Genomic DNA, 72,089 nt, shown 5'->3' with positions numbered 1-72,089 from the left:
TGTTTCGAAACGTTGTCAACTGCAAAAGCTGCGTTTGCGGGTGGTAGCGGAGAAGCCAGTCAAGCTCTAAATCATTTGTACAGACAGAACTTAGCAACTAAATCTCAAATGAACATATATTTTTAGATAATTCAAAGAGAGGCACGAATGTGATCTTAAATTTTATCTTAAAATAAAGTCGGTTAATCATTTAAGAATAGTATCTGTTTCTTTTGTAACTATAATATAATTTCATACAAAGGAGAGTAGTGTTCTCCACCAAGCACATAGCTGTAATACTCTATTGCTATATTTTATGAAACATAATGTAAACTCCTACATTTTACCATTGACTTCTGATAGCATTGAGTTATCTTCGTATGGACACACTTTTCATAAACTTCATACTAAAACACATCTGAGTTACTTACAAAGAAATTCATATAAGAGAGAGACCAATACTCAAACTTCACCTCGGTGTATCAAACAAAAAGAAGAGTGAGTATTGCTTGCGAATAACACCAATGTCTAAGTAAGTAAGACCAGAGCCACGTCAAATCTGATTCCTTACACCGGAAACCACGGAAACAGCTCTTGTACGCCGATATTCACGACAAATAACCGATGTGAGTATAACTTATCATCCCCGTAACATTCGCTTCGTAACGCAGCTCTGTCTCGTACTTGGCATCGCAAGACTGATTCAAATAAACAGACTATGTCTTGATTGCAACTCTCTGTCTAACTTTGTTCTATTCCTTCTTAACTTGGTTTCTTACATAATGATATAAGAAAGATAAGAAATAGATTCAGCATAGACTGCTTATCATAACAAAAATATTTAATAAGACACTTACCCGATAGTAGACTTTGATATTGTCTCCTTTGTGAGTCTGAACATCACATTTCTGAAGCTTGAATTGTAAAAATGAACAACTCAATACTGAGTCATCTTCCAATCACGCAGATTGAGAGATCAAATTCACCATGAAAGTTGGTACCAATTGCATCCAAAATTTGACGACATGAAAGAGCTTTTTCAGCAACACCAATATGCAACTCTATCACATCAGCTGACTTCTTTGCATAAGCTGAAGATGAGAAAGACCAACATAATGCAAAGGAGATCAGATCGATTGATTGCAAAGGTATGTTTTTTTTTTTTTGGAAAACAGAGAAGACCAATGAGATTAAATCAGATCACCTATACCTGATGTTAGAACACCAAGCAGAACCAAACTCCACAGATTTCATGGCGAATGCAGGGCTAATCATCTCTTCGTTCTTTCATTGATTATCATGTACATCTGCGGTAAGTTTTGATTCAACAAACGTGAAAATAAGGGATTCAACAAACGGGTTTAAAATATCTCATTCAAAAGATGTTCAATGAAGATCTATATATGAATGTGAACGCTGGAAATAATTGAAAACTAATATGATCATGAAATTTAAGAATGGAAATGTCTAAAGCATTTATTAAATGTAATAAATTAAATTCATCACCTATAATGTTCTGTAAACTATATTTGAAAATTCTCTAAAATTATATTTTAAGCATAATATTACTATTATTTAATTTAATTTATTTTAAGCATAATATATTCTAAACCAACTTAAATTATATTTACAATAGGACCATCCTAAACCGGTTACTAAACCAACATGAACCAATACCTGATTCGGCGAGGAAAGAAATGTTTCGGGATAAACGCTTAAATGGTTATTAATTGTAATGGTTTGATCATGAAAGAGTTAGTATGAATATTAACAATAAAATTATGGATTAGATTAATTTAAATTTGTAAGAATATCTTTGAGTCTATGAAAAGCAATTCAATTCCCATTAATAAGTTTGGCTTTTGGAAGTTGCGGGGTTTCCCAAAAATTAATTCACCTAACAAAAAGTTCGTTGTTATAAAAAATCTCCTTCAAGGTCTTTAAAGGTTTTTGGGACGGCAAGAGTTGATGGTGGAACCATTTTTTTTGCTCGAGTGCTTTGAAGTGTTCCTTGATAGTGTGAGGTTGATGTTGATGGAATAATGAATTTTATAGGGACTTTCTTGATGTAAAACTATTTTTTTTTGTTTAATGTGGTATTTCCATTTTTATATAATTTACTACAATTTTAAGATAGATGTACATTTTAAGATAGATGTTTAAATCTTAAAGTACTTTTTTCATTTTTTAAAATGTTTATTTCCATTTCTTATTTTTTATTTACGTAATATCTATATTTTATATTTTAAAATATATATTTAAATCTTAATGTACTTTTTCCATTTTTTTAAATTGTGTATTTAGTTATATTATATATTTTACATTTTAAGATAGATGTTTAATGTTTAATGAACTTTTTCCATTTTTTTAAAAAAAAATTGTGTATTTACTTATTATTATATATATAATTCATATATTAAATATTTACATTATTTGCTTATTATTTATTTTCTTGTATATGTATTTCCATTTCTTGTACTTTTTATTTAATTAATATCTCTATTTTATATTTTACGATAGATGTTTAAATCTTAATGTACATTTTCCATTTTCTTTAAATTGTATATTTCCATTTGTTATACTTTTTATTACGTAATATCTATATTTTAAAATTTAATATATATTTTTAAATCTTAATGTAATTTTCCATTTTTAAATTGCGTATTTACTTATATTATATATTTACTTTTTATTTATTTTTCTTTATATCGTGTATTTCTATTTCTTATACTTTCTATTTACTAATAATTTTATATTTTAAGATAGATTTACATTTTAAGATAGATGTTTAAATAGTAATGTACTTTTTCCATTTTTTTAAATTGTGTATTTCCTTTTCTTATACTTTCTATTTGCGTAATATCTATATTTTAAATTTTAAGATAAGTGTTTAAATATTAATATACTTTTTCCTTTGTTTTTAAGTTATGTATTTCTTTTTCTTATACTTTCTATTTACTTAATATCTATATTTTATATTTTAAGATAGATGTTTAATATTTAATGTACTCTTTCCGTATTTTAAAAATTGTGCATTTACTTATTATTGTATATATAATTCATATATTTATATATTTATAATATTTACTTATTATTTATTTTTCTATATATCGAGTATTTCTCTTTCTTATACTTTATATTTAGTTAATATCTATATTTTATACTTTAAGATAGATGTTTAAATCTTAATTTTTTTTCCATTTTTAATGTAAAACGGCAATGTTTAATAGAAGAAGTTGGACAAATAGTCAAATAGTTATATTTATGTTTTTTTTTTCTTTTTTTATAAAATTATAATGTTACATTATGGAGATAAGCCGTGTTCTTGATGTAAAACTATACATTTTTTTTTAATGTGGTATTTCCATTTTTATATAATTTACTACCATTTTAAGATAGATGTACATTTTAAGATAGATGTTTAAATCTTAAAGTACTTTTTTTCATTTTTTAAAATGTTTATTTTGATTTCTTATTTTTTATTTACGTAATATCTATATTTTATATTTTAAAATAGATATTTAAATCTTAATGTACTTTTTCCATTTTTTTAAATTGTGTATTTACTTATATTATATATTTTACATTTTAAGATAGATGTTTAATGCTTAATGAACTTTTTCCATTTTAAAAAAAATTGTGTATTTACTTATTATTATATATATAATTCATATATTATATATTTACATTATTTACTTATTATTTATTTTCCTGTATATGTATTTCCATTTTTTGTACTTTTTATTTACTTAATATCTCTATTTTACATTTTAAGATAGATGTTTAAATCTTAATGTACATTTTCCATTTTCTTTAAATTGTATATTTCCATTTGTTATACTTTTTATTTACGTAATATATATATTTTAAAATTTAAGATATATTTTTAAATCTTAATGTAATTTTCCATTTTTCAATTGCGTATTTACTTATATTATATATTTACTTATTATTTATGTTTCTTTATATTGTGTATTTTTATTTCTTATACTTTCTATTTACTAATAATTTTATATTTTAAGATAGATTTACATTTTAAGATAGATGTTCAAATACTAATGTACTTTTTCAATTTTTTAAAATTGTGTATTTCCTTTTCTTATACTTTCTATTTGCGTAATATCTATATTTTACATTTTAAGAGAGGTGTTTAAATATTAATATAGTTTTTCCATTGTTTTTAAGTTGTTTATTTCTTTTTCTTATACTTTCTATTTACTTAATATCTATATTTTATATTTTAAGATAGATGTTTTCTTATACTTTCTATTTACTTAATATCTATATTTAATTATTATTTATTTTTCTATATATTGAGTATTTCTCTTTTTTATACTTTATATTTAGTTAATATCTATATTTTATATTTTAAGATAGATGTTTAAATCTTAATGTTTTTTTTCCATTTTTAATGTAAAACGGCAATGTTTAATAGAAGAAGTTGGACAAATAGTCAACTAGTTATATTTATGTTTTTTTCTTTTTTTATAAAATGGTAATGTTACGTTATGGAGATAAGCCATTTTTTTAGTGAAAGATGGTAATTTTACGTATGTTTAATGTAGTTTTTCTATTTTTTTTATGTTGTATGTTTAGATATTATTGTTATTTTTAAATGTAAAATGGTAATCTTACATATGTTTAATGTAGTATTTCTATTTTTTATGTTGTATGTTTACATATTATTTATTATTTTCGAAATTATATATAATGTTTTTTTTAACAAAATAGTAATGTTACATTATGGAGATAAGCCATCTTTTTTTTTAGTGAAAAATGGTAATCTTACATATGTTTAATGTATTTTTTCCATTTTTCTTATGTTGTATGTTTACATATTATTGTTATTTTTTAATGTAAAATAGTAATCTTACATATGTTTAACGTAGTATTTCTATTTTTTATGTTGTATGTTTACATATTATTTATTATTATCGAAATTATATATAATGTTTTTTTTTACAAAATAGTAATGTTACATTATGGAGATAAGCCATTTTTTTTTTAGTGAAAAATGGTAATCTTACATATGTTTAATGTAGTTTTTTTTATTTTTTATGTTGTATGTTTACATATTATTATTTTTAAATAAAAATGTAAAATGGTAATCTTACGTATGTTTAATGTAGTATTTCCATTTTTTATGTTGTATGTTTACATATATTTATTATTTTCGAAATTATATATAATGTTGTTTGTTTTTTTTTATAAAACGGTAATGTTACATTATGGAGATAAGTCGTTTTCTTTTTAAATAAAAATGGTAATTTTACATATGTTTAATGTAATTTTTCTATTTTTTATGTTGTATGTTTACATATTATTTATAATTTTCAAAAATTAGTAATATTAAAATGTAAAACTATATTTTATGTCACGTGTCATCCAAAAGAAGCTGTATTTTTCGCTGAGGTGGACGCTCTATGGAGCCTCAAAAGGTCCCTTTTATTAGTATAGATTTTCGAAATTATATATAATATATATATATATTTTATAAAACGGTAATGTTACATTATGGAGATAAGCCGTCTTTTTTTAAAGTGAAAAATGGTAATTTTACGTATGTTTAATATAGTTTTTTCATTTTTTATGCTGTATGTTTACATATTATTTATAATTTTCGAAAATTAATAATATTAAAATGTAAAACTATATTTTATGCCACGTGTCATCTTCGGGAGATTTTTTTTTCGCTGATGTGGACGCTCTATGGAGCCTCAAAAGGTCCCTTTTATTAGTATAGATTTTTAAATAAAAATGTAAAATGGTAATCTTACGTATGTTTAATGTATTATTTCCATTTTTTATGTTGTATGTTTACATATATTTATTATTTTCGAAATTATATATAATTATTTTTTGTTTTTTTTTATAAAACGGTAATGTTACATTATGGAGATAAGCCATCTTCTTTTTAAATGAAAAATGGTAATTTTACATATATTTAATGTAATTTTTCTATTTTTTATGTTGTATGTTTACATATTATTTATAATTTTCAAAAATTAGTAATATTAAAATGTAAAACTATATTTTATGCCACGTATCATCCAAAAGAAGTTGTATTTTTATTAGTATATTTATGAGGTGGACGCTCTATGGAGCCTCAAAAGGGTCTTTTTATTAGTATAGATTTTCGAAATTATATATAATATATATATATTTTTTTTTTATAAAACAGTAATGTTACATTATGGAGATAAGCCGTCTTTTTTTTAAGTGAAAATGGTAATTTTACGTATGTTTAATATAGTTTTTCCATTTTTTATGCTGTATGTTTACATATTATTTATAATTTTCGAAAATTAATAATATTAAAATGTAAAACTATATTTTATGCCACGTGTCATCTTTTGGGAGAATTTTTTTTCGCTGATGTGGACGTTCTATGGAGCCTCAAGGGTCTATTTTATTAGTATAGATCGCAAAGAAAAAAAGAAAAAAGGATACTTCTTCCTTGTCAAATGTAGCAGTTATATCCGGATATTAAAAAAAAAAAACCATCAACCCTCCACAGGGCGGGTCAAGCAGGACGGATCCGACCCGCTGAGATGCTATTTTTAGGTTTCATAAAAGATGAATTAATATCAGTATAGATTGGTGTATTTCGTTTGAAATTCAGTTTTAAGTCAACTATTTATTTTATGAAATGATTTTATAGCTTTTTGGACACGTTGTAAAATGAGCTCACTTTTGGAGTTTTGTACTAAAGAAAAAGTGAAAAAAAATTTAGTCAAAACAAGATTTTGTTATGTTTGACTAATGACTGTTTTTAAAGACTTTTAATACAGAATATAATTGGCATCTATTTCATCAGTTTCATGGACTAATGATGTCCCTATTGGGAAGATAAATGGAAGAATCGTGTTAAAATAAAAATAAAATTCTTCAGTTGTATAAAAAACTGAGTTTGTTATATATTCTAAATGTTTTGTTGATATAAGCTAAATCTGGAACCATGCACAATTTTGATATTGGATAATTGGATGTGTGTGTGTAGTCTAGTAATGTTAATATGTAATCTAGCAAAGTTATAAATGTATCCTCTGAATGTATTCTGTATATCCACTTGGCAACATATAGCTAGTTGTACTTGCTGTCTTAAATATCAATTCTCATAGATGCTAAGTCTTCCATTTCAAACAAAACACAATCCTATCTGAATCTCTTTGCTATTATTGCAAGATGACAAATTCCTCCTAAGATCTAAGCATGTTTATAGTATATAGAACAAAGGCCATCAAAACACAAATAAGACACTAAGGCACATTTCAACAGCATAAGAGAATGATAATCACTACATCTATATATCATTCTTCACCTTGCATGGCTTTAAATCACTTAGTTTGTTAAGTTTCGCAAGATGATTTGATGAACTGATACAATGGCATTGTTCCCTTATGCATAGAGCTTCCCCACTTGCGCAATTGGCGGCATCACATTCTTCTGATATCTTGCATGGGTCAAACATAAAAGACTGAGCTTTTGCGGTCTTTGCGGTCGGTATGTTTGCCAACGATGCATCTAATAAAAAATAACAATCAAATATAAGATATGCATATGCTATGCAATAAACATAACTTGTTTAAGTAAAAGACCTCTGAGAGATTTAGAGTCATACAAAGAAGAACGAGCGAAAGGAGGAACATGGAAATTGCTTTTGATGCCATTTTCTTGTGATTAAGTATACATCAGAATCACATATCTATAACTTCGCTATTTATAGTGTCCCTTTTTTCTTTCGGAATTTGCTATCAATAATTTTTATAATAATCACCCAAATTGTAGATTTTTGCATTAAGTAAAGAATTCAGCCCATATTATTGTACTTGTAACTTATAACCCATATGGTTTAAATTGTTATTTCACATATAATAAGAGAAAAGAATATAAAGAAAAAGATAGCAATATATATCAAATAAAACATCGACACTTCATTACTCCACCAATCTTTCATTTTCTATTTTAGTTCATTAGTTATTTTATATAATCTTGTTCTTTTTAAGTATAAAAGAAATAAATCACATTTTTATGGGAAGGACGTGAAGAAATACATAAAGTGATAAGAACAAATGTTAGAAAACATCTAGAAATGGTTATAAGGTTCATCTAATATTTAATAATATTAAATACGTAATCATCCTTATTTTGACTAACCAATCAACAATATGTAATTCTAAATCCAAATTAATTGATACATAAGTACATATTGTTGAGATTAGTTAATTAGCCAGAACAAGGATGATAATTTTTCCATTTTTGGTTGCTTTTTATATCATATTTGTTATACAATTCATATCGTTTAAATATATAATTTTCATTTGACATCACAGTTATTTACGTTGCTGATAAGATTTTACTTTGATGACAAAGAAAAAGATATATAAAACGAGAGTAAATAATTTCATGTTCATATTAATAAAAAAGATATTAGTGGACGATACTGTTTCGATTAATTTATAAATATTTCGCCTTGTAGTTGCATTCATAACAACAACAAAACTATCGTTGTTGGCCAATAATTGTGTTAGCACAATAGGTCAATAGCAAAGCATCTTCTGCCTACGTCGATTACAGATCTAGAAAATAGAATTTCCCTAAAGTTAGCTTATTCCATTAATGCATTACATTTTCCTAAAAGCTTATACAAAATTAGCGATAAGCCTAATCTATTTGTGTGATCCACTGTTTTCCAACAGCCAGTTACGGTATGACTGTTATCGTTTACAAATAACAATCTTTTTTTTTGTGAAACACAAATAACAATCTTTCTACAATAATTTTTGTGGTTAAAAAAATGTCACAAATCCACGTCTGACACGTAACACGTTACTTTTCCTGTCTGTTGTTGTCACTACACCTATGCCATCGCATCCTCCTTTATTTCGCATACTGGTAATATGCTACGACTCTCTACTTTTGGTACGTTGGTTTACAAGCGACACGAACGTGCCTACATGTTAATAAAAGAAATGATTTAGTCACCATATGTGTGTATGTTTGAAGTTAGTTTAGGGGCCTTTATTTTTTGATGTAAAGTTTAGGGGCTATTGAATTAAGGATTTGAAAGAATTCAAGATTTGAGTAAATAAAAAAAGTTCTGAGATTTAAGTAAATCTTAATAGAATTTGTTTCAAGTTTTATGTTTTTTGAAGAAACTTCAGATTTTTTAAATTTCTTTTAAAATTTTAAATATTTATGTAAAATAATATTTTATTTTTAAATTACCACAATGTGCTATTTTATCGTTTATGAGATATATAAAAAATTAAAATATTTTAAGAATCGATTTTCAAAGAAATATTCTTTTAAAAATGTGAAGTAATTTTTTTTACTTGTAGATAAGTTTCAAATACCATCATAGGATGTGATATTTTCACTATAAAATATCATCCAAATCTTACCAAATTCCATTTCATAGATTTGTTGACAAGATCCATATTTTTTTCAGTAATTTTGAATTTAAAAGAATTTATACAAATGACTAATCCAATAAGTTTGGATTTCATATAGAATTTATAAATGCTAGATACAGTAAGAAAAAATTTGAAAACAAATGTCATATTTTCTAATTCAAATATCATTTTGGAATAGAATATGCTCCAACCCCATTCCATTTTGGAGATAGATTTTTTATTTATTTATACGATGGTATTTTAAATTTAAATGTTTTTATTTGATATTTAAATAATATAATAACATGAAAAGAATATGATACTCCACAAGAGATTATTTAATACTCTTACATATAGATGTATAAGCTAATTAAAAATACCAACCTAAACATAAAAATAAAATAATATAAAATAAGTGATTTAATAATCCGGTAAATCATTTTTGGAATAGCCATGATTGGTGAAGTATTGCTCAAACGATGAAATGTCCAATTTAGTTTTTTTGTTGCTCAATTTAAGAAAATCATAGATAAATAAACTCATTATTCATGATGAAATGCATTAGTTGAGCATTTGTGAGAACAAATATTTTAATACTCATTATTGAACCAAAATATGCTATTATATATATATATATATATATTGTGTTTTATTGTATTTTTAATAATAAATCTGTAATGTAAATAAATATATATTTTTGTGGATATTTTATAAACGTAGTAGATCTTTTATAAACATAAGAACATAAGAGATATTTTATAAACATAAAATAATTGGGTCAATTGGTAATTTTCATAAGTAGAAAGTATTAGTAATTATTTAAATAATAGAGTAATACAGTGGAGTAAAATTTAATTCCATTTTGGTGTTTCACCATTTTATATATAAAAAATAGAATAATAAACTGAAGATGCTCTAAGACACCCTTTAGTTTAAGATATATGTAAATAGAGAAATAGAGATGGTAACTCACAAGATAACATAAAATGCAAATCGATAATGGTACGCAGAACAAACATAAAATGCAGAACAAATACATATCAAACCAATAATGCAAAACAAATGCAAATCTAACTATTTAAATTAATTAATTAATCATCATTTTATAGTAAATGTAAAAAAGTAAAATATGTTAACTAAATATGTAGAAATAAAAGTTCTTATATATAATAGATATATATTATTGTTTGTTACATGTTAATTATTATCAACAATAAAAATAAAACAAACTATAAATATATTGGGAAATTCTCACAAATATCATATTCATAGTACTACTTTTCATGTTTACACTAAGCATTTTTACCATCACTTTTAATGACGGATAAAAGACACTTATGCCCCTAAGGTTAACTAATAAATATATAAATAAATATTTAAAAAATGTCAAAAAAATTAAAAATAGTTTCAAACATAATTTTTGATTTTCAAAAAGAAATTTCGAAAAAAAAAAATTCTGAATTTTTTTAAAAAAATATAAATTTATAAAAATGTTCGAATTTGAAAAAGTATAATTTGAAACATAAAAAAAAATTATTATTATTATTATTTTATTTAAATAATGATTTATTATATGGAAATTAACACAAATACCACATTCATAGTATCATTTTTCATGTTTACACTAACCATTTTTACCCTCACTTTTAATGAAGGGTAAAAGACATTTATACCCATATGGTTAAATAATTTAAACTTACCATTTAGAGTTGAGGGGTGGGATAGGGTATTTAGAATGTGAAATTTAGGATTCTAATAAATATATAAATAAATACTTAAAAATATATAAAAAATAGTTTCAAACATAATTTTCGATTTTCAAAAAGAAATTTTGAAAAAAGAAAAATTCGAAAAAATTAAAAAAATAATTTTATAAAAAAGTTCGAATTTGAAAAAGTATAATTCAAAAACATAAAAAATTTTACATTTTTGATCCGCGCAACCGCGCGAATATTATTTTCAGTTTTATATGCATATATATTTATTTTGTATCATTAGTGGTATACATTGTTAATTTTAATCATATATTTAAATTTTTATAACTATTTCAAATACAATAATTTATATTTTACATGTTTTAATGTTAAAACTATCACATGTATTTGTTGTTTCATATTATATGTTTATCTTATTGTATTTGCATTTAGTTATTAAACAAAATAAAATGTGCGTGAAAAAAACCATATTTGAAAATTATTTTGTATTTAATTTATGTTAAATATTTATTCAGCCTTGAAAACTGGATTTCTTTTTTGCAATATTTTTTTTTCATTTATTCATTTTACATAATATTTTAAATACATAAGACTAAGTTATGTTAATTTTATACATGTATTATATATTTTGCTAATGTTAAGCCGTTCCGTCATCATATTAGATTTTAACATAAATATTCTGTCATCATATTAGATTTTTAGCATAAATATTTTATAATTATGAAAATAAAATTAATAAATTTATCAATTTAACATAAGTTTATCATATTTAGTTCAATATAATAATTTTAACATGATTGATTGTGATTATAAAATAGATAAAAGTAAGATAGAATTTTTATTTTTAGTTTTATAAACAATAACTGAATATATATATATTAATGAATAATAAAAGTTCATTGCTAATTACGAGATTATTGAAAATATTTACATAGACCTTTTGAAAATTAAGATATTGTTAAAATATTTATATCAAAATAATAATTTTCTTTTAATATGATTGATTGTGATTATATAATAGATAAAAATAGTATAGAATATTTTTTTTAATTTTATAAATGATAACTAAATATATTAATGTATAATAATTTTTTAAAACTCATTACGAAATTAAAATATTTACATATGATTTTTGAAAATTAAGAATTTGTTACAATATTTTTAAACAGATTTTCGAAATTTTTAATATATATATATATATATATATATATTTGTTTATATTTTAAATAAAAATATATTATGGTTAAAGTAGTTCAAAATTCTATATATTATTAGCTTTATTAAAATACATTTAATAAAATTTCTTAAGGGTGGTCCAACTTAAAAGTCACATATGAAAATAAATGTGACTTCTATTTTAATAGAATAGATAAATCTGTGTGTTGGTTTTCTGTTATTTATATTTATTTTGTTCTCTAACTATAATATAGAATGACAATAAAAATACAGTCCTATATGTATTATAAATTACCTGCAATTATTCTGCATTTGGTATGTTTCACATTCAAAGCGAAAGAAGAGAAGAAAATGGATGTAGCTCTAGACGCCATTTGTATTTAAGACTATGTAATAATCTGCATCTTGCGTGGAGTGAGATTCATTAAGAATTTTTTAAAAAAACTTTAGATAAACAACTACATATTCACTTTTGAATTTGAAATACAACTAAGTTGATTTTTTGCAACTGTAAAAAAAACGCGATGGCTATCGGATTTTAACGGGTTTTATAGCAATTTTCTTTGTTGTTTTGTTGTTTTTACCAAAACTTCACAAATATAAAGTAGGATTATATTAGATTTACAATTTAAAATAAGTAAAATAAATGTAGTTTTTCTTAAATCTAATTTTCTGAGCGCATAGCTCCAATTCGCCACGCTTACTCACCTTATAGCGATTTCTCGGCCGCTAAATCCGCTAGGCGGTCAAATTTTAGAACATGGATATACACATATATAAATGAAGCTCTAAATTTACCTCTTGACCAAGTGAGGAAATCATCATTAGCAAGTAACCGAAATTGTTTATTAAAGATAACTATGGCAAGTTTGATGACTCGCCGATTGTGTAAAATTCGAGATAAAAAGTTCTCAAATTATTCAAACACATGTATGGTAAGTTATGTGTCAAACCATTCAAACAAATGTCTGATCATCTAAGGAGTATTATATTATCTATATGGGAGAAAATATAAATATACAAACAAATAAATGATGTCAAAAAAATACACATATATATATAAACAAATAAATAAATATGTGGTAATTCATTAGAAACAACAATATTCTTATATATCTGGATATACATATAATAGACCAAAAATATCACATCATACAGATATATAAACAAATAAATAAATATGTGGTAATTCGTTAGAAACAACAATATTCTTATATATCTGGATATACATATAATAGACCAAAATATCACATTATACAGATATATATACACATTCAAAGAAATGTATGGTCAGACTAAGGAGTATTATAGGTTCTACATGAGGAATAACAAAAATGATTAAAATGAAAGTTTATAGAGTGTAAGTCTAATCACAAAAGCTCTGGCCATATACATAATACGTATAGGTGAAATAAGTTTATTTTAGAGAAATTGCCAAAAATACCATTTTCAAAATACCACTTTTCATATTTACACTAACCAGTTTTACCCTCATCTTTAATGAAGTGTAAAAGACATTTATAACCTTTTGATTAACTTTGACAAAAAAAAACATATGGTTAACTAATCTAAACTTAAAACATCAACTCTAAACCCTAAATCATCAACTCTAAACCCTAAACCATGAAACATCAACTCTAAACCCTAAACCCCGAAACATCAACTCTAAACCCTAAACTCTAAACCTTCAAATCTAAACCTTAAAACATCAACTCTAAACCCTAAGCGTAAACCTAAACCCTAAATCTGAACTTAAAACATCAACTTTAAACCCTAGATCATCAACTCTAAACCATGAAACATCAACTCTAAATCCTAAACCCCGAAACATCAACTCTAAATCCTAAACCTTCAAATCTAAACCCTAAAACATCAATTATAAACCCTAAACGTAAACCCTAAACCTTAAACCTTCAAATCTAAACACTAAAACATCAATTATAAACCCTAAACGTAAACCCTAAACCCTATTTTTTCTGAAATTCGAACCCTAAACCCTAAAACCCTAAACCTTCAAATCTAAACCATAAAACATCAACTATAAACTCTAAACGTAAACCATAAATCCTAAAACCCTAAACCTTCAAATCTAAACCCTAAAACATCAACTCTAGTTTTCGGGTTTAGGATTTAGGGTTTATGGTTTAGGGTTTAGAGTTGAAGGTTTAGGGTTTAGAGTTGATGTTTTAGGGTTATTTTTTTTGGGTTTAGGGTTTAGGGTTTAGTGTTGATAGTTCAGGGTTTAGTGTTGATAGTTTAGGGTTTACAGTTGAAGTTCGGGGTTTAAGGTTTAGAGTTGATGTTTTAGGGTTTTGAAGGTTTAGGGTTTAGAGTTGATATTTCGGGGTTTAGGGTTTACAGTTTATGTTTCAGGGTTTAAGGTTCGTATTTTAAAAAAAGGGTTTAGGATTGATGGTTTAGAGTTTAGAATTGAATTTTAAAGTTTAGGGTTTTAAATTTCGAAATAGGGTTTAGGGTCAATTTTTTAGGATTTAGGGTTTAAAGTTTACTTTTAGGGTTTAGAGTTTAGTGTTGATAGTTTAGGGTTTAGTGTTGATAGTTTAGGGTTTAAAGTTGAAGTTCAGGGTTTAGGGTTTAGAGTTGATGTTTTAGGGTTTAGAGTTGAAGGTTTAGGGTTTAGAGTTGATGTTTCGGGGTTTAGGGTTTAGAGTTCATGTTTCAGGGTTAATAGAAATGTCATCTATTATTCTCTTAAAACACCACTTAAAGTGATTAACAGAAATGTCATTGATGATTAATAGAAATGTCATCTATTATTCTCTTAAAACACCACTTAAAGTGATAACAGAAGGAGTAGTTGTTTTATTGGTGCATTAAATTAGTTTTGCGTTTGTTTTACCATTTTATTTAAAACAACTCCCTTTATACAAGGGTTTATTAATGTTTTTTCCCAAAATAATTTAACTATTTTCTTTTGGACAAAAAATACTACTTCAGTTTTATAAATTTAATTGCATTTTCAATGCATGTTTCAAAAAGATCTTTTTTTTTGTCATCAAAAACAGACTCATACTGACTCTGTGAACCACACCGGGAGATCCTGATCCATATGAACGATGAAAGACGGTTGTTTCCTGACACTGCGTGCTAGGCGGATCCGCCATTGAATTTTGCGTCATTGGTACATAGATGATCTCTGTTTCAAAAAAATCTATTTTTGTATTTTTAATGCATGTTTTATTAACTAATTCCAAACTTCAAAAAACTTAATTGCACTTATTGGATTTTTACTGGCTTAAAATTATGGAAAAAGATAATACAAAAATTATGTAAATTTAATGTATTTTATTAAAATGTATTAAATACTAGAATATGTAACATTTTGAAACAGATGGAGTATTGTATAGTAATTTAAAGTAACATTATAGTTAATATGTGATTAATATATAATATTGTATGTAAAATTTTAGTAATAATTACATATTTAATATATAGAGTAGTATTTTTATAATATTGTTCACCCGATTCAAAACAGTTTCTAGATCCACCACTGCATCCACTAGTAAAAAAAACTCAAGTAGCAACGAAGTTGCTACGGTACAATCGTAGCTAGCAATAGAAAAGTTACGGATTTGCTACGTTTTAGCTACGAAAACATAAACGTAGCAAATCGTAACAAAATCGTAGCTAATTTGCTATGAATGTGCTACGTACAAAAATCGTAGCTAGTGGTTGCTACGATTTTGCTACTAAAAATAACGTAGCAATTTACTACGTTTCACTAACGTGTCATTTAGTGTTTAACCTAGCTACGAATTGTTTCGATTCTATCGTAAGTTTAGTTTTAATTTATTTTAAAAAAGAAAACGTAGCTACGGTTACCAAAATCGTAGCAAATTCGTAGCAACCCACCGAAAGAAACGTCCCATCATCCATCGTGCGCAAGTGTCGGGAGAAAAATACAAAACGTAGTAAGCCACGAGACCTTTTCGTAGCAAAGATCGTGGTTTTTTTGTGAATGCAACGTCCCCTCGGTCCGACAATGTGCAGGCAAAATAATTCAAGATATTTTGAGCAAGCTACGAAAAATTTTCGTAGCATTTCGTGGCAGATTTCGTAGCAAGGTGTTTTATATAAAAACAACCAAGCACTCCACTCTCATAACAACGAGTGAGATATCAAACATAAAACGCTTTCTTTCAAATGTGTTGGCGTTGAAATCGTGAGTACAATGTCTGATTATTTTTATTCGAGAGAGTGGATGGATCGACACTTTGATCTGGTCAATAATTGTGTTTCTCGTGAGTTTAAGGAAGGTGTTGATTTTTTTATCGCTTTTGCTTCCAATCAAACTTCTTTTATTGAGGGGAAAACCATGTTATGTCCTTGTGCAAGATGTCAAAACCGAAAACAACGGGACTCGAGAACCGTATCTCGCCATCTTTACCGAGTCGGGTTCAAAATTAATTATTATTCCATGGAGAAAATTACTATGACGTTGGCGAATCATCCACGGGAGGTCAATTTATGGGAGAAGGCACACTGTATACGGAAGAAGAACCATACCAGGAAAACTATCCGAATGTTATGGAAGGAGTATTGGAGGATGTGATGGAAGCACCCAATGAAGAGCAATATGGAGATGGCGTGTTTCAAGCATTCGAAGCCGCTAATGAACCATTATACGAAGGATGTGTAGAAGGTATTTCTCAGTTATACTTGGCGTCACGTTTAATGAAAGTAAAAACTGATCATAATTTACCGGAGTCTTGTTTGGATGAGATATCACAAACGTTTAGAGATGTTCTGCCACAACCAAACAAATCTCCTGAATCATATTATGAGATGAAGAAGTTGACAAAGGCGCTTGGTCTTCCTGTTCTGAAGATTGATGTTTGTGAAGATAACTGCATGTTATTTTGGAAGGAAGATAAAGATTTGGTGGTGTGTCGATTTTGCGGGAAAGATAGATATCACCAGAACCATGGAAAGGGGAAAAAGCGGCCCAAACAAAGAATGTTTTACATGCCTATTACGGAGAGGTTGAAGCGATTGTACCAACTTGAAGAAACTGCAGCACAAATGCGATGGCACGCAGAACATGAGTCGCCCGAAGGAGAAATGCATCACCCTTTTGATGGAGCAGCTTGGATGCATTTTAACAAGGTATATCCTGATTTCACTGAAGAAAGTCGGAATATATATCTAGGCTTAGCAACAGATGGATTTAACCCAGTTGGTATGAGTGGTGAAGCACATTCGGTCTGGCCAGTAATTGTTACTCCGTATAACTTACCTCCTGGGATGTGTATGAAAAGAGAATATTTCTTTTTATCCGTCCTAGTTCCCGGGCCAAGACATCCAAAGAAGAGCATTGATATATATTTGCAGCCGCTAATTGAAGAATTGCAAAGTTTATGGAGTCACGGGGCAGAAACATACGATATCTCGAGAAAGGAAACATTCACGATGCGAGCCGCATTAATGTGGACAATTAATGACTTTCCTGCTTATGGCATGATGTCAGGTTGGATGACTCATGGTCGTTTAGCTTGTCCATATTGTCTCGATGATACAAAGTCATTTTGGTTGAAACACGGAAGGAAGCATAGCTGGTTTGATTGTCATCGAATGTTTCTACCTAAAGAGCATCCTTACAGGAGAAATGTTCAAGCGTTTCGAAGGGGGAAGACAATAAGTGATGATCCTCCACCATGGTTGACGGGAGAAGAAATTCGCTATGAAAGAATCAACAACATCGTTGGGCTAAAGAAAACGGTTGAATGAGGAGGTAACGGACACGAGAAACCTGGAAGTAACATAGAAGGCTACGGAAAAGATCATAATTGGGTGAAGAAGAGTATCTTTTGGGAATTACCGTATTGGGAAAACCTTCTTCTTCGCCACAACGTTGACTTCATGCACGTTGAGAAGAATTTCTTTGATAATCTTATCAACACGGTGCTTAATGTTCCTGGGAAGACTAAAGATAATGCAAAGTCGAGGATGGATCTACCTGATTTGTGCAGAAGGCAAGAGTTACGTATCAAAGATGATGGAAAGATGCCGGTCCCGATATTTCGGTTGTCAAAGGAAGAAAAAAAAGAATTCTTGCGATGGTTGAAGGAAGATATAAAATTTCCAGATGGGTATGCTTCAAAGTTTAGTAGATGTATAGACGAGACGATTTTGAAGCTTTCAGGCCTAAAAAGTCATGATTGCCATGTCATCATGCAACGTCTTCTCCCATTTGCGTTTAAGGAGTTACTTCCAAAAAATGTCCACATCGCAATTTCAGGTTAGTTTTTTTTTTAATATTATAAGTTTTACTATTATTGCCTGCACTAACTCAAAATATTTTGTGTAGAAATCGCACTCTTCTTTCGGGATATCTCTGCAAAAGTACTAAAAGAAGAAGATGCCGCCATTTTAAAAGAAAACATTGCGGTGAAGCTTTGTAATTTGGAAAAGATTTTCCCACCTTCATTTTTTTATGTTATGGAGCATCTCGTTATGCATTTGCCAGATGAAGCTGCTCTAGGTGGTCCCGTGCAATATAGATGGATGTATCCTTTCGAGAGATACATGTACCATCTGAAAAAAAAGGTTAGAAATAAGGCACATATTGCAGGTTCCATTATTTCCCAATGTCTTACCGAGAAGATTTCTAGAGCTTCTGCACATCACTTTGGAAATCCAGAAGTGCCTGCTACCGTTTTGCAACCCGGAGATATTCGTTTTACATATTATGATCCAGATGTGCCAAATATGTTTTACCATGAAGATCGAGTTAGTGGAAAAATGGAGCAGAGGCATCTAACCGATGATGACTATAATGTGTTACAAACGTTTTTGATGCTCAATTGTCCTGCATTTGAGCCCTACGAAAGGTATTTTCACTATTTTTTATATGTTACATTACAATGTTTTTATAAAATCATATTATAACCACTACGTAACAGGATGTTTGAGGAGTTTATGATGGACAACAACCCAAATATATGTGGTGATGATATACAAATAGCAAAAGACAACCACTATGCGGAATGGGTGAAAAACTATGTAAGTACATTTTGATATAATTTGATTTTGTTATGTGAATTTATCATTAACATAATTTTAATTAATAGGTTAACGAAGCGAGTAAGATATATCAGTTTCCATTGTGGATGTTGGATTTCGTACAAGGCCCGAAACAAAATTATAAAGCCTGGGCGATATATTTTTCGCGAGGATACTGCTTCCGCACACATAGCCATGGCCAAGATAAAAGAACCCAACATTATGGTGTCCAAGTCCGGGGTACGACAAACACTGACTATTACGGCTTGATTGAGGAGATAATGATGGTTGAGTATTCTGGTTCTGTTGGGTTTAAAGCCATGGTTTTTAAATGTAAGTGGTTTGATACAATTGTGGGTCGGGGGATTCGAAAACATAAATCAGGAATCGTTGATGTATCTCCGCGCTGGCAGTACGAGAAAAACGATCCATTTATCTTATCTGGTAATTGTGATCAAGTTTGTTTCATTCCTTATCTGCGGGTTCGAGGCACATCAGCAAACGATTGGTGGGCATGTACGAAAGTTGTGCCTAGAGGGGTTCGAGAAACTTCTGAAGATGCTCTTACTGCGCTACAAGATGATACACACGACCAAGTTGTTGCACCAAGTGAAATGTTACGATTTGAAACTTATGTTGTGGAAGATGATTCAGATTATGATTCTACGCCGGTTGTTCCGCCCAATGACGAATATGTTTCTGAAGATGAGTTAGAACCGGCATGTACCGATTCTGATTCAGAGTCTGATTCAAGTTCTTAGTGTTTTATTATGATTGTATAATATCATTAAGTTCTTAATGTTTTGTAAGATATATGAATGTATAATATAATTAAGATCTTAAAGATTTGTAAAATATATGAATGTATAATATAAATTTATAGTGTTTTGTAAGATATATGAATGTGCAATATAAACCCTATTTAATCTTAATATTTTTTCCGGAAAACACTAAACTCTATCTATAAACTCTAATTTTTCTAATCAAAATATTAACTTTATCTAAACCTTTTATATAAAACCTAATTATTTTCTAATCAAAATCTAAACCCTATTTATAAACCTAATTAAACCTATATTTTTTTTATCAAAACGTAAACCTTACCTATAAACCCTATCTAAACCCTAATTAACCCCTAAATTTCTAAACCTTCGATTCCCTCCAAATCCCTCTAAATTTCTAAACCCAAAATTAATTCCCTCTAAAATTCTAAACCCAAATTCAATTCTCTCTAAAAATTTAAGCCCAAACCCATTTTCTATACTTAGACAAAATATCCCTAATTTCCTAAAGACAAACCTTTCTTCTCTCTCTCCCGTGTCTCGACTCTTCGAGCTCTCATCTCTCTCGATCTCTCTAATCCCTCGATCTCATCTCTCTCTTGATCTCTCTAATCCCTCGATCTCTCTTATAGCTCTCTCGTTCTCTCTCAATCTCTCGTCTTCCATGCCTAATTCCTCCGCAAACGCATCCAACGACCGTCGTCGTTCTCGCCCTCCAGGCTTGAATCTTGAAGGTAAGGTCTCGATTTCTCTGTTTATTGATTAGGGCTTCGATTTAGGATTCTCTTTCGGTTTTGATTAGGGTTTTGATTTGGGTTTCAAATTAGGGTTTAGGTTTGGGATTCGCTTTCAATTTGGGTTGCGGTTTCAGTTAGAGTTTGTATTGCAATTTTGGGTTTCAAATTAGGGTTACGATTTAGGTTTCAAATAAGGGTTTCGATTTGGGTTTAGGTTGGGTTTCAAATAAGGGTTTCGATTTGAGATTCGCTTTCAATTTGTTCTGCGGTTTAAATTTGGGTTTCTATTTGGGTTTTGAATTGGGTTTCGTTTTGGGGTTTGGTGTTGCTGTTGATTTCGAGTAGGGTTTTGATTTAGTGTTTTCTTTTCGGTTACAAGTTAGGCTTTTCAGTTTTTCAATCTTAACGCTTCTTCTGTTTCTCTTTCTGCAGATGTAAGAAACGTGAGACCGCAAATGAGAGCCGCTTCAATGCCTCCTGGTAGGACTCCTGCTTCTTCTCAACCAACAAGACCTCCTGGAGTGGTCGGCTCTTCAACTTCATCTGCGGCTCCTCCTCCTCCTCCTCCTCCAACCTATGCGACGAGAACAGAAGAGGCGCTGCTACGTGCTCCAACCCGAATTAATCAGCCACACCTCCATCCTGATAAGATCAATGGAGCATTGTGGTAAGTAAATGGGTGTTGTTACAAATCTCGTGTTATGTAATATGTACCGTGAGCTTAACCTTTAAGTATCAATTTTTACAAGCGATTAAGTCTTTATTATTTGAACAGACAAGACACTACTTTTGGTTAAGGTTTTTGTATTGTCTTTGCAGGATCGGAGTTGATCCTGAAGTCCATGAGTTTATAAAAGCAACATGGCAGGAAAACTTATGGGGGCCGTGGCAAAGCTGGTTAAAGGTTCCAGTGGAGAAGAGAACAAGTTGGTGGCACTCTTTCATTGTAAGTGATCGTGAACTTCTATTCCCAATTCTCATTTTCATTATTAATTACTCAATTCTCATTTTCATTATTAATTACTCAATGTCTTTGCTATTCTAATTACTTCTCTTTTTTTTTGTAGCAACAATACTACTGGGAAGACCAATTTCATGATGAAATCTACTACAAATGGAAGCTTCAGACTCAAGTGACTATCTGCGGACGCATCAGCCAGAAAAGACAAAAGAACAAGCAGCCAAGTTACATTAGCGTTACTGACTGGGAAACAATCCTTGCGAATTGGTCCACAGCTGAAGCAAAAGCCAAGAGCCAATCAGCAGCTGAATCTCGTTGTGCTGCTCCTCCAGGGCTGAAGATGCACGTCCATGGTGCAGGACCACGCACCTTCGCAAATATTGCGTATAATATGGTCAGCTTACCATCTCTCATTCCGATTTCTATTTAATTCCTTCCTTTAACTGCTAATTATCTAACTTTCTCTTCTTCCCTTTGTTGTAGGTTGTTGAGGAAGGTCTGGAGGGACCAGTTTCATATCCCGACCTTGTGAGGAAGACTCACTGCCGCAAAGATGGGACCTTCCTTGACGAACGAGCAGAGGCACTGGTTCTGGAGGTTGAGCAAGCGGTTGAAAAGATGCTACAAGATGAATCTCCTCTTGGAGATAGCCAAACTGACTCAACGGCTGCCACAAGCACTTCAAAGAGCCTTCTCCTAAACGAAGAATACATCAAGGTAATAATCTCTTCTGCTCATTGTCTTAGTATTGTTCTCTGTATATTCAAAGCGCCTTCTGCCGTATATTTATGACTGATTGTTCTTGTGTCTGTATATTGAAAGCTAACTGTCTTGTGTTTGTAATTTTCAGCGTGGACAGACATGCAGGGGCACCATCTATGGTCTTGGCAATCTTCAGTACAAGAACAAGTGTCCTTCTGAGTCTGTCCCTGCTGCACTCAAGCGAGGCATAAACATGGAGATGCGGGTTTCTGGCCTGGAGACTCTCACACAGGAAATCAAGTCTGATGTTAATGCTTTGAAGACTGACTTCAATGAAGGCACAACTCAAACTCAGTCAACTCTCAACATGATTCTGCAACTTCTTCAGCCTCAAGCTTCTGCTGCGCAAGCAAGTCAGTCTCAGCATCACTCTCCCTCTCATTCTGCAGCTCCAACTCACGGTCAAGCTCAACCTGAAGGTCACGGTCAAGCTCCAACTCCACCTCACGATCAGCCTCAAGCTCCAGGTGATGCACAACCTCAACATCTCATCACCACTACCAATTTGGCTTTAGATAGGTGGTGTAATGAACTTGGATTGTAGGTGTAGATGTGGCAGTTTATGTATTATGGTTTCTTGTTTTGAACCTTTTGAATGTTTGAATGTTGAATGTTTTGTGGATCTTTTGAACTTTGTTAAGCTAATGTAATATATTCCTTTTCTGTTCTTGCTTCTTCTTTATATTGTTCAGAACCAAAACCAGATAGGAAAATCGGACCAAAAGGAAACAAATGAAAATTTTGTTTCCATTTTATTTCGTTGCAATATGCGACGATGCTACGAATATTAACGTAGCAAAACGTAGCAAGATGCTACGAATAATAATGTAGCAAAACGTAGCAAAACGTAGCAACTTGCCACGTTTCTTTTTGTAGCAAAACGTAGCAAGATGCTACGAATAATAACGTAGCAAAACGTAGCAACTTGCCACGTTTCTTTTCGTAGCAAGGTCGTATCAATTTGCTACGATTTTGCTACGATACAAAAATGGCTACGATCGTATAGCTACGAAAACAGAAACGTGGCTTTTCGTAGCAAAATCTCCATATAGCTACGAAAATTCCCCTATAGCCACGATTATGTGTCGTTGCTATTTCAGTTTTTTTTACTAGTGATCATACACAGAAAAACAACATAACACTCTTCAATTTTCTAAAAGTTTCTAACCATCTAAACAGTGTCACTCTGAATTTTCAGAGACAAATTTTCCAAAAACGCAAATGAGCTTATCTTCACAATCACTTGCTGTCTTCAACCCTAATGGCGTCTCCGCTGGTTTTGAGTTAAGGTTTTGTCTGCTTGAGGGTGGTGATAAGCGGACACGTACATCGTGACTCTAGACATTGAACCGGTGCAATCAAACAATCTATATCTTTAATGCAATCTTTTACAGTACGGCATGGTACTTCACGAATGCCGCTTTGGCTTTAGGTATGCTCACTGATCTCATACCTAATATCAACACATCAATAAACCAAATTAACTTAAAAGAATTTGTATGTAAATTGACGATCAAGAGATGAAAAATAGACTTACATGTAAGAATTAGTGAAATGAACAAGAGAGAATACGCTTTAGACGCCATTTGTTTTTGCTGATAATGTTGATAGCTAAAAAGGTTGCAAAAATATGTTTTGTAGACGGTAACGAGAGCATAGCATTGGTATTTACAAATATATTGTTGACCAATATTAAAAAAATATGGCTGGTATAAAAGATATATACGTTTATAATAGTGATTAAATTAAACGGTTGGACTTCTACTCGCTAGAAGATATCCTGTAGTTATTAGAAAAAATGAAATGAGTTGATCAACATGTCTAGACATGTTTCGAAGTTAGTTTAGTTTTAAGACACACGTAAAAATAGATATAAAGACAACAACTCACAAGATAACATAAAGAAGAGGATGAGAATGGATGTTGCTCTAGACGCCATTTGTATTTAAAATTAGACGGAGAAAATGATTTAACTTTGGATTTTGTTTTCGAGTTCTTTCAGTGATTATATAGGTTTTTGGTCGTTGTTAACATTTATTGTGGTCTTTAAATATTTTCCGTTCGTTTTCTCATTGATTATTAGCAGGCCTGCCTATTAGGGAACTAGTTCTCAAAGTATATACAGTTTCACGTAACAATCAAACGGACCATAACATCGATAACGGTAAAATACTTAAGTGACGTCATAACAATCAAACTAATTACGGATTGGTCAAAGATTCTATTCTTTCAAAGTTTTCCAATTTATTTGTCATATATTCGACGACTTTTATGTTGAAACAGATCAAATTCTTAGAAGATCATTTCCAACTCATTTTTATATATATTTCCTATAAAATATTAAAATTCTATTAAAGCGGTGACTTTTATTCTACATTATGCTTTTATAATAATTTTTTTTTAATTTTAGAAGAAAATATAAAGAATACTATTTTATTTCTATAAATAGAGGAACTCTATTACACAAAACTATTACACAAGACGCATTATGGTAAATCCACATTTATAATAAAACTATTATATATTTTAAAAATATAGAAAGTAGGGTTAAATTATTCTACAAATATAAACAAGGGCCGCCCGCCTAGAACGAGTAGTTTTCTTTTACACTAGGGATTACCCGCTCTATGGGCCGGGATTGCAAATTAAAAAAATAATGTAAAACAACTATTATTTGTATGAGCATTTGTAAGTGTAAGTATATTTTGTTTTGTTATTTTTGTTAGAAATCACAAATTTTTTCTTATAGTAGTGTTTGGGATATAAATCTTTAGAACGACCGCTGGAATTATATTCACTAACTATGTATTATTTCTTATTTTTGTATGTTTATTTACTGAATTCATTGGTTTTTAGAAGAAGAAATAATGCAATTTCTCTAAAAAATAATGATTCAAATGATGCTGAGACTAACAAATCATAGATTGAGTTCGATGCATCTCTATTATTAAAAGAGAAGTACCCATTAAAAAATGCCCATAAGTTTTCTAAGTTATTTACATTTTCATGCCATTGAGAATTAAATTAAACTACCTATTGTAATGCTTGTCTTTTCCAGTTAAATTAATAAGTTTTCCTTAATCAAATTTAAACTTAATGCCATTAAATAAACCTACATATTTTAATGTTTGTCTTTTCCAGTTAAATTAATGAGTTTTCCTTAATCAAATTTAAATTTAATGTCATTAAATGAACCTAAAAATACATCATATTTAACGTAGCTTATTACATACGAGTATGGCCCAATAATGAACTTGAATTTTATTTTTACGACTTTACTTATGTAATATTAAAATATATTAACTACAATATAACAAATGCATATGACCTACCTATACTTTAGTTTGAAATGATCATGTTCAAGTTTTATATACACTACAAGAAAAGTAGAGAATAGCCACTACTTTTTTGTAGCTATCGCTTAATTTTTGTGGCTATTTCATTGTTAGCTGCGGATTGCTACAAAAACAATTTGTTGACTATGAGCTTGTGGTTATTAGAAAAATGTGGCTATTTGTAGATGTGTATCCGCGACTCGCCCACAAACGATATTTGCGGCTATTTTGCCACAAAAAGCCACAATATTAACCATAGCAAATTTTCTACTGCTAGCCACATTCATAATTGTGGAATGTGAGACAAATAGCCACAACCGATTTGTAGCTCTGCTAGCCACAACATTGTCACAAAATAAGTTGTTACTATTATTTCTATAAATAGCCACAGACTTAATTGTAGATGTCATGAGCATGCAAATAGCCACAATTAAATTTTGTAGCTATAGTTTCATAATTTTTAAAAAATTATTTATCATTTTTCTATTATTTAATTTTAAATTGTATTATATTAATTTTTTTTGGAACCAATTTTTTTTAAACACAATAATTAACTAAATCATTCAAAATATCATTACAATTTTAAGCTAAAGAAATATTTACAGGTATATTAAAAACAAATATACAAATATATATTATGCAGTTGCTACCGGAACTTCTTCTTCGGCGAGCCACCCCACGGCTCCTCCTCTGCTTATGATTTTCGTCACTGCTCTTCATCGGAGCTCATTTTCTTATGAATCCCTACAGCCATGATTTTTGTCCTCGTCTTCTTTCTCCAGCCGCGAGCTTCGTTATCGTCGTCTTCCTCCAACCATCAGCTTCGCCGTCCTTATTGTCGTCTTCCCCAAGCCATGGAATTCGTCAACATCTTCCTCCTTCCAAGTTTACTATTCATGGAGGATAAAGAAGAAGAAGTCATAAGTGATGATAACTGAAACCAAAAACAGAGAAATTTCAATTGATGAACAAAATAGTTAGATTGGGTAACAATTTTCAGAGATTGATAAGCAATGGAGTGTGCTGGCTTGAAAAATCTGCCGATTAAGACCGAGACAAAGTTGAAGGAGATAAATGAGAAAGAGGGAAAGATGTTTAGATTTTGTTGTTGTTGTTCTTGTAATTGAGGAGAAGATGAGAGAGAAGTGTGTTTCTTAAAGGAGAGAAAAGAAACGAAAGAGACAGAAGAAAAGTAAATCAGTTGTGGTCCTTAGATCATCTAAAATCAATGGTTGATATTGATTTGAGAGTGATCCATGGTTTTTTTTTTCAACCAATCAGAATTTAGTTTATTTTTAATGACTTGCGCTTCTTCTTTCTTTTTGTTTTATTTTTGTTCAACACGCTTCTTCTTTTTTTTTTTTCCATCAAGAGTTATATTATTTATTGAAGGGCCAAGCCCAAGATTACAAAGCCCATCCAAAAGGCAACAGAAACATCAAACAAAGGCCTCAAGCCCACATCGAAAACCCTAGAATACACTAACGAAAGGGTCACCGTCGTTCCCGTGAGCCACCGGCTCGAACCACAACGAGACCCCTGCAACCAGCTCCATAACAACTTCACAGCAGCCGCCTTCAACACAGAGATTCTATCATCGGAGAGATCGATCGCAAATACGAGATCATCTCCGCTACCATTGATCACCACCACCAAGAAGAAGGCTTCACACAAACATCTCCAAATACCACCGGAGAGCATCAATCGTCTTCAGACGAGAGCTCCTCCATCAGAACAACACCGACATCACAAACCCAAAAAAACTCAAACGGATATTATTAGAGATAAAGATCGATCTGATACAAACTGAACAACCCCAGTTACCTAAGCCGGCAGAAACATGGATATCTCCGGAAACTAAAGCCCAACATACAGACAGCAAATCCCAACCATGGGAACCAACAGAAACCAAAAGAAACCATACCAACAGCAAAGGAGAACTGCAAAATCGACCAATCTACCAGGAACTAGTTTGGAAAAACAAAGACAAAAGCTTTATTGACAAAGCCACACCGTTAATCTGCAGATCCGGAATTTTTATCTTCAAAACTCATTCTAGATCTGACTTTGAAATCGATTTGGGAAAAGCAACTCTCCTCACAGAATAAGACACAGCCACAACCCAAAGAACCAAACATGGAAAAGAGACGAAATGAAACTGATTAGGACCGACGCCGGCGTTAAGAGAGCCGCCACGCGCCGGTTAACACTAGAAACGCAGAGGAAAGAAGGTTGAAGACGATCCTGTTCCTTGAGAGAATTAAAAGGAGTTTTTGTCCTTTTTTTTTTAGTGGAAGTCCATTGAACACAAAATGGTTTTGACACGCTTCTTCTTCTTTTGCATCTTTTTTTTTTAACATTCTTCTTTTACATCTTATCTTTTGAATTTAGTTTTCATTATATAATTCATTAATTTAACTTCAGTTAAATTATTAGTTTAGAGAAATTATTGGATTTCCTAACTAATGGCTGTGTTTTAATTTTATGATTTATTGTTTAATTTACTTGATTGGTATTTTAAGAGCTAATGTGTATGATATAAGATTTAAAATGTATGCACTTATGATATAGGGTTCGAGGGTTAAATTTAAAGTTTAAATAGTATATCTGGAAAAAAAACTGAGAAGTATATCCTATATTGTAGTTTGGAATAGTATATTTGAACTTTTTCTAAATTTTGAAGTTTAGGGTTTAACCTTGAAGTTTAGGATTTAGATTTAATATTTGAAATTAGTATTTAAAGAGATATATATTTGGAAACTATAACTTATCGAGTTATAGTATATAAAGATTAGAGTTTCAAATTTGTGTGTAGAGTTTAATTTCAAGTTTGGTGTATGTGAAGTATATGATTTGGGGTATAATGTTTAGAGTAAAAAGGGTTTGGGGTCGAGGATAAGATTTAAGAATAAATCAAAGTTTGAAAAGTTTAGATTGTGATTTATGTTTAAGATATATTTTACGTTTTAAAATATAAGATTTGATGTAGATTTATGATTTGGGGTTTGGGGTTTAGGTTTAGAATTTAGGGTTTGATTTGGGGTTTTGATTTTTGATTTGAAGTTAAATTATGAAAATAATTAAATTTTGAGCCAACACGAAAAGAGAATGAGATAAAAGAGGAAGAACGAGATAGACACGTGGGTAGGAAGAGAAAGAGATACAAAAAGATCACTCTTGACCCTTAGATTTACAGTTATCAATTGTCAAAACAATATAAATCTTATCCCCACCTCCTAAATATCAGCCAATGAGAGCTCATGACTTGGATTAAGCTTTTTGTTTTGTTTTCTTTGACTGTGCACTTGTGACTTACTTCTACTAAAAATTGTTTTTTTTCTCTTTTTTTTCCCATTTTGTTGTTCTAATTTTTTTATTTATTAGATCATTTTAACAAATTTAGTTTATAATTAGTTTTATCAGATTGTTTTAAATGTTAAATTTATAGCTTATGATAAGAAATTGAGGAAATATGGAATCAATGTTAGAGAAAAAAGAGATGATTAAGGTTAAGTGATAGTAATTATAAGAAATTGGATTTGAATTTAAATTTGAAATTTTAGATTTGTGACTTGGAGTATATGTAGGGTTTGGTGTATAGTATTTGAGTTATATATTTAACATTTGAGATTGATTATTAAAAATGATTAATGTTTAGGTTTAAATTTAAGATTTGAGGTTAAATTCAAGATTTGATGATAAAATTTTATATTTTAAGTTTTAAAATATTAAAAATTTATATTTTAAGTTTTAGAATTTGAGTTATGGAGGCTAATTAGCGACCGATTTGCAACTATTTAATGTGCTTGGCATATATAGTCGGAAAATAGTCGTCAATTAGCGACTTTTTGTGACTACTACTCAATATTGTCAAACATATACACTGTGTCATAAAGTTACTATTCAAACTTCTTTTTTTTTATTAAGAACATCTATTACAATACTTATAACGTTGGCAATCTATAAATTAATATTTTTCATGCCTCTTGTTTTCCTTTAAAAAAAAAAATCCGATCTAAATAAGTGAATTCAAAATTTGATCCGCCTATACACTAAAAAAATTGAGACCAGATAGTTTATCTAAAACTAAATAACATAATGAATAGATAATGTAACCAAACAACATAGTAATGTACAATGCATATGTAGTGTCTCGATATTATGAAAATTGATTCGATTTTAATATTATATTTGAAAAAAGGATTTTAACATTTCATAAAACATGCCATCACTTATATATATATATATATATTTAGGAATGATATGTGCATCTACATGTTACACTCTTTGTTACGGATAGCCACAAAATATTTTGCAGCCATGTTTTTAAGTGGCCACAAATAACCATAACTAAGTTCGTAACTGTTTTTTTTTAAAATTTTGTAGTTAGTTTAAATATTTTATAATTGTATTTCTCCGGATAGCTACGGCGCAAGTTGTGGCTATATTAGCTACGAATTATACCGTGGAAAATTGTGGAAATCTACTTCCACAATTTATATTGTAGCAAATTGTGGCTTTGGGTCTTCTAATAGCTACAAATCAAATTTTGTAGCTAAATAGCGACAAAAATTTACAAAATAGTCGCAAAAATTTGTTGTGGCTATTTTATAGATATTTTGTGGCTTAATTTTTCTCGCCGCAAAATATTTGTGGCTTACTCGTGGCTATAAACAAGTTTTCTTGTAGTGATAGTCAACTTACATCATGCATCGATCGATGTACAATATTCAAACCACCTATAGTTTTCGTTTTCTTTATAGGATGTATCAACCAACCAATCATCCCATTGATTTTCTAAGCTTTATAAAAAAACAAATCAATAAATACAAACTCAAAATCCAATATCTTCTATTAATCAAAACAGAATATCTTCAATGTCGTATCTTTAATGTACCTATTAAATATAGAAACTGTAACCATAATTACACTAATTATAAGAATATATTTGATTCCAACCAATTGATCTATTACTTCGGTAATTGATTTGCTTGCAGAAGATGAAACAATAAATTTAAATTTATAAGAATATAAAGATATAGAGATTCCAACCAATTGCCTATATTTGCGTATGATTTCCGCATAATAAGCTTCAAATTGAACATTGAAAAAGATAGAGAGATATTTTTTAATCTTTTACCGACACAACTTAAACAAAACGAAGAGTTAAATGTAATTTTTTTCTGTTACACTTCCCGAAAAACGGTTACAACATGGGCTTTCATAATATGACCTTTTAACATATTAATGTTATGGACATTTAATAATTATCTTGACGAAAAACAAAGACTATAATAATTTATTATTAATAAAATTATGAAATTATTTACAATTTGATGACTAATTCTTCGCCCTTTTTTATATGTTAAATTTTTCATAGAAGTTTAAAAATCATTTTATTTTCTTTAAACATGTATAACTAATTTATAATCTTTTATGCCATACTAAGTCATAATATAATATTTCTTCTTATTTTACATTAATTACCATTGTTTTTATATATCGTGTACTATTCTCTAATTACGTCTATTTGTTTAATTTTTATATGATATCGAATATTCATCGTAAATAGATGGTTTAAAATGCCAAAAAATTATTTACTTGATGAATATAATACATCAAATATTACAAATACATTATTTAGTTAAATAAATAACCAAAAACCGAAAATTCAAACCCGCGCTGGCGCGCGGATCAGAGTCTAGTTAGAATTAATGGACAAAGAAACTAACCCATTTAGGAGTAAGCACTTCTGCCATTTTTTTTTGTTTCACATAACATGGTCTATTTTGACTTTTACATGACATTTGTTATTTCCAGTATTCTAACATTGGGATAACAACAGTAGCAAAATCAACATCGTGTGTACCTGTTCTTCTGGAAAATATGTTCCTAACGTAAAGTAATGCTATGTTCAAGAAAAAAAAACATAAAGTAGTGCTTGCATCAATCAATAAGATCCTCGAGAAATTATCATATATGCTGCAAGGTTGGAATCGTCAGCAGCCATTCGTAAGCAGGAAATCCTTGAATAGTCTGCAAAATCCTTTAAGCTAGTGATCTGTTTGTATTTTTTACCACATCCGTTTCTGAATAATTGTCATTTTGACACTTTTCACATAGACTAAGAAAGTAACAGAAATATATGTAAGTTGTTATTAATTACATCTTTCTGACCAATAGTATTTGAGATAACTATAATTATTTATAAAATCAATGCAGTTTACAATTAATTTTTAGCTGAAATTAAATATAATTTGCATTAGAATTATAAAGTGACACTTTTTGTGTAACAAAAAAAAAGAAGCTAAAATGACACTTATTATGAAACAAAGGGAGTATTTGTTAACCGTGAAATTTTGACCTTGTTATACGTATGATATAAGTTCTTATATCTTAAATTTTGTTTCGAATTTATGGTCTCAACCGGTACCGGTGGAGGAATCGAACACTTAACTTGGTTATCACAGAAAAAACCTCCACAAACCTCTAGGCTACTTGAAAATTTTGGGAATTAATAGCATGTTAAATACCTAACTTAAACAAGGCCGGAAGCCTGAGCTTCTATGCTTCCCCTCGGGACTGGTATTGGTCTCAACACCACACGTAAGTTCAAGTATCTATAAATGTGAGTGATTGTTTTACTTGGCTAGTAGCAAAAATTTACACAATTTAAAATATGTTTAGATTTTTAAAAATATTTGAAAATATTTTATGTATTCTCATTTGAAATTGAAAGTAATATAAACTAATAGTATATCGTTTTTGTTTTTGTTGTCCATACCAAAAATCATTAAGGAGACTTTTATGTAAATGTAATTGGTTTGCATTTTTTTATTGGAAGATGTAAAATAAGAGTAAGAGCGGAAACATCGCACTTGCATGTGAGAATCTGGTCCTACTTTGAATTGAAAGTTTGAAACCCAAACCCAAAGTATTCAAAAAATTTGGATTGAAACTAAACTCAACTTAACAAAAAGAGTTTATAGCCAAAAAAAAGAAAGACACTGGTCACAAATCCAACGACACATAACCACGATCAAAAGACACATGTCTTAATCAGAGGTCAGTCGTGTTTCGTAGATGACATGTCAAAGCATTGAGCAAGCATTCACTAAGTAAACAGTGGGAAGAGAGTAAAAAACATTTGCCGGTTGTTCAAAGAAAAAACATTTGCCGTCTAATAGAAGAAAGGGGAAATATCTTCATTAATGTAAATGATGTACAAGTATGACTATATATACAAGTGTGATTTAGACTGAGCTAACTTTACAAGATTAACTTAATACTAAGTGTATACACACTCTATTAGACCCCCTCAAGATGGCGTCATAACATTGTGAAGACCCATCTTGGACATAAGCTTGTTGAACACCATCGGGTAGAGAGGCTTAGTTAGAGCATCAACCAACTGATTCTAAGATCCAACATGAAGTGTCTTCAGTTGACCGGCAATGATCCGTTCACGAATAGCGTAACACTCACGTTCTATATGTTTAGTGCGTTCGTGAAAGACCAGATTCTTGGCAATGTACAAAGCAGCAGTACTGTCACAATACATCACATGAGTAGAAGGAGAAGGACAGCGCAACTCAGCAAGCATGCGAGAGAGCCAAAGAATATCCTTAGATGTTGCAGACATTGCTCTGTATTCAGCTTCTGCTGATGAATGAGAAACATCTTGTTTCTTAGATTTCCAGGCAATGAGAGATTGACGAATGAAGATGCATGATCCGGTGATACTGCGACGAGTATCAGGGCAGTTAGACCAGTCAGCATCACAAAAGGCGTTAAGCTGGTAATCATCATTGACAGGAAAGAACAAGCCTTGACCAATCGTGCTTTTGAGATAGTTAAGAACCTTGTGAGCAGCATGAAGATGAGGTTTGCGAGGTGCAGAAGAGAATTGACACAATTTGTTGACGGCAAAAGAGATATCCGAGAGAGTTGTAGTCAAATACATCAGTTTGCCAATCAATATGTGATAAGGTTCTGCACTGGGTAAGAGTTCACCATCTTCAGCAGCAAGTTTAATACTCGGATCCATAGGAATAGACGATGGTAGACAACCAAGTAAGCATGCATCAGTGAGGAGCTCAAGAACATACTTGTGTTGACAAACAGATATACCAGAAGCAGAGCGTGCTATTTCCAGGCCAAGAAAGTATTTGAGAGCACCCAAATCACAAAGTTTAAAATAACTTCGTAGTTTAGAAACAAACCACGTGACTGCAGCTTCAGTATCACTGGCGATGAGAATATCATCAATGTAAACAAGGAGAATGATGATACCTCGAGAAGATGTTGAAAGAAACAGTGTGTGGTCACCATTGATCTTTGTAAAGCCCAAGGAAAGAATAGCAGAAGAAAATTTCTCAAACCATTGTCGAGATGCTTGCTTAAGACCATATATCGATTTCTTTAAGCGGAGCACATAATTTGGAGGTAGATTGTGTCCTTTCCTTTCAACATAGCCAGGAGGCAAATCCATGTATATCTCTTCGTTGAGATCACCATTCAAGAAAGCATTGGAGATGTCAAGTTGATGAAGAATCCATTTCTTCTTCGCAACAAGAGCTAAGATCATCTTGACAGTAACCATTTTCGCCACTGGAGAAAAGGTTTCAACATAATCAATGCCCTCCTTTTGCGTGTATCCTTTGGCTACAAGACGACATTTGTGTCGTTCAACAGTACCATCATCGTGAAGCTTGAGTTTGAAGATCCACTTACAACCCACAGTACTTTTACCTTCAGATAAACTGCAAACTTCCCAAGTGTCCAGTGCCTCTAAAGAACCAAACTCAACATCCATAGCACTACACCACTCCTTGGATTTCTCTGCTTCCAAAAAATTTAATGGTTCAAAACAAATAAGAATCGCGTTTATGAATTTGAATTTGTTATAAGTGTGATAGCGAGATAGAGGATAAAGAGAAGTGAAGTTACAATGATAGTCCTGTAAGTAGATTGGTGTTCTACGGGTGCGGGTTGATGTTGCTGCTAAAGGCAGACTAACATTAGATCATGAATTTGAGGAATCATCAGATGATGTTGGTACATAAGGTACATCAGCATCAGGTTTATCAGGACATGAAAAGAAAGCTTTTGCTGGATTGGAAAGACAAGAATCAGCAAAAGGAAATATATTTTCATGAAGTAGAACATGTCTTGAAATGGAGATGTTGTTAGTTTCGAGATCTAAAAGTTTGTAGCCTTTGAAGCCTACTGGATAACCGATGAAGACACAAGCTTTAGCACGAGGATCGAATTTGGTATGAGATTTAGGAGAAGTGCTTTTATAGCAAAGACAGCCGAAAGTCTTAAGTTGATCATAAGCAGGAAGTTTGGAAGTAAGAATTTGAAAAGGAGACTTATGATCAAGATTTGGATAAGGAAGACGATTGATAAGAAAGACTGCAGTGAGAATGCAATCTCCCAGTAAGAAAGAGGAATGTGAAATTGGAACATTAAAGCTCGAGCAACATTTAAGATGTGTTGATGCTTTCGCTCAACAACGAAATTTTATTCAGGTGTTTCAGGGAAAGAATAAAAAGAAAAAAATACCCTTTTGTTTGAAAAGATCAGTGAAAGAGAGCTCATGAGCATTGTCAGATCTAACAAATTTGACACGAGTATTGAATTTATTTTCAATCATTGTCAAGAAATTTGGAAACACAAACAAGACATCAGATTTCAATTTCATTAGATAAACCCAAGTGGCACGACTATGATCATCAACGATAGTTAAAAAAATGTCTAAAACCTTCAGATGTTGGAACAGAGAATGGACCCCAAACATCTATATGTAAAAGATCAAAAGAAGCAACACTGGTTGTATTAGAAATTGGAAACATTAAGCGTTTTTGTTTAGCAAGATGACAAACATGACAATGATGATTTTCTTTAGATTTTGTATTATTCAATTGTAAAAGACTAGACAATGAATCAACTTTAGAATAAGTAGGATGTCCTAAACGAGCATGCCATGTCTCAATATCAGCAATGACAGAACAAGCTATCTTATTACCTGAGAAATCATGAGCAGAAATCAAAAACCCAGACTCCAAGACATACAGATTTGAGACGCGTCTACCCTTGCCAATCATCAATTCCCGAGTAAGATCCTGTATAAAGCAAGAAGATGAAGTAAAACTAATCATTGAGTCTACTTTAGAAGTGAAAGAACTAACGCTTAGCAAATTGAAACGAAACGCAGGAACAAACAACACATTTTTCAGAACAATTTTATCACTCAACATCACATAACCTATGCCAACAATCCTCTCTGAGATTCCAGAAGGAAGAATAACACAAGTGTCAGTGAGAGGAGTTAGTTGAGAAAATAAAGAATCAGAATGTGAAACGTGATGAGTTGCGCCCGAATCAATTATCCAAGAGTCTCCAGGGACAGGAGCATCTCCAGAGGCAAACACAAAAGACATGCAAAAAGGAGTAGGTTTATAAAGGGAAAGGAATGTACCAGACTCTTTTGGAGTTGATGATACGACTGAAGTGGAAGCAACAGAATTTTCAGGGGTAGGAGGAGATGTAACGCTGTGATTGTGCAGTTGAGTACTGAAGTAGGCAATGAACTATTGCATCTGATCAGGAGTGAGTGCAACGGGAGAGTTGTTGCTAGCTTGTCTTACAACAGGAAACGAAGACTGCAGAGGCTTGGAAATATCTTCATTAATGTAAATGATGTACAAGTATGACTATATATACAAGTGTGGTTTAGACTAAGCTAACTTTACAAGATTAACTCAATACTAAGTGTATACACACTCTATTACCGTCGAAACAATACAGATGCAGGTCTGACTGAGAGTTTCAAGATCGTGGGATTTGTTTCTTAAAGGGTAAAAATGTAATGTAGTTATCTGATCAGACGGTTGTAAAGCCATTCATTCAAAGTACTAATCTCTCTTTTTCTTCCTGCGCTTTTGAAAGAGAATAGAAATGGCATTTGGATTCTCCTGCGGCGATGGGGGTCGGATTTTAACGGTGGTGCTGGTAGATTTATCCTTGGTGGTCTGGTACTGTCATAAACTCCAGTAATGATAATCTCAGCCACGTATTGGAATCAGATTCCCGAAATATCCTTTGATCAGATCGGAAACAGATTTTCGAGTGGGAATGGAATAGCCTCTTGATTATTTTCAAGCAGCTCAGTAGCAACATTCGTTTTATATTCAAGAAGATGTCAGCCCGTTTCTTATAAGGTGCATGAAAGCCTAGAATTTTTCTTAAAATGATACAGAGAAGTTCTTTCAAAAAATGATATAGAGAAGAAAGTGGTGAATTTTCCAGGATCAAACTCGTTTATTTATAGGTGAAGTCCGCAACCATTGAGATAGGAAGAAGTGTATTGAATGAGACGTCTTAAGATGAATGGGCCGGTGATGTTAATGATTATATTAATTGTGTTAAGTGAATCTAATCGACAACCGTTTGCTGCAGTGTCTTCATAGTTTTTGGAGAATATAGATCAATACGAAGGCGGCGGTAATCTCACGGGGAAGAAGAAGAAGAAGCGTGTGAATAACCTAAGTTAAGCCAGACCCAATTTTAAAAACAAAGCTCGTGTTGTTTTGACTCAAAAAGCACAAACATAAAACTCTTATTGTTTTTTGGAAGCCCAAACTATAACACACGTTTAAAGAGTCTGACGTGTCAAACTGAGATTCTTCTATTTAGTGACGTCTCTCTCAGACAATGTCTTATTTATATAAATAAATAATAAAGTGACGAAGCCCAAATGAATCAATTACAAATGAAGCCCAATTGTAACCACCTAACCCTAAACGCAGCGTTTAAATAAAGTGACAGATGACAATTTTTGCTCCCAAGAGAGATAAAAAGCCAACTTTATATGTATATATATAGATAGATGGTCTAATTATTGGTTCACAAAATAATTGGTTCATGCCGCAGTTCTAAGTTATAATTTGGCATGTTTATTTGGGACGTTGTGAATAACATCGAGTGTCCTGGCCCTCACCGAAGTGAGTTCAGACTAGAGACCGAGACAACCACGAACCACACAGTGACCAGAGTCACATGAGGGACATGTGTTGCACCAGAACGGTCTTCGGTCCCGGGGCGCTGCAAAACTGCATGTGAATACTTCAGTGGCTGAGATTCCAACCAATATTGCGGAACTCACAGCCGTGAACCATTTACCACTAGAACTAGAAGCCCCGGTTGAAATATAAATAAGTTAAATATTGAAATACAGTATCCAAAATACTTTTGATAAAGAAATAAAATAAACTATTATAGTGCTAAGCTTTATTCCGCTGTATGATTTTATAATATTTAAAACATATATATATAGAGAGAGAAATACTATTTTAAAGTTAAAAATGAAATTGGGATAATAAAACAGGTTCAAGAAATTTGGATAGCTAATATTATTATTAAATTTAATTATCTTGGATAAGCCAATTTTGAAATACATATTTTGATAATTTTAAAAATATATTTTTGCTTATTTTTATTTTTCTTACTTCAAACGGGAACTTTGTATCACATGTCTATATTTTCTATCCATCTTGTTCATACCATTTGGATAAAATACTTTTATTCATACCAGTACACAAAAAAAAAGAAAACACAACACTTCAATTTTCTAAAATTTCTATCCATCTAAACAGTGACATTGTGAATTTTCGCAGACAGATTTTCCAAAAACGCAAATGAGCTTATCTTCACAATCACTTGCTGTCTTGCACCCTAACGGCGTCTCCGCTGGTTTAAGGTTAAGGTTTTTTCTGCTTGAGAGTGGTGAGATAAGAATACACGTACACCGTGACTCTAAACATTGAACCGGTGCAATCAAACAATCTATATCTTTAATGCAATCTTTTACAGTATGGCAGCTATGGTACTTTACGTACGTCGCTTCGGCCTTGGGTATGCGCACTGGTCTCATACCTAATATCAACACATCAATAAACCAAATTGACTAATAAGGTTTAGTATGTAAATTGATGATTAAGAGATGAAAATAGACTTACATGTAAGAATTAGTGAAATGAACAAGATAGAATTAGACGCCATTTGTTTTGGTGATGGTGTTGATAGCTCAAGAGGGTGCAAAATTATATGATTTATAGAAAGTAACGAGGGGGATAGTATATTGGTTAACAGATATATGGTTGACCAACATTAAAAAGAAAATAAATGGCTGGTAAAAGATACCTTCATAATATTGATTTGTTTCTAACGAGTGATATTCCGTATCTCGAGTCTCAAGACCAAACAGAGTTTGGCTTGAATATTACATATGGTATGTGTAAAACTCTTATAGTATATTTGTTCAAAATCACTGATTTTATTTTTCAAAAAAAAAAAATCTGGATTCGATATATCTCTTAAATTTTCATTGATCATTACTAACCAATTGTAGTGGGTTTTGATTTTGGTTTTGGAAGGGTCTTGTAACGTTTCACTAGATTGATTTAGGCCAAAAACTATAAGTTGCTAATCAAAATGTATCATATTCATACAAAAAGAGCTCTCAAAACATGCATGAAATTATCATCTAAAAAATATAGACTGAGACTAGAGGAATGTTTTGCTTAAAATGTCAGAAAACAATTATAATATTTTAAAAATTATTAGCAAATATTAGAGAAATATTTTGAAAAACATCCGAATTTAAAAAAGCCTACAAATATCGGATCACTTCTCTATCACGTAATCCAATAACGGGCTTTCACTAGGCCCATGGTACTCGTACCCAATCCTACTAAAAAGAAACACCTCGTGTGTCAAAAATTCACATGACAAAAGTTTTGAATCAATCTTGCCATGGATCACTCTCTGCCCTAACTTCAGATAGTTCAACTACTTCTGCTTCTCCATCTTTCTCATCTCCTTCACCCACACTCGAGCTTTCTTCTTCTTCAACTCGGCCCCATCTTCCTCCAACAGCCATAGCCATCATCTCATAAATCTTGTCCCCCAGCTCAGCCGGGTTATCAGGCTGTCCCACAAACACATCAAAAGTGAGGAAAACCAATAGAAAACAAGAAAGCCAAAGCACCTTGTTAGATTCTACTTACAGTGAAACCACTTGGGATTATAGCAGTGTCATATAAGAGATCAACCACTCTTGTTGCTTCACTGCTCTCAGGTGCATTCTTACAAGCAGCCTTCAAAAAATATTCAAAAACCCATTATTAGGCTTTTTATTTGAGATCTCTGTGACAGGAGATTTATGAAACACGTACATTCAAGTCTTTGATGATAGGATGATCTGGATTGATCTCTAGTATTCTCCTACCTCTCATGAACTCCAAGCTTGATGTGTCTCCAAGTGCTTGTGCCTTCATTAACCTTTCCATATTAGCAGACCAACCAAATTTGCCTGAGACGAGCACACAAGGAGACGAGCTCAAACGATTCGAGACTTGGACTTTGGCAACTTTGTCACCAAGCTGCTGCTTCATCCAATCACACAGAATATTGAACTCTTGTTTAGCTTCCCTTTCCTTTACTTCATCTTCACACCTGTCCAAATTAGTGTTAGAAAAACAAACTCTTACACTGATTGCACAAGAATTGCTATAACAATACTTACCAAGTTCCAATCTTCTTTGCTGATATCAACAAACTTCTTTTCTTTATAGGTTTGTAAATTCTGAATTGCAACTTCATCGATTGGTTCAACCAAGTATAGAACCTATCATTAATGGGGTTCTTAGCTTTGGTTAAGAGACAGTTCTTATCTTTTCTTAAATTTTAACTAAGAAAAGCTAAGAACCGTCTCTTAAATAAGAGATATAAGAACCATCTCTTAGCCGAAAAGTGTAAAAAACAAAAAAAAACAAAAAAATGGCAAATCATCAGTTAAGAACCCCGACTAAGAGACCGGGTTAATCATGCCCTAAGTTGAAAAACTAGTTTTGAATCATATTACCTCAATATCTTTTTGAATTAGCTTCTCCAAGAAAGGTAGTAGATAGCCTTTTGGTTCTCTCCCATGTTCTCGATGTACTCATCCAAGCTTGTCAACTCCTCCTCGTTCTTGGAACTGTAGAATCTAAGCAACGGTGTGATACGCTTGTGGTTGACAGTGTCTTCAATACAACCCAACTTAATGAATCTACCAAAGTTCTCCCAGAACTTCTTGTAATCCTGTAAATCATTTGTACCAAAGAAAATGAATACCCCGCCTAGGTGGCAAATCCGTCATAGTCGAAACGGTTTTCTTAAAGCCCGATTTAAACGACTCAGATCAGTTTAAACCGTTCTAAATCGGTTAAAATCAATCCAAATTGATCTAATTCGAATCTGTTAAATCAAGCAACAATATTAGTGTACCTGCACAAGTTGGTCTGATTTCATTTTTTTTGTATACCTAATTTTTATAAATCATCAAAATAAATTTTATACATAAACCTAAAAAATAATATAAATATACAAGGCCAATTCTCTCAAATAGTTTTTTTTAAAAGTTTTTGTCACAAAAATAACCTTAAAAAAAAAGAAAATGACCAAAATAGCTCTTTTATTTTGAAATTTTTAATTTTTAATTTTTATTTTTTAAAATTTGAAACCTTATCGCAAAACTCTATAACCCTAAGACTTAGGACCTAAGTCTAGATTAGCTAACTCTAGGGTAAAAATATACTTTTACCCTTTAATAAAACTTATTTTGGTCATTTTTCTCATTGAAAGCTATTTTTGTGAAAAAAACTTAAAAATGACTATCCTAGGGAATTTCTCAAATATACAATATGTAATAAATAATTCTTTAATGTCTTCATAGTCCACGCCTAAACCAGGAATAATCCATCTAATAACTAGTCCTATACAAAGAACCTAATTGCTGCCTAGCTATTTCTTGAATACAGATCCTGAGACTTCGCGTGGGATTTAAGAGAATACAAATGGAGTAAAGAGAGGGCACGAACCTCTTTGTTTTCACATAAAAATGGAGTAAAGAATGGAGTCTCTTTCTCATGATTCTCACCTGAATGTTATAACAAGGTGTGTATTATTTATAAAGGTGTGATATTCTTGTATCACACTAGCTGTGGCAGCACTTACGATTCTGCTTTCTTGGAGGATTTCAGGTGAGACGTTAAGAGGAAGATCGTTTGAGTCCACAATACCCTTCACAAAGCAAGTATCTTGGGAACTGCAAAACACATAGATGAAACATGTGGAAAAAAAATGGAACCAGAGGAGCTAAAAATTGATTCTATGTTTTACAAGACTCGCCAGCTCTCCATCAAAGTCATCAGAGATAAACACACGCTTGACGTGGAGACGAATGTTCTTTGTTTTCGGGTTTGTAACGTCTTCGTTGTTAAGAGGACTCATCCCAGGGATGTACAGAATGCTCCTGAACTCAACCTCTCCCTTTGAACACAAGACATTACAAACGATAAGCATCCAGTCAAAGGAATAATAACGCAATATATATATGAAAAATGCACCTCTGTTGTGAAGTGAGTGTGAGCAAGTGGATCCAAGAACTGACTGAAAGCCTTCTTGTAAAACTCATTGTATTCCTCCTTTGACACTTCCTTCGAATTGCGCATCTAATCAGAGACAAAACATGTCACACATCACAAAGGACGAAGACAAAACGCACGGTAAACAGCTCATGAGTCATGGCTCACCCATAAAGGTTTTGTTTCATTGGCTAGCTCCCAATCCCAGTACTTCTCAGTTTTAGTAGTCTTCTTTGTCTTTTTTGGGCTCACCCTGGAATCAAAAAAGTGACAATGTCATGTCAGTCAACAGGAATCAGTAATAACAGAAAAAACACAATATTCTACCTCTTTCTCTTCTTCTCCTTCCTTAGATGGTTCTTCCTCTTCAACCTAACCAATAATGTTGAAAAAATCTCAAACAATGTTAGTTTCACTCTTATTTAATTACAATAAGGCAAAAAAGTGTTATTGTCCTCACCTCTATAGTCCTTGATTTCTCCTGCCATGTATAGATGGGGAACCCAACGAACTGAGAGTAGTTCTTCACAAGGTTCTTGATTCTTCGTATTTATCATCCTCCTGCAGCCAAGAATAACCAGTCAAGAGATCTCAAAATGTTCAACGCATGAAATGAAAGAACGGCTGAATAGAGAAAGGTACCCTTAGATACAGAGTTATTTGAGTTCCACGGCGTAGAAAGTTCTCAGGGTCTGTTTCTTCTCTGATCACATATGAGCTACTATCAGCTACCGATTCCCAAACATACTGTTTGTCAGATTTGGGGCTTTTCGTTGACACAACAACATGAAAACAGAGACAAGTATAAGTCCACTCCCTCTTAACTAGATGACACCTATAGTAGCAAAAGGTGGAATAGTCTTTACCTTTTCAGCAACTAAGAAAGCAGAGTAAAACCCAACACCAAACTGTCCTGTCAAACCATTGTCAGCACCAAGGTCCTTGTTTTCCTGAATAGACAGAGAGAGATATCAAACCAATGACTCAAAATTTGATGTCAAGATTAATTTGCTAGCAACCAATGTTCAAAGTTATGCGCCTTATAGAGGAATATTGTTTAGGCGGTCTAACTTTTATCGAAGTCTAGACCAATTTAAAAAAAAAAATCTAAACAATCATTTCGTTCAAACCCGGTTTGCCCAGTCACTGCCTAGACCGATTTCTAGAACACTGCTAGCCACTAAAAAAAAAAAACCTTGAAAGCCTTCCTTTTAGTAAAAACTATTAGTGTAGTGTTGTAAAGAGACTTCACGTTATCTTGATAAAAGGAGTACGAGTCCTTTTATAATAATCTAAGAGACGTGTTGGTTTATATCCATCAAACGGATGTCTGTAACACAACTCTTCTTTATAACCGCACTACAACATATACTCCGCACTACAACATATACTCACATATATATTACATTATGGTAATATATTATATTATTACTACCTTGTATATATATGTGTATAATCATAGGATTAAGGATATTTATAAGAGAAGGTAAAACATGAGGGTTATCAATACACCCATATTCTAACTCATTACTCGAAACCGATCCATCACGGTATCAACTTTTATATTAGAATACAAAACATTAATATGAACTTTATATTAAACAAATAGACACATAGGTCACACAGAATATAAAATATTCTTACATTCTCCCACTTGATCTTTGTGTTAACTTAAGGGTTAAATAACTTTAATGTGCACTTTTATACCAATTTTTTTTCCGGGTATTTTCCGGTTCTTACGTTTACTATCCGAACCGAACCGAACCGAACCCAAAACTATCCAGGTTTGGAAGTGCCACTCTGAGCAATGGTTGCAGTCTATAAGTTCTTCCTTTGTCATTCCAATTCCAGTGTCACTGCCCAAATTAACAACAATCTCTTTAAAGTAATCATTTCTTATCTAACTGTTGATTAAAAAAAAAAGAAAAAATAGTCTCTCATACGTAATGGTGATGGTTCCGTTATCAGGATCAGGCTTGTGACTGTATAAGCTATGAACAATCAAATCCAACAATCTGCTCACCTGCCAAATCATAAAGTCTCAAACTTTCAGCAAATTGAGAAGTGCCCACCATTTAAAAATCGAAACTTTAGGAGAAAACGAACAACCTCGGCTTGGTACTCGGACTTCTCACCGGACCCTTCCTCAGCCGTCTCCTTCTCCGCCACTGCGGCGTCGCACTTCACGGCGAAGCGATTACATCTCTTCTCGAGGTTCCAGCTACGCGAAACGCCGGTTCTCAGACCACCACCACCGCCGCAGCTAGGAAGAAACGCTGTTGTGAGATGGGATTGAGTTCTGGGAGGTCAAAGGAGAGGTGGTGTATAGGCTGCTTCTACTCAAAGGTTGAACCACTAGTAACAAAGACTCAAGTAGCATTGCCATTCAATTTCGCGGTTCGGTTTAACACTATTTGATTTTCGGTCGGTTCATGTTGTCGTCAACTTCTATAGAATTAGTGTGAATCAATTTATTTGGAATTTGGGATTGTAGGTATAGATGTGGATTGAATTTTTTTTATGAGGATGCATGTAAGGATTGGGTAAATTTAAAATGCAGATAACCGTCAATTTATAAATAATTTACAAATAATTTAAAACTTGTTATAAAAGACAATCAGCCGTAATATTTGAAAATATAAAAAGAAGTGAAGCCCGCTGTACTATTTAGACAGTAAATTTCTTTTTATACATATGAACGTTTTCGTTCATTGTAACGACACACCTCAATCTCTCCTTTCTCTATTATAAGAAATTCTCTTTCTATATCAGTGTTAAAAATTTCAACGGTTATAAAATTTCGCCCTTATTTAAATTCCTGCGATACAATAAAATACCAGTTCTTTTTATAACACGTTATCAGCACGATCACTCTGCGATTTGGTAAAATTTATTTGTATCATTTATACCCTGTTATAATGGTCGGTATACCGCATCTACTATTATTTATATCATGTTATAATGGCCGGAATACCGCCTATATTATTTACTAGTAATTTAATTTATTTATTGGTCGGCCGAGCCGCCTTATATCATGTTTATTATTTATTGGTCGGCCGAGCCGCCTTATATTTTGTTTATTATTTATTGGTCGACCGAACCGCCTTATATCCCGTTTATTATTTATTGGTCGGCCGAGCCGCCTTATGTTATGTTTATTATTAATTGGTCGGCCGAGCCGCCGTATAATTTATTTATTACTCTGCATTGATCGGCTGAGCCGTCGCATGATTTGTTGTCATAACATAAATATTTCATTGCCATAATTTTTTACTGGGGGTTGGGCCTTGTCTCCAGCCCAAGTAAAGCCCTCCCGGGTGAAGTGGACCGCTGCCTAACCGGGCCCAATGGAATGATCCACGTAAGTGGGGAACCCTGGATTATCAAAAAAAAAAAAAAACATATGTGTTTTTTCGACCAAAAAAACATATGGTTTTTATTATTTATCAAACAACATTTAAATATTCCTAGTGTCACAACCACGAGGAGCATGCGACACCAACTTCGAATAGAAAAGAGTATTTCATAAAATCCACAAGTTATTAAGCCATACGTGTTGATAGGTCTCGCGTCACTAGAAGGTCCATTAACTATTAAACAAGGTATGATGAGACATAAAATTGGAGTTCTTTATGATAAACCCGACAATAATCATTATCTTCCAGTTTGTCTAAGGAACCACAATGGTGAATCTAGTGGCCATAAATGCATTAAGCCAAAGGAATAATAAGAATTTTGATACTACTTTAATTTATGATACAAGTTCGAAACTAACTAACTATCACATATTTATCCGTAAAATCTTAAACTCATGTAAAAAAAAAAAAATGTATAAATAATAGTTCCTTTTTGGGGATAAGAGACTCTTAATCTTACGTGTAAATAAATATGTATATGTGACTTTGGAACAGACGAGGAGAGGAATCTTTAGCTGCTTCAACTGCTGCGTTAAAGCTTGACCCTATTTCGTAACAGAGAGTCAGAGACAATGAGGAGATGTGTTTCACTTATTTATAATAAAGAAGTAAGAAATGAGAAATGGGAGTGACACTTTTTTACATACATTCCTGCGTAAGCAGCAGCGTTAATCAAGTTTATGTACTGTTTACTGTTATCTTACAATTGTCTAACTAATGTAGCTTTCTTTCTTTAGAGATTGGTAACTTTTCAATATTGTGATACATACTACGATGCATTTATATAAAAAGATAAGTCGTGTTTACTGAATGTGTGTGCCATTTAACAGTCACACTTAGTTTAACGCAACCATCCTCGTCAAGTCTTAAACTCAACAGATACCTGAAAGATTCAGGGATAGATTCAATAGATGTATACTAAACTCCTGTTGAGTAGTATTGTAGTACTAATATAGATTAATTTTTGTTTTTAGTATGGTTTCGACTTCAAGATAATACCAAAGTTGATATGGCCGAGTTGGTCTAAGGCGCCAGATTAAGGTTCTGGTCCGTAAGGGCGTGGGATCAAATCCCACTGTCAACACTATCTTTTTGTTTTTGATGAAAACAGATATTGTGACTGATTCCACGTAAAGCCGTCGGTCTAAACCTCTCCCCGTGCTACTTACTGATTAAAGTCATCAATCAAAGTGGAAGACAAGGCTATATAGATTACATGTTTTTGAAGATTTACAGACTAGAACCACGTTTGCTTTGAACATCGCATCATGATGAAAGAAAGGTACAAGATGAGACAGTGTTATTGCTTATCACTTATCAGATTCCCAGAGCTTGCATTCTAAAACCCATCACCTATGACCCTCCTCAGTGCACATAGATCTCATTGAACTTCGATTTTAAAAACCAAGCTCAAAGTGATCCTGGGTTTTACTTATATCTGTAATCACTGCAAACAGAGACGAAATAAGTAAAAAGTCCGGAATAGCCTATAGGCGGTTGCAAAGGAAACAACTATGTTATGTTTTTGTCCCATATCGCTTAGCTAGAAGGAAGGTGGTCATATCCTGATAAGTATAAATAAGAGGCCTTGTCTAACTTCCAATTCATACCTTTCTCGGCCTTTTGGCTAAGATCAAGTGTAGTATCTGTTCTTATCAGTTTAATATCTGATATGTGGGTCATCGGCCCACATGATATTAACTCTATTTTTTTAGGGTGAAAGCCCTCCAAGATAGCTTGCTATTTGGGCTTTCGTGAGTCGCCCATGCGTTGCACTATTGCAAGGGCCCGGCTCAACCCATCAATCAACAAGTCCAATTTTTAAGTGAATACTCTAATAAACAAAGCTTAATACCATTAAATACAGTTAGCCCATGGTTTCCTAAGGGTTTGGCTATGTTTATATAAAAGGAAATAATTATGGGTCGGCTAGCTTGAAGATGATCAAAGCTCGTTGAACTCGGAATCCTCCATCCCCAGTTTCCCACCTTTTGCGTAATGTCCACATTGTTAGCACTTAGAAAGCAACAGTCTAATAACTGCCAACACATGGACTATGTGATAAAGCAGCAATGTCTATTTTTCAAATTTCATTCTAGCTTTTTGATTATGATAAAAAAAAAGTTGGCTAACCTCAGTGGCTGGAGTGTTCATCATGGCACAACTTCCAAGTCCGAGGATGTCTTGCATCGGTATGAATGAGGTCTGAGCAATTGAAGAGAACGCAGCTTTGGATAAGTGACCATGAGATATCGTCTTCTTCAGCTACTGAAAGGTATTTCATTGCATGTAACACGATGGAATCGCTACTGTGATTATCTTACAAAATCAAAACTGAAAAATCATCAATGAAATGACCTTAGATTTTTCTTCATGGTCGAGATTGTCCCACCACCCTCGAATCTATTTAACAATAACAAGGATATATATATTTCTTCCAGGTTATCTATAGCTTCACTAAAATCAATTAAAGCTGAGAGCAGAGCTTACAGTGTCGTTGTCATGAGTTCCAGAGTATACAACTTAGTTCAATTCGTGATTATGAGGTAAATGTGGGTTATCTGCGCCGCCTGCAAATGATGAAATTAGAGAAAGAATCTCAAGTAGGTTGAGAGAAAATCAAAAACAGTGAAGAAGATGAGGAAGCCAAGCTATTTTACCAAACTGGAGGACCGCCATTCCAGGTGCTCCAATTGATTTCCTCAGTTCAACTACATCTTTAGTAATAACTCCCTGTCTTAAGACAAAGTGTAGCGTCCATTAGCAATTACTCACATGCCAGTATGTATGTCAATCTACACCCGTATTGTTAGGATCAAGAATTTATACGGGCTCAACATTATCATTCACATTCAAAAATTAAAATGTACATTACCAGCAAGCAGCAAGTTCATTTCAAACTAGATGCACGTGTCTGATAAGTTAACTTTAAGTACTGAGTGTTTGTACTTTGTATGATTGTGTTCGTATGATTGTGTTAAATGAGCTTACCAAATCTTCAGCTAGGCCTTGGCAAAATAACCGGAATCGAAGAACTGAACAGGAACCGAACCGAAATATCCGAAACCGGAACCGGACCAATACCCTCAAATAACCGAACCAAACCAGAACCGAACGGGTACTCTAATATATAAAAATATTAATTATATATACATATAACATAACTAAATATATATTTTTAATTTAAAATTCTATTTAAAGTATCTGAAAATAGTTGAGGATAATTAAATTATTATAAAGTATCGGAGCTACCCGAAAGTATCCGAAACTATCCGAATAGTATTATCCAAAATATCCAAAGTAATCCGAAATATCCAATTTTTTTAAATCTAAATCATCCTAATAATTTGATATTTTACCCTAAATAACAGATATTTTATCTAAATTATCCGAACTACCCGAACTATCCTAACCCAAACCAGATCCAAATGAGAACCAATTTTTTTCCGGGTATTTTCCGGTTCTTACATTTACTATCCGAACCGAACCGAACCCAAAACTATCCAGGTTTGGTAAGTGCCACTCTGAGCAATGGTTGCAGTCTATAAGTTCTTCCTTTGTCATTCCAATTCCAGTGTCACTGCCCAAATTAACAACAATCTCTTTAAAGTAATCATTTCTTATCTAACTGTTGATTAAAAAAAAAAGAAAAAAGAAGTCTCTCATACGTAATGGTGATGGTTCCGTTATCAGGATCAGGCTTGTGACTGTATAAGCTATGAACCACTAGTAACAAAGACTCAAGTAGCATTGCCATTCAATTTCGCGGTTCGGTTTAACACTATTTGATTTTCGGTCGGTTCATGTTGTCGTCAACTTCTATAGAATTAGTGTGAATCAATTTATTTGGAATTTGGGATTGTAGGTATAGATGTGGATTGAATTTTTTTTATGAGGATGCATGTAAGGATTGGGTAAATTTAAAATGCAGATAACCGTCAATTTACAAATAATTTACAAATAATTTAAAATTTGTTATAAAATACAGCCAGCCGTAATGTTTGAAAATATTAAAAGAAGTGGAGCCCGCTGTACTATTTAGACAGTAAATTTCTTTCTATACATATGAACGTTTTCGTTCATTGTAACGACACACCTCAATCTCTTCTCTCTATTATAAGAAATTCTCTCTCTATATCACTGTTAAAAATTTCTACAAGTATAAAATTTCGCCCTTATTTAAATTCATGCGATACAATAAAATACTAGTTCTTTTTATAACACGTTATCAGCACGATCACTCTGCGATTTGGTAAAATTTATTTGTATCATTTATACCCTGTTATAATGGTCGGTATACCGCATCTACTATTATTTATATCATGTTATAATGGCCGGAATACCGCCTATATTATTTACTAGTAATTTAATTTATTTATTGGTCGGCCGAGCCGCCTTATATCATGTTTATTATTTATTGGTCGGCCGAGCCGCCTTATATTTTGTTTATTATTTATTGGTTGGCCGAGCCGCTTTATATCCTGTTTATTATTTATTGGTCGGCCGAGCCGCCTTATGTTATGTTTATTATTAATTGATCGGCCGAGCCGCCGTATAATTTATTTATTACTCTGCATTGATCGGCTGAGCCGTCGCATGATTTGTTGTCATAACATAAATATTTCATTGCCATAATTTTTTACTTTTATGAAATTTTATAGATTTGATTGACTGTTTAATACGATATTTTCATACTGATTTTTGGTGCACTCGATTTAACCCCAACGGTCATAAAGAAAATTTTTCAAAAATTTCCCCTTTCTCCAACGGTCATGAACAGTAATTTTCATCTATAAATACAACTCATTTTCACTCCATTTCATCATCCAAAACATTTCATCTTCTCTAAAAAATTTCAAATCGCTCTCCTCCAATTTTTCATTTCAAGAAAGATGATTTGCACATTTTTGTTTTTATGTGCCATTTTTATTTGTGTTTCTATTTATGGTTTATTCGTTGGAGAATTTACTCCGAGTGAATTTAAGATGAATATCGGTTTAATTTTCTTTACATCGGTTCTCTTTGTAATTGCTTGCATGATTAATGTAAACGGTTCCTTTTAATATGAATAATATTCTAATAATTTTTATTTATGTGCTTTAGAAATGCAAATGGCAAAAATCGAGAAACTTCAGTTTCCGGCATTGGAAGTAACTGGGAAAAACTACACGGCATGGGTTACAAACATGGAGCTTCATCTAGATTCCGAGGAAATACTCGGAACAATAAAAGACGGAAATATATCAACCTCTCATGAAAAGGCTAAGGCCGTGATATTTCTGAGAATGCATCTAGATGAAAATCTTACGCATGATTATGCAAGAACCAAAGATCCCTTAGATCTTTGGAAAGCTCTGAAGGAGAGGTTTGATAACCAAAGAAAAATTACTCTCCCCCATGCACTTGATGAGTGGAAAAATCTACGATTTCAAGATTTTGAAAAAGTGGAAACGTACAATTCCGCTATATTGAGAATAGCGGCGCAATTAGATTATTGCGGTAAGCCTGTCTCGGAAGCAGAAATGCTCGAGAAAACTTACCAAACGTTCCACAAAAATCATTATGTTCTACAAGAACAATATAGAAATTGTGGGTATACGAGGTTCTCTGAACTCGTTGTGGTGCTTATGATAGCGGAGAGAAATAATGAACTCCTCATTAAAAACCACAATGCCCGACCCACGGGAACCAAAGCATTTCCTGAGGTAAATGCAACGGATATAAAAAATCCGGAAAAATGAAATTATTCCTATCGTGGGCGTGGTCGTGGCCGTGGTCACAATCGTGGTTTTGGGTTTTGGTCGTGGTCGTGGTTATCGATTTAACCGCAACCATAAAAGGAGTAACAACCCAAGAGGAAGGGGATCCAACACATGGAATCGATCTGATCGGGTAAAAGGGAAAGAAACCCAAGAAAACCCTACTCATAAAAATGAGAACGTCTGTTACAGATGTGGATCGAAGGGACACTGGTCTCAAGTATGTCTAACTCCTCGGCATCTATGCCAATTGTACCAAGAATCTATTAAAGGCAAGGCAAAGGAAGTAAATCTCAATGAACACCTTGTGGGTACAACATCGATATACCTCGAATCCTCTGACTTTATGGGAGATTTCGACGAGGCCACTCATCAAAATAATTGAAGTGCTTGTACTGATCAATCTTAATAATGCCTAATGATGCCATAAAATATTATGTTTTTCACTTTCAAAATAATGTTGTATTTCAAAATATCTAATGTATAATTATTGTGTACTTGTTATTGATGCATAATATGTTTACTTATGAAAGTTTATTTTCTTTATTAATATTAACTGTGTGTTACAGAAATGGATAAGAAAGCAAATGGAACAACAACTAAACAAATTAGTAGAGAAGTTTGCATACCAGATAGTGGCACAACGCACACTATACTGAAAGATAAGAGATATTTCTCTATTTTAAAGTCAGTAAAAATGACTGTAAACACAATATCAAGTCCTACAGACCTGATCGAAGGAATTGGCAAGACAAACTTTATGTTGTCTAATGGAACAAAGTTTTCCATAGATAATGCCTTATATTCTCCAAATTCTAAGAGAAATTTGTTGAGTTTTAAAGATATATACCGTCAAGGGTATAACACTCAGTCTGCAACTGAGAATGGAAAGAAGTATTTGTATATAACTTCTGAAAAATCAGGCAAAGGCCTTGTACTGGAAAAATTTCCAGAACTTCCTTCTGGATTGCATCACACTTATATTGATGCTTCTGGATTGCATCACACTTATATTGATGCTATAGAATCACATCTTGTGATCAAAAGAAATCCAGAAGATGTTACATTATGGCATGATCGTCTTGGCACCCAGGCACTACAATGATGCGAAAAATCATTGAAAGCTCACATGGTCATTCAATAAAAACCCAAGATATATACCAAAGTAATAAAATGACATGTGATGCGTGTGCTCTTGGGAAATTAATCATAAGACCATCACCAACCAAAATTGACAAAGAATCACCAAAGTTTTTGGAAAGAATCCAAGGTGATATTTGTGGACCAATACATCCACCGTGTGGACCATTCTACTACTTTTTGGTATTAATAGATGCATCGAGTAGATGGTCACATGTTTGTTTGTTATCATCTCGAAATATGGCATTTGCGAGATTTCTAACTCAGATAATCAAATTAAGAGCACAGTTCTCAGGTTATCCAATTAAAAGAGTTAGATTAGATAACGCTGATGAATTCACATCTCAAACTTTTAATGATTATTGTATGGTATCAGGGATTGAAATAGAGCATTCTGTTGCTCATGTTCATACACAAAATGGTTTGGCGGAATCATTAATTAAACGGCTGCAACTAATTACAAGGCCATTGATCATGAGATCAAAACTCCCAACCTCTGTATGGGAACATGCTATTTTGCATGCAGAAGCACTAATTCGGATAAGACCAAGTGCATATCATAGATATTCCCCATTACAGCTAGCATTTGGAAAAGAACCAAATATCTCTCATCTAAAAATCTTTGGTTGTGCGGTTTATATTCCAATAGCACCACCACAACGTACAAAGATGGGACCGCAAAGACGGTTGGGAATATATATTGGCTATGATTCTCCATCAATAATAAGATACCTAGAACCACAAACTGGTGATGTGTTTACGGCACGATTTGCCGATTGTCATTTCAATGAGAAAGAATTCCCAACTCTAGGGGGAGACAATAAAAAAGTAGGAAAACAGATCAAATGGAGTGTACCATCGTTATTACACCTTGATCCTCCTACGAAACAGTCAGAACTAGAAGTTCGACGTATCATGCATTTACAAAATATAGCAAATCAGCTACCTGATGCATTTGCTGATACCAAAATGGTAACTAAATCACATATACCCGCTGCAAATACTCCTGCTCGTATTGAAATACCACAAAATGGTGGAACGGCAGTTGATACACGTGAATCAGGAACACGTTTAAAGCGTGGTAGACCTATTGGTTCAATGGATAAACTTCCTAGAAAATGTAAGAAATGTGAAAAGCATGATACTCCCAAAATAATAGAAAATATTTTGGACGAAGAAATTGTGAATCTAACGACAATATAAAGCATCTTGAATCTGAAGGAAATCATGAGATTTCTATCAATTACATCCATAATGGAAAGATATGGAAACGAAATGAGATGGATGATATTGATGACGTTTTCTCATACCTTTTAGCAAAGGAAATAAATGAAGAAAACGAAGATCCAGAACCAAAGTCTGTATATGAATGTCAAAAGAGACATGACTGGATCAAATGGAAAGATGCAATTCAAGTCGAACTAGATTCGCTTAACAAACAAAACGTATTCGGACCTATTGTGCTCACACCCAAAGATATAAAACCTGTTGGGTACAAATGGGTGTTTGTCCGAAAAAGAAATGAGAAAAACGAGATTACAAGATACAAAGCTCGTCTCGTAGCCCAAGGTTTTTCTCAAAGGCCATGAATTGATTATGAGGAAACTTATTCTCCTGTCATGGACGCAATCACATTTAGATTCTTGATGAGCCTAGCGGCCAATGAAAATTTGGAAATGCGTCTCATGGATGTCGTTACAGCATATTTATATGGATCATTAGATACTGATATCTATATGAGAATCCCAGATGGATTTAAAATGCCAGAAACGTTAAGTTCCAAACCTAAAGAGTTATGTGCAATAAAATTGCAAAGATCATTATATGGGTTAAAACAATCTGGACGAATGTGGTATAATCGTCTCAGCGAACACTTAACAAAAGAAGGATACACGAATGATCCTATATGCCCTTGTGTTTTCATAAAGAAAACAACATTCAGATTTGTGATAATCGCGGTGTACGTTGATGATCTTAATATTATTGGAACTCAAAACGAAATCCAAAAGGCATCAAACTATCTGAAAGGAGAATTTGAGATGAAAGATCTCGGGCAGACAAAATATTGTCTAGGATTACAAATTAAGCATTCTCAAAAGGGTATATTTGTACACCAGTCTACATATACCAAACGAGTATTGAAAAGCTTTAACATGGATAAAGCAACTCCTCTTAGCACCCCGATGGTCGTTAGATCACTTAATGTTGAAAATGATCCTTTTCGACCATCTGAGGAAAATGAAGAAATACTTGGTCCTGAAACTCCATACTTAAGTGCAATTGGAGCTCTTATGTATCTTGCAAATTGTACTCGACCTGACATATCTTTTGCCGTTAATCTTTTAGCGAGATTCAGTTCGTCTCCTACGCGAAGACATCGGAATGGAATTAAACATGTCATTCGTTACCTTCAAGGAACAACTGATTTAGGCTTGTTTTATCCTAAAAGTTCAAAAGGTCAAATGATTGGTTTTGCAGATGCAGGTTATTTGTCAGATCCACACAAAGCTCGATCCCAGACAGGATATGTTTTTACAATTGGAGGCACCGCCATATCTTGGCGTTCACAGAAGCAGACACTTGTTGCTACTTCTTCAAATCACGCTGAGATCATTGCACTCCATGAAGCAAGTAGAGAATGTGTATGGCTAAGATCAATAAGCCGACACATCTGTTCAAGCAGTGGGATTGACGAAAATACGGAGCCAACTATTCTATATGAAGATAACGCGGCATGTGTTGCTCAAACGAAGGAGGGATATATCAAAAGCGATAGAACCAAACATATACCTCCGAAGTTCTTCTCATATACTCAAGAGCTCGAGAAGAATAAAGAGATTGAAGTAAGATATGTTCGATCATGCGACAATGCAGCCGACCTCTTCACAAAATCACTCCCTACCTCGATATTCAGAAAACACATCCACAACATTGGAATGCGTCATCAGAAGGATATATGACTGCTTATTCGAGGGGAAGCTTACGTGGTTGTACTCTTTTTACATTACTATGGTTTTTCCCATTGGGTTTTTCTGGAAAGGTTTTTAACGATGCAACAAAGACATTAAGCGAGAGTGGATAGTGACACCGGTCCCCAAGGGGGAGTGTTATGAAAGACAGCCAGCCGTAATGTTTGAAAATATAAAAAGAAGTAGGGTCCACTGCACTATTTGCACAGTAAATTTCTTTCTATATATACGAACGTTTTCGTTCATTGTAACGTCACACCTCAATCTCTTCTCTCTCTATAATAAGAAATTCTCTCTTTCTATATCAGTGTTAAAAATTTCTACGGGTATAAAATTTCGTCCTTATTTAAATTCCTGCGATACAATAAAATACCAGTTATTTTTATAACAAAACTATAATTTTCTTAAATTTCAGCGGATAAATGCGGGTATATTATTTTCTTCTTCTTTGCAGCGGTTATGCCATTAAAGTGGCATGTACGAACGTTTAAATATATGATTTTGAATTAGTGTTCGCTTTACGACCCATGTATAGAAACTAGGCCTGAACAATAGGGTTTGATTAATATTACACTTACATACTAGGTGGGTGGAGATCGTGAATAAAATGTTGAAAATGTAATTTAAGTGCTAAAAAGAATTAGATATGATATTTTCGACAAAATTATGGGACAAAACTATAACCACTCCTCTAAAAGCAAGCATGTAATAAAACATTCTACACACATACAATTTTACCGAAATTTTGGACATCCTACTTAAAATCAAACATATAGAAATCCTACTTATCATGTCACAACACTGAGACTGGAAACCTGGATAGATAGATCCCAAACTAAAAATCCTATTGTGGATTCGAAGAACGGGTAAACACAGACGTAGGAGATGATCACGAAGTTTAGAAGGATCAACTCGAAAGAATGAATTCGTAATGCAAAGCTCTTGTGTGAACTTAGCAAGGTTGCTTGAGAGATAAGTAACAGGTAAAGAAAATAGTTTATAGATCGTCTGCCAAAACCCTTGCTGTGAGGCTACATTATATAGAAAAAAATGATAAAAACTAATTAATAAAAGGAAAGATAAATTCATAAGAAAAAGGAAAACTAAAAGATAACTTTGAATAAGCTATGTGACTTATCCTGTCACAATACTCCCTTCTTCAGACCATCTTTGTCCCCAAAGATGAAAACCTTGACAGCATATAGTTCACAAATAGACATAGGTACTTGGTCTGGAGGGACCTCCTTCCAATGGATAAAGATGCAGGATATAACAATGCTGTAAAAGTGAACCTTCTTCATATCAAGAGTGACTTCAACTTCAAGTCTCTTGTCGTTGCTTATCTCCATAATAAGGTAATGTGGCAGTGCTTTGGTAAAAGCAAGTGGCTGGAACACAGCTTTGTGCCTCAACAATAAATGACCAGAAAAACTAACGGAGCGGAAGTAACCGATAATGCGAAGTTAACGTTGAATTCTGAGAATGCTTGTTATCTTAGCCTTTTTAAGATCTATTGAATTCTCAAAGAATGCCCAAAAATAAGGAATCAAAAGTTGTTTAACACAAAGCTCTAAGTTTTATACATCAATAATCAAAGTTGTCTCTTGCAAATCAAGAGCTAACAATTTATACTTATAAGAAAAGACCTAAGTCCTTAAGGATTAGGTTCTAACCTTCTATCCTAAAGTTCTTTAATCATTATCTTTCTAAATATTAAGAATACTAATGTTTATCTAGAACAAGAATACAAAGGAAACTAGAAAACCAAAGCTCATTAGAAATAGATCCTACGCTGCATCAGGTCACCCCGGGTAGAAAAGATTCGTCCTCGAATCGTTATCATCAAGCCAACCATCGCCAACAAGCATAGTAAGATGCTGAATGTGAAACATGCCGGAGAAAAGAAACTCTTGGTAAAAGAGTACTTGAAATGCAGTAGTATTCACCATCAAGACGTCTTGTAGTGATCTTATCTCACAAACTGGAAGACCCGTATATGATCCTCGAGTAAAGCAATCTCTTGTATTTATTGGCGAAACCAAGTCACCCACTATCAGTACCGTGCGGCAATGCCGATCTGGAAGGAACTTGCAAATGTTGGACGAAGTCTGTAAGTTAGTATAAACCTGCCTGTGTACGAATGAGAGTAAACCCATATAAACCCATATACTTAACTGTTTGACCATGATCACACGTAAAGTCTGGCTCCAACAAATAGATCACAATGGACCCGAGAAAAACATCCTCTTGCCACAGATCTATAATGTCTTTATGCGAGAATCCTGTGGAAGTTTTATATGCAGCTCCAAATTGATCGTTGTAAACGTCACAGCATAACCCAAGTTGGAATGGAAGCTGAGGAAAGAATGTCCACTGCACCGTTTTGAATGTTTGAAGAAGACACAGAATATTATTGTGAACCCATAATGGACACGTAAAGGCAGACTCCTCGTTATGAACGATAACATAGACCATGAAATATCCTACTAGAGACACATGAGGCCGAGAAAATGCCACAGCACAAGAAGAACTTCGGACTTCGGCATGCATCAAGTTGAGAAGGTCTAACAAAATGATATCATAACAGATTACGCCAAACGAGTCCGCCTAAATATATCCACAAGTGCTAACAGTAGTTGTCTCGACACTAATCAGTAGCGTATCACTCATGAATTCCATTATTACCAGCAAAAGAAGACAAGCCCGTAGCACCTGTTGACGAGGTAGAACATGAATCAGGTCCAACGTCAGCAAAACCATAAGATTCTCATGCCACGTATCTTTCAAACTCCATGGTGTGCTACCATATCACCTCAAATTGCGAGAACAATTTCTCAAGATCTCAAGCTCCAAGGATTTGAAAAGCCACCATTACTTCATCACATAAGATCGGCGAAGTGACGAACCAAAGATTATGCCTTTCAAGCTCATATCAACCGGTCACATGTTCATTTTATGGATCTATATGTGCTGCTTACTGCTTAACTTATTTAAGATATCGTGCGATAAGCTAGGTTAGTTCATTATTTTTGTTTTTTATAGAACCTAAGACAAAATCTATACTATACTAAAAGGGGGATATAAGCCATGGAGAGGGTGTCCACATAGGATAGAAAAATCAACCAATCAGAGAACCCGAAATTGCCATGTCATCTCATTTATTTTTCGTAAAAAATAAAAAAAACAATGCGAAGGTGAGAATCGAACCCGGGTTGGTATGATATATATATAGGACAGTTACCACTAAGCCATTGACACTTTCTTGGACACATATAAAGAACCACTAAGTATATAATCACAAACTTTTATGTACATTTACAATAATATGAATTCAACTTTCAAGACTCCGATACTTTGTTTTGTAAAAAAAAAAAGTAAGTGGCTAAGTTAATATATTCTTAGAAAGTGTGAGAACGTTGACAAATATGAAAAAGCATAGATTTTTGTTTTCGTGACAAAGTTAAGAATTTTGTAAAAGTAAGTTTAACATATAAATTTTCGTGACAAATATGAAAAAGCATAGATTTTTGTAAAATTTTGACAAAACAACTCAAAACATACTTCTCTAATGTCTTAATAAAATATTATTTAAGGGTGTAATAATTAAATATATTAATTCAATAAATTTTGTAATTTATAGACAAAACAATAACACAACAAATTTTGAAACATTTGTTTAACCTATCGATTTTTTTTCATGAGAATCCAACTAAACAAGATAAAAAAAATAGATTTACAAATATTTAATTACCATTTTATTCAATTTTGATTAATTTCAAATTGTCATAATGTATCTTTTTGAAGTTACAAATATGAAAAAGCATAGATTTTTGTACAATTTGACAAAACAACTCAAAACATATTTTTCTAATGTCTTAATAAAATATTATTTAAGGATGCAATAATTAAATATATTAATTCAATAAATTTTATAATTTATAGACAAAACAATACCACAACAAATTTTGAAACATTTGTTTAACCAATCGATTTTTTTTTTCATGAGAATCCAACTAAACAATTAGATTTACAAATATTTAATTACCATTTTATTCAATTTTGATTCATTTCAAATTGTAATAATGTATCTTTTTGAAGTTACAAAAAAATAATGTTCTTTCTCTATTACACTAGCATTGTATATAGATTCTATATACACAAAATAAATATAATATAACAACATAAGCTTGCTTTCCCCGATTCATATGAAAACTTTTTAAGTTATCCACCAAAGCAAATTAATTAAATCAATGAAATTGTTAAAATACAGCAAATTAATATATAATTTTATTTTAAATTAAATTATTTAAAAATTGTATTTTCGTTAAAACAAAATAATAAATAAGTAAAACTGATTTGATGGTAATTTTTATGATATATATACACATATATATATATATATATCAATTCTGTGAAAGAAATAGAAGCTTAATATGGAAAAAATCTTAAATACAAAAACCTCTAAAAATTAACAAAAAAACTAATAAATTAAACTATGATATCACTTAAAAGCTTCTTAGACCATATTAATAAAATATTTAAGCGATAATTAGACAAATTTGATTTTTTTCCAGCAAAAAATTTATTATTAATTAGCATCAGTTATTTCAAGATGTTTAGGAAATGGTGGACAAAAAAATAAGATGGACATTAATGATATATGAACTATGAATAGTACTTTGTGAAGCAGACTTAGATAACATATCTGCACATCCATTTCCAGTCCTTTTTGATGCTTAAATTCAATTTCTTCAGAGTAGTTATTCCACAAATAGATCGTATGAGATATTGTTTTGATATGTAGATTTGTTTTTTCAATGTTAAGAAGATTGATAACTGTAAAAATGTCTCTTTCGAATATGATATGTCTATAACTGAGTCCCCAACATGAGACAAGTTTGTTTAAAAAGTAAATAATTTTATTTTTCTTATATTATATAATCAATATATATTATTTACTGATAATAAAAATATAGTTATTCATCTATCACAAATATCTATGCAAATATGTGAATCAAGTACAACAATCAAACAACATAATGATTTCCACAAAGAAAATTTAAAAAATATATTTATGTTATGAAGTCATATTTTATATTCTTTAAATAATGTAATACAATATTATACATTATTTTTTAGAATTGAGAAATACATATATCAGTTAGACAAATTAAGCGATAATTAGACAAATTTGATTTTTATTTTGTGAGTAAAAAGTTTATTATTAATTAGCATTACTTATTTCAAGATGTTTAAGAAATGATGGACAAAAAAATAGGATGGACATAAATGATATATGAACTATAAATAGTTTTTTGTAAAGCTGACTTAGATAACACATATGCACATCCATTTTCAGTCATTTTTGATGCATAAATTCAATTTCTTCAGAGCAGTTATTCCACAAAGAGATCGTATGAGATATTGTTTTGATATTCAGATTTGTTTCTTGATTGTTAAGAAGATTGATAAGTGTAAAAATGTTTCATTCGAATATGATATGTCTATAACCGAGTCCCCAACATGAGACAAGTTTGTTAAAAAGTAAATAATTCCATTTTTCTTATATTATATAATAAATATATATTATTTACTGATAATAAAAATATAGTTATTCATCTATCACAAATATCTATGCAAATATGTGAATTAAGTACAACAATCAAACAACATAATGATTTTCACAATGAAAATATAAAAAAAATATTTATATTATGTGGTCTTATTTTATATTCTTTAAATAATATAATACAATATTATACATTATTTTTTAGAATTGAGAAATACATATAATATCTTATCCGCGCGTAGCGCGGTTAAAAAATCTAGTATAACTAAAAATGTCACATTCTTATAGTTTATATCTGCCAAAATAAATTGTGTTAAGTAAGGTCTGTTTTATAGCAGAAATATACAATCCAGTCAGACAATCTTAACCTAAATATGGATGTATAAGAAGATCATGCTCTGAATTATGAAGTTCCGAAAATATCTTTGGGGGAACTTTTCGTTAACAGCTACCAATTCTACATGACTGACTTTGACAACCTGCCCAATAACATCTGCAATTTACACAAAGTAACCTATTAGTCATATAAGAATGAACTAGATTTGGACCCGCACAACTGTGCAGGTATTAATTTCCATGTTTATATATATTTTTTACATAATTAGAATATATTTTTAAAGTTACTTATCTATTTAAATGTTTATATATAATTATTTTAAATATAACAATTTGATAGTTTTCGTGCTGTAAGTTAATTGATTATTTCAAATTATCACATATATTTGATATTTTTTATTATATATATTTTAAAATTATTTTTTATTCAATTATTATGATCCTGATCTGTAATTCAAAGCGCTAGAGTTCCTTTATCAATATTTTTTTATGTTTATTCATTTAAGATAATAACTATATATATATATATAAAAGTTTAAGACAAGTTAATTTTATACATAAATTATCTAATTTACTAATGTTAACCCGTTCTACCAACATATTATATTTCTATCATAAATTTTTAATGTTTGTGAAAATAAAATATATTAATTTATCAGTTTAAAATAATTTTATCATATTTAGTTAAATACAATGATTTATTTTAAAATGATAGATATAAGTATAAAATAGTAAAATTTGATATATTTTTTTTTTTCATTTTATAAAAGATAACTGAGTATATATATATTAATGTATAATAACATTAATTTCATTACTAATTCCAAAATTAGTGAAAATATTTTATATACAATTTTTGATAATTAAGATATTGTTATAATGTTTTTCAATACATTTGTTAAGAAAATTAAATATATATATATATATATATATATATATATTTAAATTAAAAGATATCAAATTATATTATGATTTAAGTAGTTAAAAGATTATATTAAGGAAATACATTTAATACAAATTTTAAATGATGATCTAAATAAAAATATCACACCTGAATTAATGTGAGTTTGTTAACCAATCCGGGTTTTTAGGAGTCGATGTTATATTAGGAATGATATATTATTAATACATATTATTAGTAATAAATGAATGATAACTGATTTCTAATGAGAGTCCATTTTTAAAAAAATCACACGTGAATCAATGTTGTGACTTCTGTTTTAATATATAAGATAATAAATAAATGATAACTGATTTTTAATGAGAGTCCATTTTTTAAAAAATCACACGTGAATCAATGTTGTGACTTCTGTTTTAATATATAAGATACATAAACAACAATTTACCAACCTAAAAATATGTATTGAATGTTCCATCGAGGATTTCACGGAACTTAACATGCTTGAATCCAGAAAAATGGTTAGGAAGATCTTCACATATCCGGACACGTGTGGCTGAAAGAAAGCTAATCTTATAAGGATGGTTGGTTGTCCGGTATGCACCGCATTAGTGAATCAATAAAAAGTTGATCAAAAGCTTAGAACAGCCTTGTTTCAAAAAAGGATCAAACTGAGCAACCAATCCTTTTCAACCGTAGCATGGATTTTGCTCCCTGTAAAAGTAAACTATCTGAAAGCATTAGTTGTTTGTTCGTATTATGTCTATAAGCAAAGAGGTGAATATATATAAGTATTATACGATATACAATGTTAAAAAGACTTAATCTTGCATCTACGAAAACCATCTCAAATTCTCAATGGTCTCTCTACCAACAGCTGAGTTCTGCTTATTAGTAGAAAGACTTTCAGCTTTATCTTCCACATAGATTTGTTAGGCTTCAAATTGGAGATGGAATCCATAGTACAACTTTTTTGCTTGGTGTCGCAGTTTAGATTTAGGTTGGTAGTGATGCCGGAGGAATGAGTTTAGTTCGTTATATATCATGACCTTGGTTGGTAGAGCATTAGCATTATGCTCTACATTATCCAATCAATAATTGTTAAAAAAACATTTAGAGAAGCATTTAATAAATACTAATGCTCTCTGGCCAATGCTCTCATATGAAGGTTTTATGAGAGCATTTGCATTTATAATTTATAAAATTAAGGAAAATATGTAATTAATTCATTTATTTTATTTAATAATATCATAAATTATTTTTATATCTAGAAAATAAAATTTTGATTTCTAACATTAATTTATAATAAAAATATTTTTTAAAGTAGTTTTCACTTTTAAAATATAAAATTTTATTCATATAATTTTATTTTATATAATTTAAATTATTTTAAATGTGAAATATTATTTTTCAAAATAGATATTTTAATTATGAAATTTATTTTAAAATAATATTTTTCGATATAAACATAATTTTAATGTATTAAATAAAATAAATTAATTATATATATTTTTAATTTTATATGTTACTATATTTATATATATATATTAGAAATATATTCATTAAAATAAATATATTATATATTATATACTAATTTTTATAATAATTTTAAATAGCATACTCTTACTACTCCACCAATCATTCTATTAAACAGTTTAGCCTGCAGCATACAGCTCCTGCAGCATACTGCTTCTATAACATACTACTACTGCTACTGCTAACGCTCTATCAATCAAGGCCTTATTAAACAGTTTAACAAAAACATACAACTCCTATAGCTACTGCTTCTATAGCATATTGTTACTGCTAGTGCTCTACCAATCAATGTCATAGTCATCAAACTTAGGTCTAGGAAAACATTAATTGAATAGAAAATAATATTTTGTAATTGAATTCATGGTAGATTTCACAACTTTCACACAAGAAGTTTAAAGCAAATTGGGTAAGTATAATATTATCGTTCCTAACTATGATAAACAATATTCAATACTGTAATTGACCGTAGACCAAGTAAATAAATGTTTATTATAACAATAACTACTTTTCCATCACCATTTATGTTCATTCCTTACTTAAGAATCTTCGAGCTTAGAATCTCTAGAGAAAGTTTAATCCATCTAAATATATAATAAATTTTTTATTAAACAAACCATAAATGAATTATTAATATTTTTTATTTTTCCATAAATAAAAATTACGGAATTGCCTAATATGACTAAAATATATATGACAATTAATGATTTTCAATAATAAAGATTTGATAAAATTAGTGTATCCTCTATCATTTTTTTTCATTTTTAACTTATTAAAATAAATTAAATAACCACATTAATCATATAATATAAATTTAGATTTTTCGTATATGTTATATTTTGAATTTTAAAAAATGACTATAAATTATTAAAACTGTTAAAAATCTCACATTAAAATTTTCGTGAACCATGGTTTAAAATGTTTGTTATGAAAAGATATAATTGATTACAAAATCATATAAATATGAAGACTCATTTAATAAATATTAAGATTAAATATATATATATATATATTAATATCGTTTATATTAACTATATACCATATGAAATACATAATTATTTTAATTTTGAAATTTTCTTTGAACAACTTTTTTTGATAAAAGCTTTGAAAAAATACTGACAATTTAATAGTTAAATTTTTAAGTTTGTTTTGAATTTTTTTATAAAATTATAAATTACAAAAAAACTATTAAACATTACACAATGAATTTTTTTGTTATGAGTGATTCAAATTTTTTTTTATAAAAAGATACAAATGATCAAAACACAATATGAGTAAAAAAAAATTATTTAATAAATATCAATATTAAATATATACTATATATCTATATTAATATCATTTAAATTTAATTGTAGACCATATAAAATAAAAAAATTTTGTTTGGATTAATAAAATTTATTTATGTGTTCGCATCAATTCAATAATATACGTTATAGTTACTGAATTTTTAATATTTAATAAATATTTATTATTTCATAATATGTAAAATAATATATAATACATAAAAATAATTTATATATAAATTTCATTACACGCAAGGCGCATAGTCTTAACCTGTTTGTTGTATAAAACAAAGAGTTAACTTAAATATGTTGTGAGGATGCATGTCCATTACCCATTAACTTATTTCACAAAACATGTATAGTTACCGATTTCTCTCCGTGTTCGATTGTTTTGTAATACGTTCCTCTTTATGACTAAAAGAGAATACTAATTTACAAAAAAAAGAGAGAATAATATGTATACACGTATAGTATACATGTGTATTTTTCTCTGTACATGTGTATATAGTATTCTCTTTTAGTAATAAAAAGGGACATATTACAAAATAAATAAATAATAATTGAACGCGGTGAGTACATGGTTTTGTTTTTTACCTGTTGTAAAAATTTTATTGTTCAAATTATTCGTAATTTGAAAGAGTTCCATAATTGTTTTACAATGAATACTAATGGTCAATAGTAACTATTTTATGCAAAAAACTATGTTCGAGCGCCTAACAAATTAGTATGTGTAAACATTTTTTTTTGTGCACTAGCATGTGTAAACTAATAAAACCACTTAATTTAGCTGATCCAGTGAGCTTGTACTTATGTAGTATAATACTCCATAAATAAGAGCATCAAAGTTTCTAAATAGATGATGTTATAAGGAGTTTTTGATGTTTCAAAATATATGATTTTTTCATATACTAATGCACTTTTTTAACATTATAAAAAAAATGATATTTTGAAGTTTTTTTTGTTATTGGTTGAATAACTTTTAATTTATATTTTAATGATATTTTCAAGATAAAAAAACAAGTTTCTTAATATAGTAGTACACAATCCTAAAACTTCATGTATTTTGAAACAAATGGAATATAAAAATACATGTATATTATACGATATTAATTATGATTTATTATATGTGTTGAAATTTATTCATTCATCGTAAACCGATGAGGAAGCATACAAGCAAAAAATTACGCAAATTTATGAATTACAATTTCCACTATCTTTTCTTTCTTTATTTACAAATCTCAATATCTTTAGCGGACCACCCATTTCTTTGTTCAATGCTTAGGATCTTTTCAAAGCAAGTTTTTGTTTACCAAGCTTTAGATTTTGTGCATATATGATTATATAATTTAGATTTTCTATTGTTAGTAAATTGAATTTCATATGGCTATGCAAAATTTCCATAGTGGTTAGACGGCAATAGTATGTTTGTATACCACATGAAACGTTTGTTTTTAACACAAAATCATAGTCCTGAACCCTTACAACATATTTTGGTGTGAATATTAGGTACACAACTTGTTTTCCACATGAATCATTTAAAACGATAAATTAGTTTTAATAAAACGAATGCAATAGCTCAGTTACGAAGAAAGAGAAAAACGAATGCAATAGCTTTTAGGAATTCAACCGATCGTGCACAAAAAAAAAAGGAATTCAACAGATAAATAATGTGCCGCTATATCTTCAAAAAGTTCATTGTCAGAGAGAATAGGGAAGCTATCAGTTTATTCGTTCATGCTGTCCGATACAATAATTGGCAAGGATTTTAAGAAAAATAATAGTGGATGATTGATTAATAATTACTCGTATGGGATTTCTAGTGGTTTAAAATGCACGAAATAATTTTAATGCATTGAGATTGACAATTTGCTTTCCACAAAATAGAGAAACATGTGCTGACTCGAGCATTCATGCAGACTCATTACCATTGCTTTTATGAATTTGCGAGAATATTTGAATATGCTTAAAAAACTCGTCGGAAGAAAATAACTTTTGGTGTTAAAAAAAAGGTTGTCGTTGACGTAGTTTTGACCTCTTAGTCTAAACATCTAAGATAAACTAACTTTTTTTTTTAGCTAAGATAAACTAACTTAATGTAGTTACAGAAGTACGTCTTTTATTAAAGAAAAGATCTTAAACTTTATATAATTTTTATTCATTTTACATATACAGACAGATCTGTTAGGAAAAAATGACTAATATATAAGAGCATCAAAGTTTTACAAATAATAAATTTCTTGTAATTCTTAGTATAATTAATTGCAAGAACCATCCCATATATATATATATATATATTATTTTTATTTTTTTTTGTAAAAACCATCCCATATTTGGTCGATTTATTATCATGCGTCTGTTTTAACGTCCGTCAATAATCGCCACTCGAATCTAGTATTTTCAAACCAAATATTGTTGCTGAAAATTTTCACAACGATTATTTATTTATATGGTTCGTCAATTATTTGTGAGTTATACTTATAAGTAAACTGAATTAAAAGAAAATAAAGAAAAATGTCTCTCGGGAGCAACAATACATTTCAAACGAGAATAAAAATGAACCTCCCCGACCGTCCATGGCTAATGGACGTCTCACACCCGTTCACTCGATTCGTGGGTCCATCTCGTCCAACGAACGATGATTTAATTTTTTCAAATGCTCGAATCATTGTTTACTGGCCCTACATCACCACATGAACTTTTCCAGTGTTTTGGCATCACTTGCACAATATCGCAAATCAATTTCCGATAGGTCACCCATCCTTCTACTACTCGAGCTCAAGCACACTTAACTCTAGAGTTCTAAACAGATGTGTGCCCGAAAAAGTAATTAGTGCACTTTGGTGACGTAGGTATCCAAATCAATTTTCTTAAGGTGCTTTAACATATACCATAAACCGGGATGTTACCCTCTTTTAAAGAACGTAGTGTCTCCGTTGCGCACCGGGATCATCACCCATATTAGTGTGAGCCTTCACTGGCTCCACACTCGTCTGATTCGGCTCTGATATCACTTGTAACGTCTTGGTCGTCTGTGGCCAATGGACCTCCCACGCCCCCTCACTCAACTCGTGGGCCACATCCCGACCAACGGGCTGTGCGTTAATTTTTCGAAAGATCGAAATCATTGTTTACTCCGTATTTTGACCTCACTCGCCTGATATCGTGAATCATTTCACGATAGATCACTTATCCTTCTACTATTTCATCTCAAGCATGTTTAACTCTGGAGTTATAAACAGATGTACCCGAAAAGGTAACCGCACTTTGTTGACATAGATAGCCAAATCAATTTTCTTAAACCTTACTAACATATACCACAAACCGGAATGTTACAAAAAAAACATCTAGAAAAAAAATTTAAAAATCAAAGTGTTTGGTAGTCTAATTGTATTGTTTGGTAGTCTAATAGTATTACAAGGAGTTTGTTTTTTTGTGCATAAAATTTAATTATATTTTAATTCAAAATATTATTACTTAAATTAAAATTTCGAAAAATTGATTCCAGAATGTTAGAAAATTTATGGCCAAAGTTCTAAAGTTTCAGAATCTTCAAAAAATATTTAACTAGAACATGAAAAGTTCCCAAACTCAGAACTATGTGTGTAGTGTTATATTAGTTAATGTAACGAATTGTTTTTTTTTTAACTTCTATCTCCTTTAGAGGAGATTAATTGTTTTTTTTATAATATTATTGTTAACTACTAAGTCTCGAGCTGACGAACTGTAATAGAGTTTAATTTCTATTCAAAAAGTAGTATATTAAGCTAAACAGAGTCTGCTTTGAATTATGATTCTCGGTTCGATGAAAGTATAAACTGTAGAATTCAAAATATGTTGATTATAGAAACGATGTGCCATACAATATATATACATTAATACATAATAATGTGTGTGAGTTTATATATATTCTAATAGTCGAGTCGTATGAGCATGGACGTAATGGCAGAATTTGTAAATATTTGCAAGTACAACTTTTCATCGTAAGAATCCCTACTGTACACGTTAATAGAGACACATGGTTGTGGTCTTTATGGAATAATTATGGTTAACGAGCTTATTAAACATGTCGTCAGTGATCTCCTATATATATACTCTTCTCTTTCTCTTTAATAAAACAGTCCTCCTGCTTAAATTCTAACGAAATAATTTCAGGAATTAAGAAGATATAAAGTTTGGAGGGAGGTGATCAAGGAGAATCAAGAAGAGTCATGACTACTTTATCAAAGATTATATGTGTGTTGATCATTCTTTTCTTATGCATATCCTTTCGATATTCACTTCATGGTTTGTCTCTCTCTCCCTCTCTTCTTTAAAATCTTATAAAGCATATTACCTATACCTTGACAGTGATCACTAGATTCACTACAATTGGAAAGCACGTACAAGTTAAAATTCTAATATGCTAATTTCATGTACACTAATTCATTTACAACTTTTTTTGTACACTCACTTCTATTTTTATTTTATAAAAAATATTTTATAAAAGAAAGATTCTACAAACTACTTCATCCGTTTCAATTTAGTTGTCGTTTTGGGTTCATGCACACATATTAAGAAAACATTTAATTTTGTACATTTTCAAAATAAAAACATCATTACCTATACACCTAACCATATTTCAACCGATAGAAAAATAAACAAAAAAATTTTACTAATAAATTTTTCATTGAAATCATAAAACGACACTTATTTTAAAACGAAAATTTTCCTCTACAACGACAATTAATCTGAAACGGAGGGAGTATTAATTAAAGCACGCAATTTTTCTGTTAAAAACTATGCATGTCTGATAAAGATGAGAATGACTAAAGGTTTATGCATTACTGTTTAAGGTACGTGTTATATGCTAACTCATCTTTTTTCTAGTCAAAAAATTACTTCAAGATTTATTTTACTCTTTGTTTGCATGCATAGTGGACACATGATGCATGCATGAGATCACCTTTTTACTGTTACAGCACCCGCAATGAGAGTCCTTAAATGAGAGTCTTTAGAAAAAAAATAATTAAATAATCAGTAGACCTACCAAAAGTTAAGGATTCAATCCTTAAAATTTTTAAATAAGAATTCTTTCTTAGTGAATCCTTGCACTATTCGCGGGTTCCCACGATATGTGGCGATCCGCGATTGGTTAATATACTGTTTTTATCTGAAAAAGAAAAAAAAATAATACTTAAAAAATCAAAATATACTTTTTCTAAGAGCTCTTCTTTGGGTAACACCATTACGGATGCTCTTATTAGAATTTTTTTTTGTTTGCTTAAGTAATAATTGCTTGGAATGGTTTTTTTTTTAATTGGTGGAATGTTAACATATAATATAACTAACTTTTTTGTTCCTGTTTTGGACCTTTTGGTCATCACTAAAAGATGGGAATCAAGAATCAAGCCGTGATGTCGTTTCGGTTCGTAAGGTATAATATATATATATGATCAAACTTTAGAAAATCTTTGATTGTAATCAGGCCCGGCTCAAAAGATATGTGGGCCCAGTGCATAATCAAAAATTTTAAGGCTTTTTCTTGCACAAATAAAAAATTTAGAGCCCTTTCTTGCAAAAAAATCAAAACTCTAGGGCCTTCATGTGTAAGAGAAATTTGCAAAAAAAATTGTGAGGCCCTGTGCAATTGCTCCATGAGCAGACGTCCAAAGCCGGCCCTGATTGTAATATATAACTTGGGAAATTTCGCAATGGCAGGATCATTCAGCTAAGTTTTTTTAATCAATTGTAAGATTTTGCGGAGTTGCGTTGACTTGTTATTAAATGTCTCTTCTTTAGCAAAAAAATCATCACTCCATATAGTTTTGCAGTTACTAGTCTTGAATAAATTCTTCAGTACCATACGTCCTGTATTCTGTATAATCTGTGTTGTTGTTGTTATATGGATGGAAACATTCCAGATTTTTACTATAAACAAAAAGTTATTGACTAAACCGCTTGATGAGTGCAGGTGACCGAAAATGGTGACGTGGTGATACGAGGAAGAAAACTGATGATGACAAATGGAGAAGCAGAGAAAGAAACAACGATGAATAGAAAGAGAAAATCAGGCAAAAGTGTTGACGAGGATGGACTCGTTGCTTTCACTGCTGATTATTGGAGAGCCAAGCCCAAGCATCATCCTCCCAGGAACAATTGATCATAATCCTGTTATGAAATAATATAACAAAATGCTAGCTTTTATGAATATCTCTATAGATATATATAACTTTAACTATAAGATTATGTGAAATATGTTTGTTATATTATGTGTTTCGTTTGCTTTGTAGTTTATTTTACTTTGTTTCGGCTTAATTAATGGTTTACATATAAACCAACAATTTTGAACTTTTGAAGCTTTTTGTATGTATATGAATTATGATATTTTTTAATATATGTTTCACATCATAGCAAACCAGAAAACAAACAAACATGTAAGTGATAACGTTTACTAATATTATAGACTATAATATACCGTAGATGCAAAGATGAGATGAACGTTTTGATACAAACGCAAGTACAGTAGCGAATGGAGCAGAGTCTGCAACAGAGAAGTGTACGTGCGGATGAACAAGTCAAGATGAAGATTACGACTTGAGGAATGGATTGCGGATCAAGGCTAAGTTGATACGAAGATATCTTGGGGAGCAAGCTTGAAGAGATTCACCTTGGAGAAGGGAGATCTCACGATGTAAGTTTTCTAAAAGACTTTGTAGAAGTTTTAGGGAACTTGCCATATTTGGGTACGCTGGATTGAAATGATTTTGGAGTGACTTCTTTCGTTACGAGATAGGGAATATTGGGTAGATAGGCGTGGATAGCCGACTTGGCTGTATTGTATATATAGTCGTACTCGACCTGTGGATTAGG

General features: G+C 31.4%; 2 protein-coding genes, 1 long non-coding RNA gene, 2 other non-coding genes and 1 pseudogene across 5 annotated transcripts; 4 read left to right on the top strand and 2 right to left on the bottom strand.

Annotated features, from left to right (window-relative positions):
* Nucleotides 1–16,753: 16,753 nt before the first annotated feature.
* Nucleotides 16,754–18,013, top strand: LOC106355020. The gene has a single exon (XM_013795043.2). It carries the CDS (start codon nucleotides 16,754–16,756, stop codon nucleotides 18,011–18,013), a length of 1,260 nt encoding a protein of 419 aa, XP_013650497.2.
* An 8,551-nt stretch (nucleotides 18,014–26,564) lies between these two features.
* LOC125582069 lies at nucleotides 26,565–28,558 on the bottom strand. Its single transcript, XR_007319914.1, has 2 exons — nucleotides 26,857–28,558; nucleotides 26,565–26,755 (listed from the first exon to the last, which is right to left on the bottom strand). It is a non-coding gene; the product is annotated as an uncharacterized LOC125582069 (long non-coding RNA).
* A 10,899-nt stretch (nucleotides 28,559–39,457) lies between these two features.
* On the bottom strand, nucleotides 39,458–44,644 carry LOC106355024 (annotated as a pseudogene).
* A 2,112-nt stretch (nucleotides 44,645–46,756) lies between these two features.
* On the top strand, nucleotides 46,757–46,837 carry TRNAL-AAG. Its single transcript has one exon. It is a non-coding gene; the product is annotated as a tRNA-Leu (tRNA).
* Nucleotides 46,838–47,359: 522 nt separating this feature from the next.
* LOC125582652 lies at nucleotides 47,360–47,555 on the top strand. The gene has a single exon (XR_007320109.1). It is a non-coding gene; the product is annotated as a U2 spliceosomal RNA (small nuclear RNA).
* Nucleotides 47,556–69,149: 21,594 nt separating this feature from the next.
* LOC106356198 (protein GOLVEN 7-like) lies at nucleotides 69,150–71,573 on the top strand. Its single transcript, XM_013795997.3, has 3 exons — nucleotides 69,150–69,524; nucleotides 70,610–70,653; nucleotides 71,191–71,573. Exons 1-3 carry the CDS (start codon nucleotides 69,449–69,451, stop codon nucleotides 71,377–71,379), a joined length of 309 nt encoding a protein of 102 aa, XP_013651451.1. The 5' UTR covers nucleotides 69,150–69,448; the 3' UTR covers nucleotides 71,380–71,573.
* The last annotated feature ends 516 nt before the right edge of the window (nucleotides 71,574–72,089 follow it).

Source organism: Brassica napus, chromosome C2 (genome assembly GCF_020379485.1).
Source record: "Brassica napus cultivar Da-Ae chromosome C2, Da-Ae, whole genome shotgun sequence".
NCBI lineage: Eukaryota > Viridiplantae > Streptophyta > Magnoliopsida > Brassicales > Brassicaceae > Brassica > Brassica napus.
This window is presented reverse-complemented; position numbering and strand designations above follow the sequence as displayed.

Bases quoted from the DNA above. Each gene is read 5' to 3' on its own strand.
- LOC106356198 (XM_013795997.3), top strand. From the start codon at position 69,449: ATGACTACTTTATCAAAGATTATATGTGTGTTGATCATTCTTTTCTTA. The intron at 69,525-70,609 runs GTTTGTCTCTCT...CATCACTAAAAG, and splicing joins CTTTCGATATTCACTTCATG to ATGGGAATCAAGAATCAAGC. The intron at 70,654-71,190 runs GTATAATATATA...TGATGAGTGCAG, and splicing joins ATGTCGTTTCGGTTCGTAAG to GTGACCGAAAATGGTGACGT.
- LOC106355020 (XM_013795043.2), top strand. From the start codon at position 16,754: ATGGGAGAAGGCACACTGTATACGGAAGAAGAACCATACCAGGAAAAC.